General features: G+C 37.9%; 5 protein-coding genes and 2 long non-coding RNA genes across 8 annotated transcripts in view; 4 read left to right on the forward strand and 3 right to left on the reverse strand.

The window, feature by feature from the left end:
- Window positions 1–316: 316 nt before the first annotated feature.
- Window positions 317–10,778, forward strand: LOC147475436 (serine/threonine protein phosphatase 2A 59 kDa regulatory subunit B' gamma isoform-like). Its single transcript, XM_086582881.1, has 2 exons — window positions 317–2,028; window positions 9,948–10,778. The coding sequence occupies exons 1-2, from the start codon at window positions 739–741 to the stop codon at window positions 10,335–10,337; spliced, it is 1,680 nt and encodes a 559-aa protein (XP_086439007.1). The 5' UTR covers window positions 317–738; the 3' UTR covers window positions 10,338–10,778.
- LOC147475437 (uncharacterized) lies at window positions 6,312–6,586 on the forward strand. The gene is made up of 2 exons (XR_015207827.1): window positions 6,312–6,442; window positions 6,473–6,586. It is a non-coding gene; the product is annotated as an uncharacterized LOC147475437 (long non-coding RNA).
- A 601-nt stretch (window positions 10,779–11,379) lies between the features above and the next one.
- Window positions 11,380–24,920, forward strand: LOC147475438 (Lycopene beta/epsilon cyclase protein). 2 transcript variants are annotated; one of them, XM_086582879.1, is made up of 18 exons: window positions 11,380–11,695; window positions 12,666–12,783; window positions 12,877–13,076; window positions 13,183–13,290; window positions 14,035–14,099; window positions 14,883–14,988; window positions 20,467–20,550; window positions 21,276–21,422; window positions 21,522–21,650; window positions 22,544–22,611; window positions 22,805–22,838; window positions 22,928–23,012; window positions 23,410–23,477; window positions 23,550–23,663; window positions 23,829–23,864; window positions 23,995–24,081; window positions 24,287–24,378; window positions 24,489–24,920. In XM_086582879.1, the coding sequence occupies exons 1-18, from the start codon at window positions 11,489–11,491 to the stop codon at window positions 24,583–24,585; spliced, it is 1,845 nt and encodes a 614-aa protein (XP_086439005.1). In that variant the 5' UTR covers window positions 11,380–11,488; the 3' UTR covers window positions 24,586–24,920. The 2 variants fall into 2 exon arrangements, with proteins under 2 accessions (XP_086439005.1, XP_086439006.1); XM_086582880.1 differs by having other exon boundaries at window positions 11,382–11,695; window positions 12,889–13,076.
- Window positions 24,921–51,359: 26,439 nt separating this feature from the next.
- Window positions 51,360–51,962, reverse strand: LOC147475439 (uncharacterized). Its single transcript, XM_086585418.1, has one exon. It carries the CDS (start codon window positions 51,960–51,962, stop codon window positions 51,360–51,362), a length of 603 nt encoding a protein of 200 aa, XP_086441544.1.
- A 7,991-nt stretch (window positions 51,963–59,953) lies between these two features.
- Window positions 59,954–61,434, reverse strand: LOC147475440 (uncharacterized). Its single transcript, XR_015207968.1, has 2 exons — window positions 61,180–61,434; window positions 59,954–60,363 (listed from the first exon to the last, which is right to left on the reverse strand). It is a non-coding gene; the product is annotated as an uncharacterized LOC147475440 (long non-coding RNA).
- Window positions 61,435–65,525: 4,091 nt separating this feature from the next.
- On the forward strand, window positions 65,526–66,123 carry LOC147475441 (L10-interacting MYB domain-containing protein-like). Its single transcript, XM_086585419.1, has 2 exons — window positions 65,526–65,867; window positions 65,962–66,123. The coding sequence occupies exons 1-2, from the start codon at window positions 65,526–65,528 to the stop codon at window positions 66,121–66,123; spliced, it is 504 nt and encodes a 167-aa protein (XP_086441545.1).
- Window positions 66,124–69,092: 2,969 nt separating this feature from the next.
- Window positions 69,093–72,089, reverse strand: part of LOC147475442 (O-fucosyltransferase 2-like) — a 6,811-nt gene continuing 3,814 nt past the window's right edge. Inside the window, exons 6-10 of the mRNA XM_086581934.1 lie at window positions 71,131–71,251; window positions 70,902–71,045; window positions 70,418–70,755; window positions 69,969–70,209; window positions 69,093–69,512 (exon numbers count right to left, since the gene is read on the reverse strand). Of these exons, the coding sequence (XP_086438060.1) occupies window positions 69,204–69,512; window positions 69,969–70,209; window positions 70,418–70,755; window positions 70,902–71,045; window positions 71,131–71,251 (1,153 nt within the window). The 3' untranslated portion in view covers window positions 69,093–69,203. The remainder of the gene's footprint in view (window positions 69,513–69,968; window positions 70,210–70,417; window positions 70,756–70,901; window positions 71,046–71,130; window positions 71,252–72,089) is intronic.

Genomic DNA, 72,089 nt, shown 5'->3' on the forward strand with positions numbered 1-72,089 from the left:
TCTCTATATCCCATCCCATTCCAAAATAATTCATGTTTGACACATATATAAATACATGAATTCAAAGATGCCTATTAACCATTTTAGCCATTTTAGTAGGCCCCAAGAATATGATTTCCTTCTTAACCCAACACTGTCATATCATTTTCCTCGTCACTCTATTTAATCACATGGTACCCCGTAGCCCCACATAATAATTACCAAACAAGGACAAATCCTTCCCCATTATTAAACTCACCCCCTTACAACATTAAAAAATTAATTTCCAACATTCTAAACGAATCGAATAAAGGATCTGAAAATAATTAAATATTTTATTTTATTTGCAGTGCTCAAGGACTTTTTTTTTCTTTCTCTCTCTCTCTCTTTAGAAAAAAAATAAAAATAAAGGAGAGAGAATTTTCTTCAGAGATATCAAATTAGGGTTTTTGAGGAACCCCCATTTTTTATAACACACATCAATCAACGTTGGGTCTCTTTTAGATCTTCAATTGGTGGTATATAACATCAAACCAATGTGAGTTTTCATTTATTTATTGTTATTTATTTGGACATCTGTTTATTTTCACGTATCTCGAGGAAGAAAAATAAAAAAAAGCTGATTACTTTGATTGGAATATGAATTAGGAAGATGGGGTGTTGTTAAAATTGATGAAATAATGTTTAAAGATGAAAACTTTGACTGTTTGGTAAATTGGAGATCTTGAAAACTTTGGGGGTTTGGGTTTTATTGTAAATATGATTAAACAGATATTGGGGAAGTTACCTCGTAAGCCGTCATCGAAATCTACTACTACACAAAATGGTGTTAATATTAATAATAATAATAACAATGGAGGAGGTGTAACTGGAGCTGGAGTTGGAGTTGCCCCGACGTCTGTAAATTCGACACAAGGATTGAGTTCTGGTGTTTCTGGTGGTGGTGTTAATAGTTCGAAAAATAGTAGTACTGTGTCTCGTTCTAATAGTAATGTGTCGTCGGGTGGTGGTACTACGAGTAAATTGAATCAAGGGAAAAAAGCTTCAGCTGTTGTGTCACAAACGAGTGTAATGGTGTCTTCTAGTGCTGTTTACGAGGCGTTGCCTAATTTTAGAGATGTTCCGAATAGTGAGAAGCAGAATCTGTTTATAAGGAAGTTGAATATGTGTTGTGTTGTGTTTGATTTTACTGATCCGGCGAAGAATTTGAAAGAGAAGGATATTAAAAGGCAGACTTTGCTTGAGCTTGTTGACTATATATCAACTGTGAATTCCAAGTTTAATGAGATTGTTATGCAAGAGATTACGAAAATGGTGGCTGCAAATTTGTTTCGGACGTTTCCGTCATCGAATCATGATAATAAGTTTCCTGAGAGTTTTGATCCGGAAGAGGAGGAACCTACGATGGAACCGGCGTGGCCTCACTTGCAAATTGTGTATGAGTTTCTGCTTAGGTTTGTTGCTTCTTCAGAGACGGATGCTAAACTAGCAAAGAGATACATTGATCACTCATTTGTTTTGAGGTTGCTTGATCTTTTTGATTCTGAAGATCAAAGGGAGAGGGAGTATTTGAAGACAATACTCCACAGGATTTATGGAAAATTTATGGTGCATCGTCCATTCATCAGGAAGGCCATCAATAACATCTTCTATCGTTTTATCTTTGAGACAGAGAAGCACAATGGAGTTGCTGAATTGCTTGAGATATTGGGAAGTATAATCAATGGGTTTGCTCTACCGTTGAAGGAAGAACACAAGCTTTTCCTTGTTCGTGCTCTGATCCCACTTCACAAACCTAAATGTGTAACTATGTACCACCAACAGCTATCTTATTGCATCACTCAGTTTGTGGAAAAAGATTTCAAGCTAGCAGATACAGTGATTAGAGGTCTTTTGAAGTATTGGCCAATCACTAACAGCTCAAAAGAAGTTATGTTCCTTGGTGAGCTGGAGGAAGTTCTGGAAGCCACTCAGGCAGCAGAGTTCCAGCGCTGCATGGTACCATTGTTTCGTCAGATTGCCCGATGCCTAAACAGTTCACATTTTCAGGTCTTTTACTTATTTAAATACAATATTTTTCTGATATTTATTCTCAACATTCATATTTATCTTCTAATGGTGTTGCAGGATTTCTTCTATGTTTCCCCAACCCTCTTCTTCATTCATTTGATTTTCATAGATTTATGTTCTGATTTTTTTCCTGGCTGACTGTATATTTCTTTAATTTAGTCATTCTTGCTGTTAAACATGTTTCATACAATGTTCATGTTTAATTAATTCACTTTCGATAGTAAAACCCATCTAAATGGAATTACAGACGTATATGAAGAAGAGGTAGATACAACAAAAGGAGCACCGGGTGCTCCATGTGGGTTAGATTTTATGCTAACCATGTGGAATATTATAGTGGATCTTTCTAAATGAATAGTTTTGTCTAAAATTGTCTTGCTCTTACTTTTAAACAAACTGCAAATGGTACTGATAGCCAAAGTTTCCTTCCCAAGCAAGGGAAGGCTTTGTGATAAAGAAAAAAAAGGGTATGAAAAGGTTAGCTATGCATTCAACATTTCGACAAAAGTTGGTTTTATATGTATTGTAATTGTATGACTCTTTAGTATGTGATGACTGATGAATACTGTAACTATCCTAAGAGTTAATTCTCGGAACAATGTGCCCCTTTATGCTCATATGCTTCATTTGACTAATTGCTCTTGTAGTATTGGTTTCTTATCTTGTTTGTTATTTTTCGTATGGAACGTGTACCTTTTTTGAACCTGATAATTGTGTAGTTTCCACGTAGTTTATTTCAGGAAAACTGGGAACCTGTTATTACTACTTTTGTGTATTCCACTTTTATGTTCAATCATGTTGTTGCTTGTGTACATTATATCTTTGTTTGTAAAACCTTTGTTTTACGTCCTCATTTCCACTCATTTGGGATCTCTAGAATTGTGTCACTTGGGTTTAACTATACTCATATCACTGAAACTCTTGTAAACGTCACTCATTTTTTTGTTACCAATCAGGTTTTACATAAAAAGTTGTAGGATGAGAATAAAAACCATCTAAAGTAAAGCTCATCTGACAGAAAATGACAACAGCACTTTATCCCATGAGGGTGGAGAACAATAAATCTAGTGCACTGGAGTACTACTTTTAAACGTTTAACTGATGCACCCATGAGTCAAAGTCATTCATTTTCTACCTTTTCTCTCTAAAGCCATTTTGCAGGAGAGATGCACCATTATCAAGTTCTCCTTGGCAAGCAAGTCAAGGAAGGTTAAAACTTAAGGGGATCATAAATTGTTTTGAGTATCCATATGAGACTTTAGAAAACAAGTCCAATACTGTGGATGAGGTTACAAGTTTAGGGGGATCAAAAGTTACCTGTTAGTAACAACCAAAACAGAGATGCTGAGTCTATGATTTTAGGTACCGACAAATAAAGATAGATTTTTTTCTTGTTTTTGCTCGGTGTCGAATAAAGATAGATGTTGATGGCATTGTAATGTGGAACCAGAAAGTACTAGTCATAATAAAGCAAATAGGTCAGTTGGCATAGTTTCGTTGACATTGGAGGTGGCTATGTCAGTATGTTAGAGATGCTTCTGGTATACCTCACAATTTTGAAAAAAATGAAGATGATTGACCAACGTTAGGAGGTCTCTTGGGATTGGGGGTTGAATTGTGGGTTAGAGTTTTATATGCAGATGGGATGCCGTAGAGGCTTAGTCTATGTATGGTTGCTTGGTTGCTTGTATCACTTGTACAGTGAATCTCTCACACATCACAATTATTAAATATAATAAAGTGAGCGGAGCGAACGTTTCAGCGAGGGGTGAGGGGGTACGTGGCCCAAAATGTAGTTTGGTAGGTTTATGTCTGTTTGTCCTCAATCTCTCCCCTTCCCTCTCCCTCTCCCCTCTCCCCTCTCCCTCTCCCCTCTCCCTCTTTCACTCTCTGCTATTTTCCCTCTCCCTCCTTCACTCTCCGCTACTTTCCCTCTCCCTCTCCCTCCTTCACTCTCCGCTCATGCCCCCACTGCAATGTAGTATACTAGTATAATCTATTGTTTTTCTGATAAAAAATGGGTCTCTTGGGATAAGGGGGGAGAAATAACAAGTGACTATCTGACTGTCCATCACCATTTTTTGTCTTCTGCTGATTGTCCCAATTTGTTTTTCCTACGTTGTCTTCTTCCCCAATCTCCCCCACAAAATTATCTGAAAACCTCCAAATGTTCCTCTCACTCTCTTCTCCTCCTGACTTTCAATTTTGGTTTTTTGAAGGTTAATTATTGAGACACTTGACCCCAACAATTGGATGGGACTGTGTAATATTGGACTATCTCTTGGGCTGGCTTATTTAATGCCCTGTTTTCAATTTTTCAGTGGACTCGACTCTTAAAGCCCATATGACATAGTAATGGGCCATAATCCTTAGTAAATAATATAATTAATTTGATTTGTATTTACGTATTTGATAACAATTATCCGGAGTCCCCAATATCTTTATTTATTTATTTTTATTTTTCCATTTGCATCGTTGGACACTGTGCCTGTGTTAGAGTTCAAGACTCGTACCCATACCCATGCACCCTAGATTTCAAGTAGTTGTTAACTTGAGATTTCGGTTATTATGGTCAGGATGCTAGGAATTGATGATGAGAGGGGATTGTGGACAAGTATGCACTTGGCCAAGGTGAGATACTTGTTCAATGGCATGATGGGTTGAGAGGAATATAAAGAAAAGTGTTTACCAACAAGAAACCAATGATGCTAGGGAGATATTGCTCCTCTATGCAAGTCTTAAGATGAAGTGCGTTTATGATAGTTGGCGTAATCAGGGTAGGGCTTCAGATGGCGCAGTTATTCTACAATAACTTGGAAGATGTTTAAGGTACTGGGAACATATATAACAATCATGGGCTCAATGAGGGTTGTTGATTTATCTGGAAAAGGAGGTTAGGTCTGTTTTAGTTTCCCTAGTGTTCTGAGAGACAAGAATCTGGAAGTAAGACGATATCACTCGTCTATGCAAGTCTTAGCATTCAGTGCGTTTATGATAGTTGGCATAATTAAGGTAGGACGTCTGATGGCGTAGTTTCTCTGCAATACTTTGGAAGATGTTAAAGGTATTGGAAATATATATAACAATCACGGGCTCAATGAGGGTGGTTGATTTATCTTGAAAAGGCGGTTAGGTCTGTCTTAGTTGCCGTACTGTTCAGAGAGACAAGAATCTGGAAGTACAGATGATTGGGAAAGATCAAGGACTGTGTAAGCAAGAGGCTACTAAGTTATGAGGATGACTTGGACAATTCAGTTGACAGGTAAGAGTGTGTCATTTATAAATAATTGGCACTATGGGATATATTGATCTTGTCGGAAATATCAGGATTTAGGGGCATCATTTCTGTAGATTGAGATGTTGGGAGGACATCTTTTTATTTAATCGACATTTTGGAATGATGTCGATGGAATACTTTCAAAGATAATGTTGCGACCACGAAAATATGATATTTGGAGTAAAACATAGACTGGGGGTGGAAAAATAATCTAAAGTTGGATTCTAATATTTAAATCAGTTGATGGCTAGGAGTATTGTTTGAACAAGTTGACTGCCCATGTCTTCAATTTCAAATTAGGATGTTATTGATGTGCAAATATTACTAGCGGATGAACAACATGGATGAATGAAGCCCAAATTTTATTTGGAATATTTTTAATTTGGGGTTTATGTAAAAAATGAAATGAAGAGTTGTGGGTCATGATTGTTAAGAAATAGAGCATAAAGTTGCTGTACACTGTTGGTGAGATTCTCTCTCACATTTGTATCCTTTATTCATCCTAATCAGTAAAAAAAGAAACAGAAATAGAGCATATGGTTTTTGCATCTTTATTTCATAGTTTAACTTTGCAATTAATTTGTTGTCACAAGTTCCAAGAGACGTGGGAAAGTAGGGCAGTGTTGGTGTTTCTCTGAAAATTGGGTGGTATGATCTGGGATCCTGACTTTGAATATAATTTGATTGGAATTTTCTCAGTATTGATAAGCTAACAGAGAAAAAGATAATTTTTAATGGATTCTCTTAAATACGTAGGCATGACAAGTATACATCGTAGGCAATGTTGTCAACTCCTGAATCGAAACGGGAATCGTTTTCCATTTTTACCGAATCGTAAATCGTAAGATTCAAGCCATAATATATATAGGGGTTGTAATTTTTTTACATATATGAATATACCATAAGAAAACTACTAATCACTTGGAGTTTAGAGTGTAAGAAAATAGAAACCCTAAGAGAAATCCCCAAATCTCCATTCCATGGTCGAAATTTATGAAAAAATACTGAAATTTCGTTGAAAATGGGTGAAATTTGTCTAATTTTCGAAATAGAATATGGGCTTAAATTATATGGACCTGACCCAAGTCTTATTAAGTTGGGTTGGACCTAACCCAGGTCCATAACTCCAAAGCTCTAATAATCCAGGTCCATAACTCTAACCATGGACCTGAACAACCTAACCCAGGTCCATAACTCTAATAACCCTTCGTTCTCAAGAAGAAAAAAATTGAGGAGACCAGACCCCGAAAAAGAAGAAAAGAGAATAGAAGTAGAAGTAGAAGTAGAAGAAGAAGGTGTATAAAAACGTACCTAGTAAGTTCTCTTATTTCTTTCTATCTTCTCATTTATTTTTATTTTTTTTCTCTTGATCTGTACCTGTTCTTGTTTTTTGGAATCGAAGGAATCGTTATTATTTCTGATTCCTGCGATTTTGCGATTCGAATCCCGATTTTTGACCGATTCCTGTCACTAACGATTTGTTGGTACGATTCTGATCTTTTGAATTACGACTCGACTCGAGTCGTGCGATTCAAGTCGAGAATCGTACGACTTTGATAACTATGATCGTAGGTACTAATTTTGGGAGTGTTCGAAGATATTAGGTTATGTGGGAGGGAATACAAGATCATTGAGTTTTTGTGATGAAGAATTGATTCCAGGTTAATGTGGAGTATGCCTTGTTACTCTTTGCTGATGCAATATGTAACAAATTTTTCTATGGAAGGCGTGACTTCCACTTAAATAGTTGAACTAAAGATCAAACACGAACCTTAATACTTGTTTTAGTGAGTGAGAAATTGACTCGGTACTTTTAGAGGTAGTTTATTGTCATATGCCATATTATAGCCCCATTTTACTGAATTTGTAGATATTCTTAGACCCCAATACCCCACCCATTGCATATTTGAAGCTGATTTCATTAAAAAATACAAGCCCTTCGGGGTTTTTATTGTTTGGAGCATGGTAATTTATTTTCATTCTATAGTACACTTGAAGCTTGCAAAAACATATTTTTAAGTGTCAAATAAAGGCTGCAAATAATACACTTATTGGTTCAACAAAAAGTAAGGGTGTTCATAGGTCGGTTCTGGTTCAGTTCTTACCGGTTTCGGTTCTTTTTTTAACGGTTCCTACCGGGTTCGGGTCTTTCGGTTTTTTTCTTATATTTAGAAAACCGGATCCATACCCATTAATTAAGTCGGTTCTGGTTTCTTCTCGGGCTATACATTATTATTGCTAAAATTATTTTTTTACTTGTGTAATCGATATTAAAGTTGGTTTTTAGTGCGATAATAATATTTGCCATTAATATTTTTGTCCTCTCAAAAGAAGTAATAGTCTTAAATTCAATAGTTTTTCGAAGTTTTCTAAAAACTTTTAAGTATATCTAATAAATTGTACGTACACGTGTATTTTACGAACACGCGTACATTATACTATACTACTATACGCATATGTGCCCACTATTCTAAAAATCGGTCTAGGCGGTCTCTAGGCGCTAGGCGGTGCCCAACCGACTTGCCTAGGCCCTAGTCGTTTAAAAAATCGGTGGACCGACTAGGCGGGTCTAGGCAGACTGATTAGGCGGCCTCTAGGTGGTCCAGTCATTTTTTTATTATTTTTTTTAAATGATTAAATGTCGAAAAATAAAAGCCCGTGTAGGCTTAAGATTTGAATGAGTTTAAAAGACTTAAGTCTAATGTAAATTATATGCCACTATAACAAAGAGTATGTTTTTATATGAAGTTAATATTTCTCAACTATTATGCATTTTTGTAATAAGTATCTTTGTTTGTGTTTATTTTTTGAGTTATGGAAAATGATTTTCTTCATTTTTTGTAGTATATGTGTGTATTACTATATATATTAGGAAAAAAAACCGCCTAGCGCCTAGCCCGTCTAGGCATTGCCTAGAAGGCCTAGGCGCTCTCCCACCGCCCGACTACCGCCTAGCGTTTTTTAGAACATTGTATGTGCCATATATATAATACATATATCACAATTATATCGTTAGTTAGGATTGCATGTATTTATTATCCTATAAATACACATGTAATATATCAAGCACGTATACGTGTATTAGTTAATATATACATTGTATTAGCTAATTTATAGTATACGTGTGGACATTGACATTATTATTACGTGTGAACATTGACATTATTATTAACATTTATAATACACGTGTTTAATGTAATATTATAAAGCATGCATTTAATACCACATTAACTATTTAATACACGTGTTTGTTAGACTTTTACACTTAACAAACAAAAACTATATAATATAATGTTTTGATTTGTCTTTATTTAGTGTAATATAATACTAAATTTTGTATATCAAAATCATAATAATCGGTTCCGATTTCGGTTCGGGTACCAATCGGTTTTTTATTATTCAGTTCTAACGGTTCTGGTTCTTTATCGGTTCGGTTCTTAAAGACCAACTTTTAATGGGTCTAACATTTTAGGACCCAAACCGCTATAAACGGTTCCGGTTTGGTTTCAGGTACCCATGCACACCCCTAACAAAAAGCCACGTTGGATCTTATCACTCACCGTGTATCATAGTCAATGCCTCAGTGAAGTAGTGCAGTGAGGAGTCTACCCAACTATGGGTGTTTCAAATACGAATTTTGTTTCGTACACACAAATTATACCTAATCCTCAGCTGTCCAACTATGGGTTTACATTTAATGAAACAGTAGTAATTCTATAAGTTTCATTGGCCTGATGCTGTTTGACACGCAAAAAAGAAGTCCGTGTAAGATGGTTTGCTTCCATAATTAGGTGTAACGATGTGAGGAGTAGCGTCAGAAATGCGGGGTAAGAAAATAGAAAGATTTGTTCTTTAAGTTCTCGCTAGGGTATGTAGAGTTTGTACTCTGGGAAGGTAAAAACCGTATACCTTCCTTCAATTGTTTTTATTTACTCTGTTGTGGAATTTTTATTCATAGGCTGTGGAAAGAAATTTTTAGTCTCCAATGGTCATATCATGTTAGATAATTGGAACCTGTGAGTCACAAGTATCCGAACACACTAAGTAGCACCAGAAAATTGGGCTGAGCAAAAAAAGCTTCCCCTCACCCCTGCTCTTGTCAATATGATATACAGATTTCATAGGTCTGGGAGTCAATTGTAATACCCACACAATACTCTCAGGAATTCTGGTTAAGTAATGGAATTTCCATTCCTTGACAACTTGGGTTTCACAAGGACAGGACCACACTTACACGGGCGATAAGCTACTGTGTTTGGGCCTCAGATTCCTTATCCGGCTGACCCTAACTATCAAATATAAAGTGAGACTTAGCACTACTCATCTCTCTGATTTTCAATCTCATAATGAGACTCAGAGACAGATCCTACTTAAGTTGAACTAGGAAATACAGATTGAAGGACTTGAATAAGTCCCATTATATACACCATGACCATGAAAGACTAATGAACATTAGTAAGGTTTCCAACAGCTTTAAGGCCTGCTTGGTATGCCATTATAATCCATTTGAATGCAAATCAATTCATTTTCAAATGCATCTATGATTTCATTCTGAATTGCATTGTTGTGCCATTGCAGTTGCGGTTTCTTAGTGAGCATATTATGTTATCTTTTGTCGCAGGTAGCTGAGCGGGCGTTGTTCCTTTGGAACAATGACCATATACGGAACCTTATAACTCAGAATCAGAAGGTCATACTGCCCATAATCTTCCCAGCCTTGGAAAAAAACACCAGGAGCCATTGGAACCAAGCAGTTCAAAGCCTGACACTGAACGTGAGGAAGATCTTCTCGGATGCTGACCAAGAGCTTTTTGAGGAGTGCTTGATCAGATACCAGGAAGATGAAGCCAAGGAGAAAGAGACTCGGGACAAACGAGAAACAACCTGGAAGCGGTTGGAAGATATTGCAGCCTCCAAGGCTGTAAGCAACGAGGGTGTGCTTGTCTCACGGCTCATATCCTCTCTTTCAATGGGTAATACTGCAAGTCCGAGATCTAGTGTTGGCAGCTGAATGACTTGGCTTGTCCAGGTTGCATGAGTTATGCTCGTTGATAGTTACAGGCCGGGACCCAAAGGGAAGAGTTTCGGGACTTTGGGCCCCACCTTCCCTCGGGTTCAATATATGTTGCATACGAACCCACCTGCAGAATGTGAGGAGGGTGGGTGGTTCCGTGGCTCTTTCAAGTTGGTCTTCTTTTTGGTTTCTTTTCTATCTTCTTGTCCCTTCGGCCATGGAAATGTAAGTGTGTGTATCATAAAGGATTTGGTTAGGGGTGGTGTTTCTGCAGATTTCCTACCTGTTATAATTTATACTTTCTGTAATGATGCAATGAGATTATCTTTTGTGCTTTTGCAATTTTTTATGTTACTTGAGGCATCAGGAGTTCATTACTGTTTTCGTGAAATTGTAAAACATTCTTGTATAGAACAGTTATTGTATGTTGCGAAGTCAGACCCTGGTTTATTTCCTTTGTCCATATTTTAGCCATTTAAAGTTCCAGTACTACATATTCCACAACGACTCAAGAGTGGTGTTTCCATACTGTTGAGTCTGTGACGGGCCATAAATCAATGAGCTGAAGAGAATTGTTTGATTCTGGTGTAATTGGCACTTGGATTGCAAATGCTTGTTCTCATGTTTGACTTGGTTTTATAAATATATTATTAGCAACCTATGATGCATTTGCTATCTACTGGGTATATTGGTAATGGGAATGTGTTGTGTTGGTAGAAACATGGCCAAGTCTTACGCATACAACGATTAGCTGCCTGTACTTTTATAATCTTAACCTTGCACTGTTGAAATTAGATAAGGTGTAATTTCTTTCATGCAAGTGGAAGCTTCTATACCTACGGTGTAAGACAGGTTTTACAGGTGAAAGTGTGAAACGTAGTTGTTAAATGCATGTAAACCGAAGACCTGCTAATCTCTCCGCTGCATGTGAAACAAAGGTTTTAGGTTCACGTGTCAAACTTCAGCAGGATGTGCAACTTGTAAAGGAGGGGAGGGGGGGAGGGAATAGTCCGTTTGAGCTCCTCCAAGTCTTGCCTGCTGATGCTATTCTTATCTTTTAATAGTGTCCTCAGTAGTTATTGGATGGCACTTTATACACTGTCGTGTCTGATATCAGAACACACGTTCATATCTATCCAAGAGAGTATATGATATTTAAACTTTTGAACACCAGCAACTTGGTTTGGACAAGTCAGCAACCAAGCATGTTGGTCTGTCAGCTTCAAAAACACACCACCGTCAGCAATGGCTTCTTTCTACAACCATTTGCACCTCCAGTTCAGACAAGTGGAGGAAGAAGAGCTTACAGGAATAAAAAATCTTTGAGAGCTCAAATCCTGCCATCTAAAACCCAAGTACTCATATCTTTCTCTTCATCTTTCTTTCTTTAGCATTTTTCCCATTTTGTTTATTTGTTTGCTTGTTTAGTTACAGAATCCCAATATGTATATTTTCAATCATAACGCTGGTTCTGAGTGGCGACGAAGTTAAACCATTAATATTGATTGGATTGGATTGATTCTTTCTTATTTTGAAGATATTTGTTAGCAATGACCATAGACTATGTTTACAATGATCCACAATGTTAGAAAGAAAAAAAAAATCTGTCCAGGTACATTCTATGTATGGGCGTGAGATGCAATTATAATGATATAAGAAGATTTAGGATAATACCATTTTGTGAATTTGTATGAACTATGAAGTATCACTTGCATGGAGAAACAAGACTAGTTAAGCTGGCACCAAATTTAGGGATTCTGTAGGCCACAAACCTACTCTAGTGGTTTTTGTCAAATTAGACACTCAACTTTGTGCCTTTGTTGATGTTTCCTTCGCTTTATCAATACATCGTTGGCATAACACTGCTTATTCCCTCGAGGGTGAGAATGGTAAACAATAAACCAGTGACAAGTCAGTTTAATTTACATCATGTTCTTATATGCTGCTCTCCCTTGATTAAAAGCCTTAAACGTCATTTATCATGCTGAAATACAACAATACTACGAGCCTACAAGAAGTCACTGGTCGCAAGAAATTTATGAAGTCAATCGAAAAGCAAACGTAAAGCTTAGGTTTTGAAACAAATTAGCTGCAATATCGTCATGGAAATAAAAATTTCAGTATGTATAATGTTGAAGTTTAGAAAATGGACGTCAACCTTGTGTATAGTCTCGCAATGTAATTCCACACTCTAGGTACTTTTTTGGAATTTATAATAAATGCATTTAAATATTAAATTTGATGTATTTTGTTTCATGCTCTACCAAGTTGTTCTTATTTCAAGTCTCTAGAGTAAATTTTAACATATTCTTTTATGTCTTGTAGAGAATAATGGAAAGTATTTCAGTAAGTAGCGAAGTGGGTGGTGCTGGTGGGGTGTATTCATATAATGCTTTGAAGAGGTTGGATCAGTTATGGACTAATATATGTTCTGCAACAACAGGTAAGGACTCCATAGTTCGCATCACCTATAATTCCATAATGACTTATAATATGGATTGCTAATAATAGAACACCATGAATGTCCACTGATCAGACTCTGTTTCAGCTCTAACGGAACCACCAGAAATAGTATCGTGTTCTCCAGGTTTGTCGAGCCTGTCTAATTCTAGTGACAAAACAGTTGACATGTTTGATGTGGTAGTATGTGGGGGTACTCTAGGCATCTTTGTAGCTACTGCATTGTGTTCGAAAGGCCTTCGAGTAGGCATTGTCGAAAAGAATATGCTTAAAGGGGTATGAGATATGTTCTAGAAGTACTTTGTAATTTGCATTGCAAGATCTTCACTAGTCATTAATGCATGTTGAGAAATATGTTAATATCTTGATAATCAATAATCAGAGAGAGCAAGAATGGAACATCTCAATGAAAGAACTCTTGGAACTCGTTGATGTTGGAATTCTCAAAGAAGAGGACGTTGAACAAGCGACGACAGTGAAGTTTAATCCTGTAAGTTAAATTTGTTTATGAAGGATCCTGGCTCCTAGCTAGCAGCCTCGTACAGCTCTATTGTATTAGACTCTGTGTGGCCAGTATTCACAGTCTAAACTTTTAAACTGTCCACATATAGGTGGATTACATGAGGACATATCTCAAAAGGTCTTCACACCATGAAAGTATGATCATCTGGTATATGGAACTTTTGACACAGTTGAGCTATCCAAGTTTCTTCTGTTGTAATATGTTTAGTCGTCTAACTGGTGCACCGTCAAGCAAAGTACCTATTTAAGGAATGTCTGAAAAAACTGTAATAAAGGATAATTAGAAACCTAGCCTAATTAGTGGTTACTATTCTAGTAGTATTTGATTTAGTTTTAGTTGCTTTCTATTTGGGATTCCTTGGACTTACGAGGATTAAATTGTATAAATAAGACCTTCGGTCTCACAAATTAGTTGTTCGATTTATTGAGAATGTAGTTTGTGATTTTCGGATTGAAAATGTGTTGATTTTGGGGTTATACTCAAATCCCCTTTTCTACCAAATTAGGGTTAGATTTAGCCTTAATTTATCAATAGTGCATTGATTAAAGTTGCTTCTGCCTTCAATTTACATCAATCTCTCTACATTCAATTAGGCTTTGAGTACTTGAGCACTTATGACACGTGTGGCATACACACACTCAAAGCTTGGCCTATCTCTCTTGTCAAGTTTTCTTTAGCTGCAGCACTGACTTCCAGTGCCATTTTCTACAGAACAGATGTGGATTTGAGAGCAAGGGTGACATTTGGGTGGAAGAAATTCTTAACCTCGGCATTTCGTAAGTTAGATACTTTCTATTATTCTCTGGTACTTAAATTGGCACATAATCTATAACACCATTGAGGATAGCTGTTGATGTTGATACTTTATCTCTAGTCTACTTGTACATTAATTTGCGTCTTTGTCTCATAGGCATTGTATAAATGTCAGAATAATATTTCCTTAATTGCCGACAAGAATCTACTATGTATAGCCTGGAAGATGTAAATTTTGAAATCTCTATTCCATGTTGAAAATACAGCAATGAGGTATTGAATTAGGATAGCTGACGGACTGGTTCAAGAAAACAATTCGACCTGAACCCAGCAAATGGATATTTTTAGAATTGGAGTAGCTTCATGTATTGAAGATGACAATCCGACCAGATATCATCTTATAGAACTACTATCGTGGCAAGAAATTTCATATGAAAACAAAACTATACTGATTCATTAATTATTTCTCGAGTTATTCAAATTATGTTTTCTCATCCTCTAAGTTATATCTGACGCAGCAAAATATAAAAAATTGACGTATATCACATATAATATGTATCCGAGTGTCCATGTAATATAGCTCTTTTTTTTTTTTGATTGGCAAGCAGGGTTCGAGCCCCAGACCTTTGGTATCATCACCCAAAGGTTTTACCAACTTTGCTAGTTGGCACCTGCTCTTCCTTGCTGAGACATCTGATTCTTATACTAAATTAAAAGATAAATGTAATGTGCTCCTCTAAAACTGAAAGCCCGTGATGCAATTAATAATACATGTGATGTTTTTTCTTTCTTATATGTCAGTATAGCCCGGCTAAACTTATAGAGGTAATGAAGAAACGCTTTACTTCTCTTGGGGGTGTCATCTTTGAGGGATATGGTGTGGCTAGCATATCTGTATACGATGATGCAGCGGTGCGCTTACTAACTTGTACCACCTAATACTCCCTATTTATCTCTACCACTCCCCCCACCATCTGTCCGACTGTCCCTATCTTGTCTTCTTTTATTTCTTTCAGTTGATTTGCTGAAATCTCAGTTATTCATTGATTTAACTCCATGATCATATTCAATTCTTTTTTCTTCTTTCTTGTAAACCTGTAAGTGGATATAAGATCACTTTATGTTTGTTAGATTTGAACATTTGAGGACCAAACATTTGGTAAAGTTTATAATGGAATAAAGGATGATTAGAAACCTAGTCTAATTTGTAGTTGTTATTTTTATAGTATTTAGTTTATTTTAGTTGCTTTCTATTTAGGATTCCAGATTCCTTGAGCTCCAAGGATTGATTTTGTCTAATTATGGATTTTGGCCTCACAAATTAGTAGGATTTTATTGAGACTATAAATTGCGATTTTCTGATTTGTACGTAGATTTTTGGACTATACTAAATTCCCATATTTCTATCAAATAGGGTTACAATTTAGCCTTAATTTACAATTGGTGTGTTGATTGGAGTTGCTTCCGCCTTCAATTCACATCGGTTTACACCAAGACGATCTCTGAGGCAGCACAATTCATGTTATTCAAACATGTTCTGCTCATTTTTAGAGATGAAGATCTAGTAAGGAAAAGCAAGACTGCAAGAAAAGTAAAAAGGTTATTTAGGCTTTAGTCCTACTTTTTATGGGGTATTTAGGCTTTGGTCCTAAAATTATCGATTATTAGGTTTTAGTCCTACTTCCATCTTCAGTTTTCTCAAATGACCAAAATACCCTTAGGACCAAAACCTAATTTACCCAATTACAGGAGGGGTAAATCCTAAAAATGAGATTCGGACATGCACTAAATTCTAACATTTTCTTAACTTACATTAAAAAAAAATGTATTTTGGGAAAAGTCATTGCATTGCTTTTTTGTGCATTCTCTTTCTCTATAAGTCTTAATTTTAAATTGTTCGACTATGCAACACAATGTTGTGTTCATTGAGTCCTTTGAATTGGAGTGCTACATTCATGGGATTGAAATCCGTTCTGTCTTGGGAGACAATTGTTCATCAACCTTGAGCACCGAGAGGGAGCAAATTTGTCTTAATAAGGACATAGTGATTATCACTAGGATCGAATTTAATCATTGGTAAATTAAGTTAGTTTGTTGAACTAAAGGTTTGTTCATGACATATTTGTTGTATTAATTTGATTGTCTTGTTTACTTAACAATAAATATAATTTTATAATAAGTTTTCTACATAAATTACATCTGCCATTCGATCATTGATAGTTTTCATCTTGATGAATTAGGTGAGATGAGGGAAAATTCTTCTCACTTCCCCCATTTTGTTCAGATAACGAGTGCGTGAGAGAAGACGAGTGGGCAGAGATTTCAGTTTATTTTTTTATTTTTTTATATTTTTTTTTTGTGAAGTAGAAATTTTATTAATAATGATAACGAGTTTTACAAATAATTAGGACAAGCATGCAACAAGCTGCGCCACAAGTCCTTTCTGAATGGCAAATCCTATCCTCCTAAAAACAAACTCGTTAGAACCAACTGTCATTACGTTGCAGTCTATAACTTTCTGCAATCTCTTAAGGAGCTCAACAGACTGTTGTGCCAAGAAACCAAAAGTGTCAAAATTGAAAGGAATAAAACAATGTTGGTTAGCTCTACAAGCCTCCTCTATTAGTTGTTTCTCCCACCTCAAAGACTCCATTCCCAAGCCCTACCAATGGAGAGGCTCCAGTTACATCAACACACGCATGCCTCCCCTCAGACCAACTGTAGATCAATACATCCGCAGGTGAAGTGTCAATCTCCCTCATTCGGATCGAGGAGAAAATTCACAGAGCCTCCTTCTTCACTTCACTTGTACCGACCCTCCAAAATGCATCACATAAAATATCTCGACATGATCATGTCGGTATTTGAAACACGGGAAATATCTCCAATGTGTTGCATGGTCCCCAAAAGCATCTAGTCTACTCTTTTGCAAAGCGGGGCATAGACCACCATCGAGTACAAAGGAATCATGAGGCGGTATCAGAAAAATAGAACGATACTCTACCAAATGACATACCGGCCCAAGTCCCCATCGGAATAGCAAGTAGGAAATCATTTGCATGTTCGACCGCGAAGCATCCAATGACCGCTTTTCGTAACGAGATAACACAAACTCCCTCTCAAGACAAAGAACAATCTTACCAGTAAGCGGCTCCGCCAAAACTTTTTTGGGTTTGGGGGACGGTAGCATTCACAGCCATAGAACTGAGGTCAAAATCAGGTAGACATAGACTCAATGCATTGCTAGCAACATCAAGAATCTCATCCAAAGGTACTGGGCCACAACTCCTAAGAATGTGGTTCTGAAGCTCAGAAGTCTGACAGCGAGAGGCCACAAAAGCAAAAATAGAGACATCAATGGCACAATAAACACCTAACCCACCAAGACGTAACGGGAGTGTCGATAAACGCCACTGCAAATCACCGAAGTCAGGACCATCAGAAACCACAATACCCTGGAGAACACTGCGGAGATGCCGATCAAAAGTCTTAGCTGCCTCTCTAAACAAGGATGGTGTACAAGTACGAATCGTAAATACCAACTCAGAGAGCCCTGCACAAGCACGTAAGAGTGCTAACTCACACTGTGGATCATCCAATTCAACTAAATGGTCCATCAAAGTCATAACCTTTTCAACACGTTTGCGAGCAAGGCCCATGACAAAAGATGAATCAATGCTAACCGCACCTCCAAGCAACCTGACCCCCTGCTGAGGATGTGACAAAGTTGAAGGAAAGAGATCGGGAGTGGAGCGACGTGGATCCAGTGATGGCCAAAATATCTCGGTTTAGCCACATTAAGAACCAGCCCGTAAGAAGGTCCTTCTTCTTGAATCATACCCAAAACTTTCGCCACCTATTCTGTATCTCCGATCAGAGTCCCATCATCTAGGTACCAAGCCTCTAGCAATAACTGACAACTGGACTGAATCCGTAGAATCAGGGGATGCAACACCGGTAAGAAGAAGGGGACCGAGGGTCACCTTGTTGCACCCAAGAGCCCCACCATATGTAGCCATCACCCAAATATAACCTCGCAGGTTGACAATACAAGTACTCGACCCAAGGGGCAATAGCTGGGCAACGGATACGAACCTCTCTCAACATGGTAGTCCGATCAACCATGTTAAAAGCATTCGAAAATCTACAAAGCAAAGATCGAAAGAGAGGTAATCGGCTACTATTAGCATACACTATATCGATTGACAAAGATGATGAGTAATCGCCGCTCCACCGTAAAACACCAACCCCATACTGAAAATCTTGTAAGTACCCTACCACATCTTTGGAAACTCATTTCATTGCAATCTTGGAGACCAGGCGACGCCAAACCATACCCACAGCTATAGGACGAATACTATTATCGGCTTAAAAGTGGAGTAAAGCGGAGCACTCGCTATGAATTCCACTAATGGCTGTAGACATCGCCCTTGTAACCAAAGATTCACCCAGGGTCAATGCATCAAGCAAATCGGGACGATATAGTCAGCTGCAAAGACCACTCATGGCATCCAACAAGGCCGAGCTCGGAGACCATCGACCACAAGAAGTACCTTTCGAAACAACCTAATGCATGACAATAGGGTGTCTCGCTTCTACCAATAAAGGGGCTCAAAGAAAAAAGGAAGCGGTTGGTCTCACGGTGGTTGTCGATTGGGTGTTTCTCCTCTAATACTTGAATAGTCTCCGCCGAAGTTAGAGGCAACCCCTGATGATGACAACACTTTTACCGCTGCAGTAAAATGTCCATCAACAACTTTCTGTAAGCATCGACGCACATTCTGAGTGGAAACAGATCTACCGAGTTAGAAGTTTTTTTTTTTTTTAAGCTCTACTGGAGCATTAGTTTAATACAATAATGTCCATTTAGTTTTAATCATAAACATTTTAAAAGCGGGGCTATATTTGTAAAACCAACTTTGTGTAGTAGATTCTGAGCTCACTAAAACCATTTATGGGTTTGGGCTTTTCTGAGCTGGAAGGTCTCTCTGTCTACGTGGCACTCTCTTTAGAGAAGAACCTCAATTCGAGCAGTAAAGTCTTCACTATATATTTGTATTAAATACGCGACTCGCCAATATTTGTATTTGTATTTGTATTTGTATTTTTATCCTATGAATGTAGCACTCCAATTCAAATGACTCAATGAACACAACATTATGTTACATAGTCGAACAATCTAAAATTAAGACTTATAGAGAGAGAGAATGCACAAAAAAACAATGCAATGACTTTTCCCAAAATACATTTTTTTTTAATGTAAGTTAAGAAAATGTTAGAATTTCGTGCATGTCTGAATCTCATTTTTAGGATTTACCCCTCCTGTAATTGGGTAAATTAGGTTTTGGTCCTAATTGGGTAATTAGGTAAGGGTATTCTAGTCATTTGAGAAAATTGAAGATGGAAGTAGGACTAAAACCTAATAATCGATAATTTTAGGACTAAAGCCTAAATACCCCATAAAAAGTATGACTAAAGCCTATATAACCCAAAGTAAAAAATTGTAAAGCCATTGAAAACAATTTGGGTATAAGCCGATTGTTGTTACAAAGGGGATATCTCTAACTATCCGGAGAGTATACTAAGAGTCAAAGACCATCCCTATTGCTTTACAAAAGCCTCCAGACCTATGATGCATGGATACTCCTAAAATACCATTACACCTGTATCGGTCGGGTACGATACCGATATGGGTACTGGATGCTTCTAGCCTTCTAGGGTACTAGAATCCCTGAAATAGACCTGATCCGATAAGTCTACTCCACAAATATATAAATTGTTCTTGAGGCTTCAAGTTGTATTGACTTTGACATGTTTTATAATAGTTTTTCACATGTTCCTGACCAATTTTACTCAAAGAACTACTAACATAATTTTCATAATACACATTTTAAAATATTCATATTAATTAGCCGTACCCATAGGCCGTACCCGTATCCTAATATTTTAAAAAAGCCGTATCGTACTCCGTACCGGTGTCGCCGTATCGGTACCCGTACCCGCGCATCATAGCTCCAGACTGGTCAGAACTAGGAAGACTAATAACATACTAAGAGTAGAAGTGTATCATTTTCAGAGTAACTAAAGTAGTGAATCAGCTTTTGTTTCTATGGTAATATGTATTACACTGAAGTAAGATTCTGTGTGAGTGATCGAAATATGTATCCTCTGTATAGTTTGATTAACCAGATCTCACCTGATAGAATTCTGCATATTGTGATAAATCTATAGCGCAGTAGTTGCCAGTCCAGAAGTTCTATGTTCTCAAATTTTCGGTTCAGATATTTTAGATGTTTGATTAACAAACCAACAATATGCATGCTTGTCACCTTATTTCATGATATATGTCACTTTAATTGCAGAAATCATCATTAATATTGTCTTCTCTAGGTTTTGCAACTTGCCGAAGAAATTTTTTTGTCATCACGTCTCGTCATTGATGCTATGGGAAATTTCTCCCCTGTGGTAAAGCAGGTTGGTTTGTGATACTTCCCCTGCACTACTGTCTACTGCTGCATGCTTGTATGTGGGTTGACTGCAGATATTCATGACCATGTATAAGCACATCCCAGTCCCAAGAATTTCAATATCATTTAGATGTAAAAGACATAGTATCTTGGGTTGTCTCTGCAGGCTTCAAACATATTACCATTTTATTTTCCAAAACTCTGGGCCAGACAGAGTCTAGACAATAATATGGATGCTATTCCTGTCTGTATCGTGTGCACACTCATGGGTGGAACCAGAGGGTCTTGATGGGGGCAACCGCACCCCTGAAGATTTGGGAAAAGTCCATTACTACAATAATAATTAGCTAGAAAAATGACCAAACTATAAGGGTTGCACCCCCAAAAAATTTCCCAAAAGTTTTATTACTGCACCCCCTAGTTCAATTAAGGGTTACATTACATATACTAGTCTTGCACCCCCAGACCACCTGGTTCCGTCCCTGTGCACTCTCTCTACCACCTATGTTGCTTCTTCAGTGCTTTGAAAATGTGGAATGCAATACAACCTATCTGTATCACTTGGTTATGGCATACATTTCCTCGGAGAATAGGTGGACTAACAGTGTGTCCTTTTAGCCCAGCTTTCCAGACGACTTGACTGGTGAATGTGAAAACCTGTTTTCTGCGTGGATAACATTGATTATGCTTACTCCAGATTAACATTACACTCTTTATATGTTTGTATAACAGATAAGATCAGGAAGGAAGCCTGATGGTGTTTGTCTTGTCGTTGGTACACGTTCTCGTGGTTTCAAGGAGAATGTGACAAGTGACGTCATCTTTTGTAGCTCAACTGTGAAGAAGGTTGGGGATTCAGAAGTACAACTGTTTTGGGAGGTACCTAAACGTAAATCCTTTAAATTGCAACTCTCTATCTGTTATGTTATTACTTTGGAATAATCTACAAATATGAACATTTTATGAATATTATGACAGGCATTTCCAGCTGGTTCAGGTCTAACAGATCGAACTACTTATATGTTCACTTATGTCGATGCTCAACCCGGTTGCCCCAGACTGGAAGAATTATTAGAAACTTATTGGGATCTGATGCCAAAATATCAGGTTAATATATGAGTTCTTCTCTGTGCTAATGTTAGCAATGCTTCTATTGACAAACTCCAATCTCATTTCACATCTTTTTGAGTATTCTTTGTAGTAAATACTCACAAGTTTTGATTAATCATTATCAACTTTTTCCAGCACTCACTTCCCCTTTTTTTTTTCCCCTGAGAGGTAGCAAAGTTTGTTATACAGTGGGAGTCATTAGGACACACGAAAATTTGACTCATAACAATCTCATGATAGATGACACACTTAACCCTTTTTTATTTATTTATTTTTATTGTTTTTTTTTAATTGACTGGTTTGCTGTTAATTTCTTTTCTCTGACTACATATATCATACCCAGACAAAGTTAGATTATTCTGTAGCCAGAAGTAGTTTCCAATTTACAGCTGAATTGAATGGTCCCAAATCCTTCTATACGACGTAAACACCTTTTTGTTAAGGTAGAAGTTTCAGATTTGGCATTTTTTGCTATGGTTTTAAATCATTCCACAGAAGATCAACCACAATAGTGGGATTGTTTGCTCCCCACCCCCTAACACACACACAAAGAAAAAGAAAAAATACTTCTACATGCCATTGTAGCAGGAATTATCTCATCTTAGTAGAATTAGTGGACCAGAGGCAAATTCTTCGAAGTTGAAGGATAATGTTGTTTGTAGAAAAATCGTATTGTAGATTATGTGGCTTTAGAATATTTGAAAACCAGCTGCTTTATCAAGGTCCATAATATATCTCTAGAGTTTTCCTGTGCAGCTGTGCTACATCTATCTTCTTATTATATCAATGTTAAAATATTGTCATGAATGATTTGGTCATATTCCACATAACGCGAATTCGAAGTGGTTCTTAGCGATATACACGTGGTGATCTTTGTGGTTTACTTGCAGGGAGTTTCACTTGATGACATAGACATCCTAAGAGTGATATTTGGCATATTTCCTACATATCGTGACAGGTAAAAGCGACAGCTATTACATGATTTGCAATTGCCTTAATTTCCTCCGTTGAAGTTGCCATATACTGTAGTTGTCCAACTAATTACTGGATCTTCAGATTCTTGTCCTTTTTCTAGCTTTAGCTGTTTCTAGTACTATACTCCATATCTGATGATTTTCTTTTCATAATGGCGAGGATGAATTTCTTGACAGTCCATTGCCAGCAGCTTTTAATCGCATTCTGCAGGTATATTACCTATTTAACACTATCCGAAATAGAATATTATGATACTAGTCATGATTTTTGCTTGGTCGTAATCAGATTTAACTGTGTAGTTTGGCGATGCTAGTGGCATACAGTCACCAGTTTCATTTGGTGGTTTTGGGAGCTTGACTAGGCATCTTGGCAGATTGTCAACTGGTATCTCTCGTTTATCAATTACTCCTTACTAGAATTTAAACTGTGTAAGAGAAAGGATTATATCAATTGAAGGGACATAAATCTGTACCTTGTATGTTGCTCTTAAGGTCTCCAGCATAAAACCAATCCTGACTAATATTCAATTTGGTAGACTCTGGAAAAAATTACCTAAAAGCTTGTGCATAACAGTATGACTACGGACCTTTGTGTGACCATTTATTGCAGTTCGTGAGCTTCCCAAGTTTAAGTTGAGAGTGGGAAAAGTTGGACTCCTTTGGTGTTTGATAGGAGATTCGAAGACCATTGTTGTTATTATTAGACAACATCTGTAGATTAAATATTCCTAGAAGCTACTTCACCTCATTAAATATTCTGCCTTTGTCATTGATGGGCTCAGGGATATATGAAGCAATCGAAAGTGATTTTCTGGACTCCTACAGCTTGTCCCTTTTGAACCCCTACATGGTTGGTACCAGTTGCTTTGCAAATGATTAGATGGTTTTCTCTATGATCAAAATGGACTTTTGTATACTGCAGCCCAACTTAAGTGCGTCCTGGTTGTTTCAAAGAGCAATGTCAGCTAAGAAACATGCTAATGTTTCACCAGATTTTGTAAATGATCTTCTTTATACCAATTTCCAGTGTATGCAGGTAAGCTTATGTTAATTCTGACCAAGTTCACTGGCAATTCTGTTCGGTCCAATTTTGTGTGTGTGTGTGTGTGTGTGTGTGAATTCTCTTAATTAGTTTCCAGTATCCATCAGCTTTACACATTTCTTGGGTTTCTTTTTCTTAATGAATGATTCCTTTTGTCAGAGGCTTGGGGATCCAGTTCTGAGACCGTTTCTTCAGGTTGTTATTTGTTTTTATTTCTTCGTTCATTGAGTTTTCGATTCCCCCCTTCGAAAAGTTCAATATGAACTATAGTTAAACTTCTTGAGAGTTTTAACCTGATCTGCTTAATTAAATCCAAATATGGCAGGATGTGATACAATTTGGGCCGCTTGTGAAGACATTGGGCTTAGTAATGCTGACTAGACCTCAAATTATTCCATCAATATTCAGACAGGTAATCTTGATTAGCTTGCTAATTTATAACTGCATGTCGCAACTTGAGACATTCCATTATGTTTAGGCATTCTAATGCTCTCTAGTTAGCTTAGATAATGGATTCAGACTATACCACTTTCTTTAAAACTAAGTGGTTTTTTTCTTTTTAGTGTGATATTCTATCTCATCAGAGAGTGCATTCTTGTTTTTTATTGGTTTATCAGGTAGGAGCTCCTGTGCTTCTTGACTGGTCTGGACATTTTTTCATGCTGGGTTACTACACATTCCTCTCAACCTTCATCGATCCCATCATAAGGTAATGATTCCCAAACAATCTGTACACTAACAGCATACGTTTGGTTCTGCAATGTTGTGTAACAACTTTTGTATATTCTTAATAATTTGGTTTGCTATATCTTATGCAAGCCCATGGCTAAATACATTTCCGGCCAAGACAAAGTATGAATGGAAGCGTTATGTTGACGCCTGGAAGTATGGAGCTGGGCTAGATTACAAGCAATGATGACGCCACGAGTTTAGATGGATGACCAAACGTACGTGCCAACTCATTTACGAATGTTAAGTTGTAGGAAGGGGCTTTCGGAATGTTTACAAGTGATTTTTTGTTTCTTTGTATTTTTCTCCAATTAATTCTCTTTTATCATAAACAGATTAGGTACCATATATACAGAAAAGAGTTCAATATTTCTTTGTAATAAGGTGATTTGTTTCGAACTAGTGTGAAATATGCTGCTCTTTGTTTCACGTACTGAAGAAAGCAGTGTTCATATATCAATGTAAGGCCATGGGAAAAAAAACGCAATATCGTAGCAGTCATCAACTCATTATTGACATTTACTTTCATGGTTGTTGGACACTTGGCCAGCATGTCTGCTGCCTATATATATATATACACGGTTATATATATATATACACGGTTTGTCTAGAGTGCCACTCTTATAGTGACACTCTTATCTCACTCTTCATTTGAGCCGTCGGATCTCGCCCTCAAGATCTGAAGATCTCAATTACTGATAAAACCGATATTTCAAAATTTCAGTTTTTTCGATTTATAGAAATGGAGACAGAGACATCAATCAATATCGAAGAAGACGTAGTTGGGTATTCGTCTACTAAAGCCCCTGTTCAAGGCACGCAAACATTAGCTGCTCCTTATATAGGATTGACTTTTACAAGTGTTGACGAGGCAAAGACTTATTACAAAGAGTATGGTCAACAAGAGGGATTTGAGACTCGTGTTCGGACGACTTCCAAGCAACAAAATCAGGTGGATTTGGTTAGTGGTTGTTTACTGGTTTGCTTACGTGAAGGGGTTAACAAGAGAGATGAAGTCCGATCAAGAAATACATCAACTATCCGGTGTGGTTGCCAAACTAGAATTCGTATTAAGAAAAGAATGCATGAAGAGATATATGAGGTTAGCGTTGCTCATAATGACCATAGTCACGGTCTGGTGACCCCATCGAAGAGAATTTGCATGAAAACTAACAAACATATGCCTGAAGCAGTGAAGTGCTTGACCGAGATATTTAGTGATAACAGTTTATCTGTTGGGAAAGTGGCATCGTTTTTCCATGGAGAGGAAGTTGGGTTTTACACGAGAAAGATTGTTGGAACCATTATTATGGTTTGACCGAAAAGATGCCTAAAGAAGGTGATGCAACCGCCGTGGCCGCAATATTTTATGCGTAAGAAGAGTCCGAGGATCCCCGGTTCTACTACGCTATTGATTTAGATGAAAATGGACCGTGGGTGAACTTTTTCGGGTTCATGGGAGGTCTCGATGCCGCAAGATGAATATTTCGGGGGATGTTGTGTCTTTTGATACCACATATCGCACCAATGCATATTCCATGCCTTTTGCCCTTTTTATCGGAGTCAACCATCATTATCGGTCGATTCGGTTTGGTTTGCATTGTTGCTTGATGAGACGTAAGATACATTCATATGGCTATTTAAGGCCCGGCTTGTATCATGGGTGGTCGTCGCCAACTGCAATCATCAATCGACCCGGGATAGAGCGATGAAATGCGACCATTGCCAAAGTGTTTCCTAATACTCGCCATCGCAATTCTTGTCTTTGGCATATTATGCAGAAATTCCAAGAGAAGATGTCATTTACCAAATTTGAGACATTGGTAACCGAGTTGAAGAACACTATTTCTTTTTTCAGATAGGATTGTTGATTTTGAGAGAAGATGGTGTACAATCATTGAGAAGTATGAGTTGTCCGAAAATCCTTGGTTGACAGAGATATATTCAACGCGGGAGAAATGGGTTCCTTGCTATCTCGGTGGCACCTTTTTTTGGTATGCACACGACCGGGTCGAAGTGAATCGATGAATGCTCATTATGACCGTTTGTCAATTCGGCGACTACGCTTTACGCAGTTTGTACATGGTAATGAGAAGTCTTTGGCTTTGCTTGCTAGGAAAGAAAGAGATTATGATTACCGCGACCGAAAGCATAGTTCACGGATTGTGCCTAACGATGCTTTCATCCTTATGCATGCCGCGAAGGTCTATAACGATCTCAATATTCAATAAATTTAAAGAGCAACTAGAAAAGGCAAAAAGATGGAGTACAAAATTGATGGGGAACAGATTGATGGTATGGAACCGAAGCTACATGGTGAAATGGAGAGACCATTTGAAGAATTATGTTTGGAGAGTGAGTTTCGATAGAGGAACCTTAGATGGAGATCGCGAATGCAAGTACTTTCGGTTTATGGGTTTGCTTTGTGGTCATATCTTAAAGGTTTTTGCGCCACGAGATTGAAGAGATTCCAAACCATTTTAGATTGACGGTGTGGATGCAAAAGTCTAACACTTATAGAGCGGAGTTTGATAATCGGATTTGTGGTGGGAATGTCTCAAATGAACCTTTGAGAGTGGCTCATTCTATCAAGGTTGCTTCTCAAGTGGCTTACGATGCGTCGCATACTTTTGAGGGTTATTCATATTTTATTGAAAAGATTGGTGAAATGGCTATTGAAATTTCAAAGTTTAATGAGACTTCCTACAAAGGAGACGCGAAGTTGTAGAGCCTCGATTCAGAGAGCCTTCGATACCTTCGGTTAATACATCACAGGTTTTTTTATTTGAATGTTTAATTTGATATAAATTTAGTGTTTAATTCGGTGTTTAATTTGATATAAATATTTATTTTAATTCGGTCTTTATTTCAGCTATTGATTTTGAATCCCAACATTTCTCAAACAAAAGGGAGGGGAAGAAGAAAGCGGATAGATGGAAATCCCCAAAGAGATAGCCCTAAACAATTCGGGAAGAAAGTGTCACGCGGATGTGGACAGATTGCTAACCATGACTCGAGAAATTGTCCGGAAAAAATAATATCGTAATCTGTCGATTGTAAGTATAGCTTTATTCAAAACTCTTTGATTCTAAATGTTCACTAGTTCTAATGATATTTTATCTGCGCGTCATGGACTTCATTGATGTCTGGACTTGTTAAGAGTGGTTTAGATATGGCAGCCTTGTTAGAGTTTTATCAAGTGTTGGTAAGTTGAACTGTGTCGAAGGTTGTGTTCTATTGCATCATTATGTCCATTGGATAGTATCTAATGTTGTTTGCTAGCTAGGCTCTAGATAGGAAACATCATAATGATAGACCGATGCTTTTTTTGATAACTTCTTTCTCCTTTTTATTTTCAAAGTTCAATATTGCTTTGGTTTAGGTTACATTTGGGGAGTTTAATTAGACCGAAGTTCTAATCTCATTGATGTTGTAGAAAAAGAAGTATGGCTCAAGGAGAAATGGAGAATCTGGAGGCAAAGCTTTGCTTTAGGTAAAAAAATACTGCCTACTCATCCGTTCGTTTCCAGCCCCTCGACTTTGCATCGGTCGATCTTGATCTTTTCATCATTCTCTGCGGTTATGTTTTTACTCTCTGAGTTCCACAAGATGCCACAAGATCACCGCCACCTTGACTATGCACCATTCAAGAAAGTCGTCAAAATTGAGTTATTAGCTACAATGGGAGAAATTGTCATGGAAAAAGAGCGAGAAGAAGCGAAGTGTTGAAAGAAGGTGGAGAAGTTGAAGAGAAATTTGAAACTTGGAGTGAAAGGCTTGAACAAGCCAAAGCTAGGTGCAGGCAGGCTATACTTGTTGCTAATTCATTCTGATGTGCTTAAATGTTGTAATACAGAACAATAATATTTGGGATTGCATAAAGCATTTTGATGTGCTTATTATAAATGTTACTGTTGTTACACAAGCGTGCCCACTTGCAATTTTGTTCCGTAAGTTGATATGATGTATTGATGCAGATACTATACCACCAGTATAATGCCAACGTTTGTCAACAACAAATTTACCTCAACTCATATGATCATCAATCAACATCAACACAAACAAACCAAACTGATAAATTGCCAAAACATCAACATCAACGATATGGACTTAGTATGGCCATATCGTTTGGATTTGAACTTGGATAAAAAAAATGGCGTGTCTGTTTGGACTTAGTCCCAAACGGTGTGGCCACACCGTTTGGACTTAGTCCCAAACGGCATGGCCACACCGTTTAGTACTAAGGCCAAACGGTGTGGCCATGCCGTTTGGGACTAAGTCCAAACAGACACGCCATTTTTTTTGCAAGTTCAAAGTCCAAATGGCATGGCCACACCGTTTGGCCTTAGTCTCAAACGGTGTGGCCATGCCGTTTGGAACTAAGGCCAAACGGTGTGGCCATGCCGTTTGGACTTTGAACTTGCAAAAAATATGGTGTGTCTGTTTGGACTTTGTCCCAAATAGCAAGGCCACACCGTTTGGACTTAGTCCCAAACGGCATGGCCACACCGTTTGGGACTAAGTCCAACGGTGTGGCCATGCCGTTTGGGGACAAAGTCCAAACAGACACGCCATTTTTTTTTCCAAGTTCAAAGTCCAAACGACATGGCTACACCGCTTGGCCTTAGTCTCAAACGGTGTGGCCATGCAGTTTGGAACTAAGGCCAAAGCGGTGTGGCCATGCCGCCGTTTGGACTTGAACTTGCAAAAAATGGTGTCGTTTTGGACTTAGTCCAAACAGACACGCCATATTTTTGCAAGTTCAAAGTCAAACGGCATGGCCACACCGCTTGGCCTTAGTCTCAAATGGTGTGGCCATGATTTTGGAAACTAAGGCCAAACGGTGTGGCCATGCCGTTTGGACTTTGAACTTGCAAAAATATGGTGTGTCTGTTTGGACTTTGTCCCAAACGGCATGGCCACCGTTTAGACTTAGTCCCAAACGGCATGGCCACACCGTTTGGGACTAAGTCCAAACGGTGTGGCCATGCCGTTTGGGACAAAGTCCAAACAGACACGCCATATTTTTTGCAAGTTCAAAGTCAACGGCATGGCCACACCGCTTGGCCTTAGTCTCAAACGGTGGCCATGCCGTTTGGAACTAAGTCCAAACGGTGTGGCCATGCCGTTTGGGACTAAGTCCAAACAGACACGCCATGCCGTTTGGGACAAAGTCCAAACAGACACGCCATTTTTTTTGCAAGTTCAAATCCAAACGATATGGCCACACCGTTTGGACTTAGTCCCAAACGGTGTGACCACACCATTCAAGAGGCAAAAAAACAGATCTTTTGTGTTTTGGCAAAAACATTGCGTACTGCATTAGATTTTTGTGTTTTGGTAAATAACATTGGGATTTTTGTTGATAACATTGGGATTTTTGTGTTCTGCATTAGAGATACTAATAGAGATAACATTGGGACATTAGAGATAACATTGGGACAATGTTCTGCATTAGATTATTAATAGAGATACTTCGATGTGACAAATTAAAATGCGCAAATTGTCGGAGAGCACAAGAAGAGCCATTGAATGGATATAAACTGAGATCTAAGCAAAGCACATACGCGCAGCCCTGGTAAGTAGTATAACTGTTTACTCCACTGACAGCAGACGTCCTATTAAAATCAATGCCTGCTAATAGCAGAAACATAACCAAAGGCAATGTGACATGAAATACATGAAACCCTAGGATCTTAGGTGAACATGAAAAGAATGACAAGTCCAAAGCAAGATCACTATCATTTCATATTTCAACAATGTGACACCATGTGAAATACATTGTCTGAATTACTGAACATAAAGCTAAGTTGCTACATATCAACAACTTGCACTTACAAAAGAGTCCTAACATAACATTTTTTGACTACAAAGAGATTTCCAATCTAACTTTCTGACTTTAGTTGTATATCTAACTCTTTTGTTATTTATCTCCTTCCCGCAAAAAAAAAATTGAATAAACGGATCGTCAAGCAAAGTTAAATCAAACTGCTTTATTAAGGTCTGACAGAAAAACTAACCTCTCCACTTGCTTCCTCATGTTCACCATCTTCCGCCACCACCATTTGCCTAATTACCCCCCAATAAAAACACATGAATTAGTATAAATACTACCACATATGTCAAATCCAACACCAAATCTAGAAACCTCATTGAGTGGAAAACTCTTGAACTTAAGTCATGATCAACTCTCAAAAGAACAAAGAAAGACAAATGCCAATAAACACTCCCCGCATCATCTCAACTAACACAAACTAAAAAGTAAAGGAAAACCCGCATCATCTCAAATGCCAATAAACACTCCCCGCATCATCTCAACTAACACAAACTGAAAAGTAAAGCAAAACCCGCATAATCTCAAATGCCAATAAACACTCCCCGCATCATCTCAACTAACACAAACTGAAAAGTAAAGCAAAACCAGCATCATCTCAACTAACACAAACAAACCATTTCCATTTCCAACACTCGTCCCAACACAAGATAAAAAGAGGTAAACTAACCAAACTAACCACTAAACCCTAAACTAACCAAACTCAACATACCTAAATCCTATGCTCCTTCACGATATCGTCCGCCAATGAACTTGCACCGGGTCAAATTGTATGCCTCCATGAACTCGTTCTGTGCATCGTCTGGAATCGCAGTCCCACCCAATTGCAGGCCTTGATTGAGCAAGCGAGAAATTTCATCGACGACGGTCTTTGTCAAAATTAAAACAAAAACTACATTAGTATATACATTTACATTTATAAAATACCAAAACAAAACAAAACAAAATTAACGCGTTGTAAGATATTAACTCACCGGATTATGATATGGAAGACTCGTAGGGAGTAGTGACTAAGATGATCGGGGTTTATCATTCGAATATGACTATTGTTTTCGCACCAACTCATGTATCTACTAACACACTCCCATGGATAAGACGGAATGGGTCCTCGTTGTTCAAGTTGAATCAAGTGATTACGCCAATTACTCCAAGTAGAGGAAGACGCAATATTAAATTTCACATCATACCGCATCCGAAGTAGTTCGTCGAGGTCTTTGGTTTTGGGGATCCGAGGGTACAAACTGCATATGACCTAACCGACGACAACCCTCGCAGAACATTGTAACCGCTTTCGACATTATCAAGAAAGCATATAAATCCCTCGAAAAATGCTATTTCATCCACCGGCCGTGTAGCTCGGACTTCAACATAGGGATACCATTCAACCTGTCAAATAGCATATGATCGAGGAAATTAATCATTAATCACATACTAATAATATCAATTAATAAATAAAACTATTTACATACAAAATGCTTACATCGGTACAAGTCATATTATCAATGGTGGCTCGGTATACTTCAATGCATTTGTTGTGCTAGCATAAAAGACTAAAATGGCGAGTACCTATTAGCACGGGACATGCTCAAATGATAGTCCTCATTTGGGTATGGCCTCGAGTTTCTTAAGGAAGTACTCATAAATCCATGCCTACATTAATATAGACACCGAGTTAATATTGTAATAGATAGATAAAATTGACATTGAAAAGAAAAACAAAAAAACTAATACATGTAAGAGAGTGAAATAGCCTGAAACACCTTTCACCTTGGCACTTTTGGCAGTCCCAAGACCCCTGTACAAGTAAGCCAATAAGGCTGCACCCCACGCGTAGTCTCTGATCTCGGCAAATTTCAAAAGCAGTCTCAGATAACAAACGGGAACTGCAGTTCCAGACGTGTCGGTGAAGGCGGTACATCCAAAGAAAAAAAATAACAGATAAGCTCTCACAAAGAACCGCACCTCTTTTTGGGTTGGACCTTCTTCACAACAACCCCATTTTCATCACGTAAATCTTCATCCTGTTACCTTCCCAAAGAAACGCTTCATCAAGAAATCCATCCTAACTTTGGAAGTGAACTTATTGGATTTCATCTCTGCATCTATCTTATCCATGGGTATGCCAAGATTTTTGTGGAGGAGTCTTTTTGTCTGTTCCAAGGTCAAATCAGTGTCCCCAGTCACTGCTTTGCCTCTAATCGGAACTCCTAAGAGTTGGGAAACATCGTCCACCGTGATTGTCATCTCGCCCCACGGCATATGAAACGTGTTGGTCTCTGGATGCCACCTCTCCACAAACGCAGAAACCAACACAGGATCCTGATGCCTGTATACACCTAAGACCAGAGCACATAAGCCGGTCCTTTGAAGCTCCACGTGAAAAGTAGAACAGTTTGAACACTCTCCTCTCTGATATCCCATTGTACCAACTTGTTTAGGTGCCCATGGCACTTCAACACCCTCGCTCGCCTAAAACAACAAAAACTTAGTATTAATGTATGCACAAGTTTCAGTAATACAAAATTTAAATACTAATAGACACTATATGATAATATTACGCCCTCCCAAACATCGCGAGCCACTTTGCACTGTGATAGTCATACAACGGATGTGACACACAAGGGCCACCTCCATAAACACCTCTCTTGAACTCCAAGTCATTGTTAGACTTTTCTCACAATATTCACTGGAGGTATGGTGTACATGGACTTCCTCGTCATCCTCGTCATCCTCCTCCTCCTCCTCCGCGTCCTCTTCCTCCTCGTCAGTCTCCTCTTCTGCATCATCAACACCCTCTTCTTCACTATCAACATGACTTAGAACTACACTCTTCCCACGATCCATATTTACGTCATCGTCATCTACATCTACATCTACATCTACATCTACATCTACATCACATCGGAAGGCGTCCCCTTTCTTCTCTTTTGATTTCCTAACTCTACACCACTTACAACATTATTTGGGATCATCCGCTTTCCGATCCCCTACTTAACCGATGCGAAGTGGTTGTTCTCCTTCCTCTCTTTTTCTCAGGGCTCCTCATCGCGACCGAACTACTACTCCCCCACCTAACAACTTCTTAGCACCCGTGAAAACACTTTTTTTGCATTCTTCACATTGATTCTTTGTTCAAGGCATTGCTACAAAATAAATAGGAGTTAAAAATAAGACATTCAACTAATTCAAATTGTTGCAATACCAACGTGAAAAACAAAGAACGAAATAAGGCGATTGTGCATGCCAATCTATATCTAAGGTGTGCATGTATCTAGGCAAACTATACTCCTCTATTAAATCCCCCTACACACTAACAAAAAACCCAATCTAATTCAAGCATGCAAAATCGACTAGGAAAAACTTTGCGAGAACGACTCATGTAAAACTTTAAAGCCGCCATGGAGATAATGAACATCGAAAAAAAGAAGCACATTTGTAAACGAAAATAGTCGACGCGGCATAAGAGAAAGACAATATAAGACATCGTGATTCGAAAACTAGCAAGTCGGGTAACCTCTTTTAGTTTATGCGGCGTGTGAGTTGAAGTTTTACAACATCTAAACTTAAAAGAATTTCTTAGGCCATAAGCTTTTATTAAGGGGTGGGACTTTTTCAAAGCCTTTAAAGCTTTGTGGAATCTTCGCTTTGCTAGCAATCAAGGTATGTCATCAAGCATCAATAAACCAACTTTGAAAGCTGCGGCGAAGTTCGATTATTTCTTTGAAAGCCTGCCTAATCACTTGAGATGCTGGGGGTGCCCTTAGAATAGAATTCTAAACCAGCGTGGCGCTTTTGATCAATAGGAAGAGGATCACTCCGCCATGGTGAACGTAACTCTTGGCAACTTCCATCTGCCGTAGCAAAATGACCTTCCAAGACAAGATAAGAAATAGGGTCTGGCCAACATCGTCATTCCTCTTAATTCGGAATGGGACTATACTTGGTCATTGATAAGAGCCCAAAACTGTAGTTTTAACCCCTTAACAATCATACTTTTAGACCAATTATGTGAGTAATAATTAAGAGTTAATACTGATCACGTGTTTTTATGCATTTCAGGCTTCAAAGTATATTATGTGCAGAAATGTGCCACTTTAGCGAGATAAAGGAGCAAAGGTCGGTTGCTAAGGAGTTCGGTGATTAAAGGCCAAGATTCAAGAAGACAAAGCCTTTGTAAAGCCTGGTCAAAAGATGAAAAGTCAAAGTCCACGCAGGCAGAAATAGTGCACAAAGTCAACAGAACTTCCGAAGACCATATCTTTAGACTCAGACCTCGGAATTGGGCCTACCTTATGTCAAAACGACCGGCTCGGAAAGAGCTTTCCAATGGTCCAAGCCTTGACCCAATCAGAGGAGCAGAAGTGGACGAAACATCTGTCGAAGCCAACTGCAGCTGAAGAGCCCATTTTGGACTAAAGAAATTGGGTTTTGGGCCCGATTTTCCGCCCAAAACATGGCTCCAAGCCCATGCACGATTTTTGGATCTGGAAGGATAAAACAAAAGCTTGACTCTTTGTTAATGGCAGGGGAGGTTAGGAAGCTAATGTTAATGGAGTTTAGGGTTAGAAAAGATAGATCTAGATTAGTTTTAGATCTAGATCTAGTTTTGAATCTCCATTTTTATTAGTTTTCATTTCCCTTGTTTTAATTTAAAGTATTAAAATATTGTTATTGCTTCATTAGATAAATCAAGTAGTTTATTATTGATCAAATTCGATTTTGTCATTTATCTATTGCTTAGATCTAATTTCATTTCTTGGTTGTTAGTCATTTCAGTAGTTATTGATGTTAGATTTTAATTATTGTTTGTTAAATTTCATAAAGTTAGAATCTTTAGATTTAGTTGTCTTAAATTTATAATTAGTTTTAGTTTAAACACCAAACACATCACTCTCAATCTTTGTTCCTTGTGTTTGAATAATTGAATTCTATTTAAGTCTTGAGGGTTTAAGAGTGGAGCGAAATCCTTACTCGTTGTATTGCATGATTATGTTTTGAGAGTAAGAAGAATTGATTTAAACGTAAGAACGGTAGGATTACGTATTAGTGTTCTTGTAGCATTAATATTTAGGATTCTACTATTTTTACGGGTATCAGTCATTGCCGTACAAAATCCAGATGGATGGAACATTTGTCTACCCGACTCGAAGCGAAAATGATAAATGTTAAAAGCGGAATCTCAGATTCCTAGATAACATAAAGACGATAAATAGGGCGTTGACTCGATCTAAGAAGCATGGCGACGGTCGGCTCTCTCCAACACGAACAACCGGCCTCCCCGAAGGACTTAAGGACAAATGCCCGTGCCTAGTCGAGAGAGGCATAGGTTTATCTAGTCCAAGTAGGCTATATGAAAGAAGGGGAGAATGCCACTTGCTGTTACTAAGTAATATACCTTAACGCTGCTGCCGCGAAAAACCCAACCAATTCTACAAGGACCTACCCTATCTCAATCAAGACTTATCTCTCCAAGGAGGAGCCTACTAGGCCCTTCACTCTGAATGGGTATAGAGATGTCTTCAACAAAGCATGTCCCGAAAAGGCGACTTTCTGCACCTACCCGGCCCTGCCTAAATTAGATATAAGTTGATGCGGGTTGGGGGTAAGGCTAAGCCAAACTACCACCTACCCCTCGCTTGAGGGATGTTGTGAGAGGTAGTACCCCTTCTTGGCGAGGCGTACATAAATGATGTGGTCCCGGATTTACGAATATTAGTAACAAAGAGATTGGTCTTTTGTAGTGTGATGAGTAACTATAGAGATCGAGGTTGAGATCAAATCACATATTGTTTTACTAAGGCTTGGCTTCGACCCGAGTAAGGCGACTCTTTCCCTCTTTTGTTTTCATCCCGCATCTTTGGTATGTCGCAAGACCCAGCTAAAGTTTAATATAATCCTCATCAAGTTCCACAGGGACTCTCTCTTTACTTGTAGTTCATAACTTTAAGGCAACGACAAACCGCCCGTGTAAGCACCGTTCTAACTGTGACTTAGAATCGACCTTGGTTACGTTTTTGGAATTTTTGTACTTAAATCATACAAAAATGGGGTTTATTCAACAATTTTGAGTATATATATGCTTTGTTTCCAGATGCAAGCTCATGACCTATGAGTCTCGAGCTCGAGCAGTCGAGCTTCACTCGAGCTCGTTTTGTCAAATGAGTCGAGCTCGAGCTAATTATAATTCAAATCGAGTCGAGTTTGAGCACAAAGTGGAGCTCGACATTGAGTTTGACCTCGGCTCGAACTCAACTCGAAAACTCACGAGCCGAATCTGAGCATGCCAATACTCGGCTCGCTCGACTCGATGACCACCCCTAATCAAAGGGGAACAACTGTCGATACTCGATCTTAAGTCTCTAACTCAAAAACTAAATTGATTTATCAGTATACATTATTTTTATTTTTATTATTTTTGGGTAAATTTTATCAAGTAATTCAAGTATACATGAGTATGTACTGTTTTGCTATTGATGTTGTTCCAAAGGATGTGTAAGCTAATAAATCAAAGGAACACTTATATGAAGCTCAACAGCATAGAGTTACTCATGACTTTTGGCGAGGATGATCTACACATCGTGGTCTCGTGGAGATCGTCGTAGCAAAAACTTTATTACTTACCTTGTTTTGACACGAAGGTGTCGATTACTATTAACATGAATTCTATAAGAATTATTTGTACTTATATTATATATTTTTCTTGTAATAAAAGAACAGATTGGATGACATGGATTCTATAATAAAAGATACCATCTTGGCATCTTCCATAATCCAATCATTAACGACTTTCATAGAGTTCAACCACCAATAACATAACTAGTTCAGAACTTCAGATAAGTGAGAGCAAAAGTAAGAGTCAATTGAAGCTCCGCATATCATTGTTTATTATATTTTTCTTAATAATCAGAAATTAGATGTTACTTGGGTTGTGACAAACCGGCCTCCGTCCACATTACATCCTTTCTTGTGAAGTGTGACTGGAACACTACTAACAAAGTTCCCCAGGGAAAGTTCAACATGAAAGCCCTATAACTTAATGGAGACTATGAGCACCCTGTAAAGGGATTATGGGGATGGATGTGGATCTTCTGAAAGCGATATCTATATATATCCGCTATACTTGCGAAAATATAAATTTTGTTATACTTTCGAAATCTTGTGAAACTTGTGTTAGATGGATGACCACTAGCTAGGTTGGCTTTATTTTGGTTTTCATGCATTCTTAACTTCATTTTAAGAATGGGTGATATCAACGAGAATGGGTGATATCAACGGGGAAAGTACAAAATGGGTGTCTAGAATTCAAAAGAATTGAATCAAACATAACATTATATATATATATATAAAAAAAAGATAGAAAGATAGAAAGCGGTTACGAAGTAGAGCTATATATTTATTTTGAATCAAGCAAAGCGATACTCGGTCGATATGGCCTCAAATAAAAATCTAGTGATATCAGCGGGGAGAGACAATAAGTTCATAACTTCATTGTTTGATTTAATGATTTATTTATTTTGAACTTGGATAAACATAACATTGATGTCTCTGTCTCCATTTCTATAAATCAAAAAAAATTAAAAATATAAATAACTTAAAAGCGGTCAAAAATCCCAATGTACATAAACGGTGTAAATAACTTAAACATCAAAACTCGTGAGTTCACCGAATATGCTACTTTCGAACTCGTGAGTTCACGAATATGCTACTTCACCGAACTCGATAGAGTTCACCGAAATATGTGTTTGTCACCGAACTCGTCGACGAGTTCAAAACTCGATAAATTCAAAACTCGGCCGAGTTCACCGAATATGCTAGTTCACGAACTCGAGTTCAAAACTCGAGTTCAAAACTCGATAGAGTTCACCGAATATGCTAGTTCACGAACTCGGCCGAGTTCAAAACTCGATAGAATTCAAAACTCTGACAGAGTTCACCAAATATGCTAGTTCACCGAACTCTGACAGAGTTCAAAACTCTGAAAGAGTTCAAAACTCTGATAGAGTTCACCGAACTCTGACAGAGTTCAAAACTCTTATAGAATTCAAAACTCTGACAGAGTTCACCCAATATGCTAGTTCACCGAACTCTGACAGAGTTCAAAACTCTGATAGAGTTCACCAAACTCTGACAGAGTTCAAAACTCTGAAAGAGTTCACCGAATATGCTAGTTCACCGAACTCTGACAAAGTTCAAAACTCTAATAGAGTTCACCGAACTCTGACAGAGTTCAAAACTCTGACAGAGTTCACCGAATATGCTACTTCACCGAACTCTGACAGAGTTCAAAACTCTGACAGAATACGGCATGAAGAATATTTTTTTCGGCAATTTAGGATTTTGATTGCATAGCAGAAAAGGTTTTCCCATCATAGATATATGATGAACGAAATTTATCATGCTTATGTTGGTTGTCGTTCTATTAACTTTGGTGGTTGCCCAAAGCAAGCGTATGTCTCTCTTGAACATAGTGGATCAATGGTCCGACACTCCGACTCGAATTGTATATATGGTTCTACTTCTTTAGAACCCGGTTTGCATACACTAAAACTGTCTAGAAAGGAATCAACTCCAAGGGTACCTCTACCATGTTGTATGCTTCTTGCTTAGGCACCAATCAAATGTGCCACATTTGCTACTATATAAGCATATATAGGTAGATTGGCTGCAGTTTCTTTTCCTCATCGGCTGCTAATGTTCCTCAAAATCTTAGTTATTACTTACTACTACGGATTTTCACTATTTGCGGTTTGATGGACAAATACTGCGTCAAAATCATCTATCCGCTTTTAGTATACTCAACGGGAAAAAAATGGTTTACTCGGCTCCTCAAAACAGACAAGTCCGAGTCGTACTTACAAGTTTACAAGGACTAAAATACTACAAGATACAACGCACTTTTTTTCGAACCAATTGATACAATGTACATCAAGTAACTAACCAATTTATACAAATACGATTTCAGGCCAAAGTAGAGAATAAAATGTGTTAATGGAAGCATACCTTAATTGGAACTTCGAGAGAGAGTGAAGTTTAGAGAGCTCGGTGGTTGGATTAATGGCGATGGAAATATGTAATTACTATAGTCGATCCCCTTTTTTTTTTTTGCTAGATCTGTTTTTTAGGTGGTTGTTAATGGCGATGGAATTGGGTTACGATAAAAGTCGATCCCTCTTTTTTTGTTAGATTAGATTTTTTTTTTTTTTCTTTTTTGAGAAGATGATGAGGAAAATACGCTTTTTTTACCCTCATTGAGATCTTCGGATCTTGAGGGCGAGATCCGACGGCTCAAATGAAGAGTGAGATAAGAGTGTCACTATAAGAGTGGCACTCTAGACAGACAATCCAAGTGTCAATTAAAACGTTCCAATAGGCAAGCACCATAACCAAAAGTGCACTATAGTTGAATTGCCAAATGATACCTGTCGGAGAAGAAGAAGCCAAATGAAGAAACCGAATTGCCAAATGATGAGAAGAAGAAGCCTAGAGAGCCGTAGAGAGAGAGAACCCAATTTCGGTTTATTTTGTTATTTTCGTGTTTTTTTTTATTTTGAAATACACTGAAATTTTGAAATATCGGTTTTATCAGTAATTGAGATCTTCAGATCTTGAGGGCGAGATCCGACGGCTCAAATGAAGAGTGAGATAAGAGTGTCACTATAAGAGTGGCACTCTAGACAAACCGATATATATATATATATATATATATATATATATATATATATATATATATATATATATATTTTTTTTTTTTTTTTTTTTTTTTTGGTAAAACCACTTTATATATATATGCACTAAAGTGCGTCAGGTACCTAACTATTACATGTCATATGATCCTCCTGCAATAGTCCTAGTAACCAAGTGGGTGCTTCCATCTCCCAAAAACAGTCTATGAGATGATGATGAGCCTTGGTCGCTAACATATGTGCGACCTTATTACGCGTTCTATCTATATGGATTACTGTGAAACCCCATTTTTATTTTGTTTGTATGCATATTTAATATAATAATTAGAGTTATAATCCAAGAGCGTAGCGAACTATTGAGGTCGCTTTTCTAAAGTCACCCAAAAAACCACTTGCTTCGTGTCACCCTTTCCTCCTTTGTCTGTCCGTACCCCCAAATACACTTCTTTTGTGTCTGACCATACCCCCCTCTCTTTTCTCATTTTCCCCTATCTTCCAACCTCTCCCAATCTCTCAAAAGTGTTCCAAAAGTGTTGAAGTTGTAGATTAGGGGTTGTCTATAGTTCTTTTTGTGTAAATGTGGTTTGGGTTGGTAAACATTTTGCTGGAGTTGTAGTCATGTATCATATGGAAGACAATAGTGTCTTTTGTTGTTTATAAATGTATACTTTGTTTTAAATCTATTATGTTATTGTGAGTGTCTTAGGTTATTGTTTTGATTCCATTATATGTACATCATTTGCTTGATTGTTCTGGCAATTGTAGAGACACTCAAGTAAGCGAGTGCTTTCCAGCTTAATATATCCTGGAGTGGCCAGCTAGGTTATATCAAGTTGGAGGGCGTTACAAAATGGTACCAAAGCCCTAGGTTTTTAGGTCCTTAAATTGATTAGGGTAATAGGTTTTGAGACTCACAATTAGTATTAGTAAATGAGTGAGGACGAATAGTGTTTTGTTGTCATTTTTTTTTTATGTTATGTTATTTGTAGGGTTGGGACATCCATAATTCACTAACTTTAAATGCAGGTATTGATATTTATTTATTATGTTCTTTATATTCATCGAGAATGTCTAGCAGAAGACAAGGAGGTGTTAGTCGAGCAGGTCGAACTGCCCGTCTTTCTGATATAGGGACTAATGTTCTGGCTGGTCCTGCACCTGCACAGCCTACACCTGCAGCTAATGACAACAGACTTGTTTGGGTAGATGACATGTTGGTATCATTTCGACAGATTGCCAAGAGGGTTACACAGTTAGAGAGAGGAGGCCAAGCAACTCAAGTAAACCAAAATGTACAAGGTGAACCTGAACAAGACATACCAAGGTTGGAACGGGAAGCTTTGGAAAAGATGTTGGAGAGGTTCATGAAGCTGAATCCTCCTAGATTTGGAGGCATTTCAGATCCTAATAAAGTAGAAGAGTGGAAGGAGGACTTAGAGAATATATTTGATGTCATGGACTATTCTGAGGTACAGAAACAGAGACTTGCGTCCCTTTGTCTAAATGAAAATGCTTCGATATGGTGGAAATCAGTAACTAGAGGGGAAGTTTGCCATAATATCACTTGGGGAGGATTTTGTAGGCGTTTCAGCTTACAATATTTTCCTAGCACTGTTAGAACTGCGAAGACGAGGGAGTTCCTTAACTTGAAGCAAGAGAGGATGTCAATTCTGGAATATGAGACCAAGATGAGACCAAGTTCACTAGGTTGGAGCGCTTTGCCACCGACTTGCACTTAAATGAGGATCAAAGGGCGAAACAGTTTGAAGAGGGTTTGCAAAATGATGATCTTAGGTTTGTGGTTAAGGGTCAGAATCTTTCAACCTTGAGAGAAGTAGTTGATATTGCTAGGAAGCTGGAACAGGATTACCAGGAGCACTAGAAACCTAAGGATTATCCAAAAACCGAGAGTAGTGATAAAGGGAAGCGAGTATACAATAAGTATGATAGTCAGCAACAGTATATTCAGAAGAAGCAGAGGATCAGGTCTTCATCTAAACCTTTCTTTGGACAATGTCATAGATGTGACAGGTACGGTCATAAGCTCGAGGACTACAACGTGCCTTAGAAGTTAACTGGGTTTTTTGGGAATTGTTATAGATGCGGCAAGTTTGGTCATAAAAGTGAAGACTGTAGAGTTCCTGAAAAATATATTGGGCAGGATTATCGACGACCTGATCAGAGACGATATGAGCATAAATAATCAGACCAAGGACACTTTAAATCGGGAACTTGGGGATCTCAAAGAGCATGGAAGCAGGGACCTCAAAGAGGACCACCATCAGGCCAGAAGCATGGTCAAGAAGTTGGTCAGGAGAATAAGAAAACATCAGCTCCACAAGGCCGTGTCTATGCAATGATGCCTCAAGATGGGGAAGCTAATGGTGCAGTAATCAAAGGTATTTTGCTTGTTCATTCTAGACCTTCGAGGGTTTTGTTTGACTCTGGGGCCACTCATTCGTTTATTTCTCATGCTTTTATGCTTGTAATTGGTATTCAATCCGAGTCTATGTTGGTACCTTTAGCCTTAATCACTCCACTAGGAGAGTTATCAATTCTTAATCGGATGTGAAAGTGTTGTCCAGTTGTGATTGATAACCTCGAACTTCCCATTGATCTGATTGTGTTGGATATGCATGATTTTGATGTGATACTTGGGATGGACTGGTTGGCAGCGTATCATGTAAGATTAGATTGTTTTGCCAAGATTGTATCATTAGATATTCCTGGACAAGAATCAATTGTTGTTGCGGCTGCCAGGGGTAATTCCTTAGTAGAGGCTTACATGGCACATTTAGAGGTTGATGAGCCTATGGTCGGTATGAAACAGGTGGAAGTTGTGGCAGAGTATACAGATGTTTTTGGTAAGATTTTTGGCCTACCTCCTGTAAGAGAAGTTGAATTCGGCATTGAGTTAATTCCGGGTACCACTCCTATAGCTAGAACTCCGTATCGTATGGCACCAATTGAGTTGAGAGAGCTGAAAACTCAACTCCATAACCTCCTAGGTCAGGGGCTTATTCATCCGAGTACTTCTCCTTAGGGAGCTCCAGTTCTCTTTGTCAAGAAGAAGGATGGTTCATTTCGCCTTTGTGTTGATTATAGAGAAATGAATAAGGTGACTGTACGTAACAAATACCCGTTACCTCAGATAGATGATTTGTTTGATCAACTGAAAGGAGCTAAGTGGTTCTTGAAGATTGATCTAAGGACTGGTTATTATCAGATGCTTGTTCATGCTAGTGATGTACCTAAGACTGCATTTGTTACACGCTATGGTTCGTATGAGTTCCTCGTAATGCCATTTGGGTTAACTAATGCCCCGATATTTTTCATGGACTTGATGAATCGAGTATTCATAGATTTCTTGGACCAGTTTGTCATTATTTTCATTGATGATATTCTGATTTATTCGAGGACCCGCGAAGAGCATGTAGAACATCTTAAAATGACGCTTCAGACACTTCGAGAACATAAGTTGTATGCTAAATTCGAGAAGTGTGAATTTTGGCTCAATGAGGTCAAATTCTTGGGACATGTTGTATCTGAGGAAGGTATAGTTGTAGACCCTGCTAAGGTAGAGGCAATTTTAAGTTGGGAACCGCCTACTTCCATTTTCGAGATACAAAGTTTTCTTGGGCTGGCAGGTTATTATCGGCGTTTTATTGAGAATTTCTCGCGGATTGCAGCACCTATGACACGATTAACCTGCAAGGGTGAACCTTTTGTGTGGAGTGAGCAATGCCAGCGAGTTTTTGATGTTTTGAAATCTAAACTAACTTCGGCACCAGTTCTGATCATGCCCGAGAGTGGTGTAAGGTATGCAGTATACACAGATGCATCTCACCAAGGTTTAGGTGTTGTACTTATGCAGAGAGGCAGAGTGGTGGCTTATGCATCTCAACAACTAAGAATCCATAAGAAAAATTATCCCACACATGATTTGGAGTTGGCTGCGGTGATCTTTGCACTTAAGCTTTGGCGACATTATTTATTTGGTGAGAATTTTGAGATATTTACTGATCATAAGAGCCTCAAATATTTATTTTCACAAAAGGATTTGAATCTAAGGCAAAGGAGATGGTTAGAAATGATTAAAGATTATACTTTATCGCTTCAGTCCCTTCCAGGGAAAGCCAATGTCGTGGCTGATGCTTTGAGTAGAAAACCATATGCTCAAGTAGCATTCTTGATGACATATTGGTGGAACTTGATTAATACCTTAACTGAATTTGAGATTAGCCCTACCACACAAGAGTATACAGCTTACTTGGGAACAATAACAGTTCAACCGACTCTTGTGACTAAAGTAGTAGAGGCACAGGGTAGAGATACTTGGGCACAAGCAAGAATTTCTAAGATATCAAGTGAGCACCCATCAGATTGGGCCATTGATAGAGATGGTGGTTTGAGACTTAGGGGACGACTTGTTGTTCCGGATGATCCAGAACTGAAAAGAGATATTTTCGATGAAGCTCACAAGAAGAGATATACTGTACACCCCGGGAGCACCAAGATGTACAAAGATTTGAAGCGCCAGTTTTGGTGGAAGCGAATGAAATATGACATCGATAATTATGTGTCCAAATGCTTCACTTGTCAACAAGTAAAAGCGGAACACCAAAGGCCTGCTGGAAACTTACAGCCATTACCCGTAGCGGAATGGAAGTGGGAACATATAACCATGGACTTTGTGGAAGGGTTACCGAGATCGCAACGGGGTCATGACGCTATCTGGGTAATTGTGGATAGACTAACCAAGTCAGCTCATTTCTTACCGGTCAGAAAAACTTATAGTGTGAATGATTTGTGCAAGTTGTACATTAAATAGATTGTAAAGCTACATGGAATACCGGTGTCTATAGTATCGGATCGTGATAGCCAGTTCACTTCTCATTTTTGGAGGATCTTCCAGAAGGCAATGGGTACACACTTAAACTTTAGTACCGCTTTTGTCACACCCCGAATTTCGACAGAATTCGGAAAAACATTATTTGTTCCCGACTCTTCGATCTCCGAGATGTGACGCACTCTCAACTTCCAAAAACCCATAAACAGTTTTAAATATGCGGATAATTAAAAACCAATAAAAATTTCAACTTAAACAAAAGTCTTCTTCATGACAAAGATTCAAAAATAAGATTAGGTTACAAATCTCTTTTCAATAACTCCTTATTACAAATGAAAGTACAAATACATTGTCTAGACTGAAAATCTATATCACCTTAAGGGAAAACAAAATACATCCTGAAATGCAATGCTAACTTAAAACCACAAGCAAAGCAGCCAACCTTCTTCAACACTAAACCCATCAAAACTTATCAACTATGTTCATTGAATGAACACACCGATAAGCAAACATGCAAATCGGTTGATTATTATAAAAAATCTTTGGTGTGAGTAGCCCTAAAATACAACATATAATTATACATATATATACACAATCCATACGGCAGTTAGTTCCTCCATCGAGGCGCCTTAACTTTCAACGACTAATATAACATCCTTTAGTACAATAAGTAAGGCAGGTAGTTCCTCCACTGAGGCGCCTTAACTTCCCACTAACCACACAACAAACCCTACTCATAATAAAAAGGCATTTAGTTCCTCCACGAGGCACCTTAGGTTCTAACTAAACTATAACCAGCCAAGCATATACAATCATCTATCTAAAGATACATCATTAACCAACACATTTCCATAATTATATTAATTAAGGTTTTCTTTGCGTATCCCTAAAATTCACGTCGTATCTATGTCTTACCTAGTTTCCCTGGCTACCACAATCGCTACCCAACGCCGAACATGTACATCCACATGCCTCCCCTTACATAATGAACCACTCCGGCGTAACCACCCAATGCGGGATGCGCGACACCGTAAATCCTCACACGGAAGCAATTATGTAAGTAATGCCACTATTCGCATAAAAATATCGGCGTCATCGTTTTATTTTGCGAACGGAATAATCAAGCCACTATTCGCTACCGGGAGGGCCATTCAACTTTTATCAAACGCCGGAGGGCCAATCACATTACTTACGCCCGAAGGCCATTCGGATTAACTCAAACGCCGGAAGGGCCAATCATATCATCACACGCCCGAAGGCCATTCGGATTAATCAAGCGCCCGGAAGGGCCAAATCACATGAGTTATGGTAGTCAGGTTCTAGGATTTTCGTTACGTAATTTATTCAAGTGTCATACATTAATGACTCATAATAAAATTCTACTATATCACGTGCAGGTCAATTACCTTATTGCACTAAGCCACAATATTTAGACATATCTCAATTATTTCACATAACCACTTTCATTATTTCATGTGCCAATATATTATTGTACTACGCCACAATCCCGTGGGAAATATCCACAAATACTATACTACCTCATAGTAGCATCTCACATATATAATAATGGAGCGTTTATATAAATCTATGTCTCCAAAACTATTGCATTCAACATATATATCCCACATATTACATAGTGTCACAATATCCACGGTAAATCTTAATTAGATAATGACCAACCAAGTTATACAATTTCCGATAACATTTTATTACTACATTTGTCCATATAATCAATTCTGTGAAAAACTGGAAAAGTCAACATGCCATGGTCAAAGGTCAAAGTCAACCGTCAACGATCAAAGCCAAAGTCAACACATCATGGTCAAAGTCAAAGTCAACACATCATGGTCAAAGTCAACACATCATGGTCAAAATCAATGTCAACCCATCATGGTCAATGTCAACACATCATGGTCAAAGTCAAAGTCAACCCATCATGGTCAAAGTCAAAGTCCAATGTCAACGGTCAAAATCAAACTAGCATGGTCAAAGTCAACGTCAACCCATCATGGTCAAAGTCAACACATCATGGTCAAAGTCAACCCATCATGGTCAAAGTCAACACATCATGGTCAACGTCAAAATCAACACGTCATGGTCGAAGTCAAACTGTCATTGTCAAAGTCAAACTGTCGTTTCCATGTTCGACAAGTTCAGGGTCATAGCCATGGTTCATGGCTAAAGTCAAAGGTGCATGGCTCATGGGCTCATGACTAAGGTAATGGTTCGGACCCAACTGGCCAAGCCCAAACCTTAGAACCCGAAAGTCTAAAACCAACTCATTTATTCCACCTGACCCAATTGGGATCTATATTAAGTCCTATGGACTAGTCCCAAACAATATTAGAAATTGGCCCAAAACAGTTAAGTGGTTCGGTCCAAAAATTGAACTGAAACCGGCCTAAAAACTTTGAATTAAACTGGTCCACAAATACAAATGAAACGGGCCCATAGACTAATATTAGAACTGGCCCAACAATTTAGAACATAATCGGGCCCAAACAAAAAAAGTAAACATTTCGGCCCAACAAAACTACCAAGGCCCCAAAAACTCAAGACAAAACCGGCCCAAGCCTCAAGCCCAAGCCCCAGGCCCAGCCGGCCAACAGTTCACCTTCTTCCCCAAATTCTCTTCCTCCAGCCACCCAAAAATCCGGCCACCACTCCTCCACACACCACCCATTTTTAACTAGGCGGTTTTAACCCCTGTAAAAACCCCTACCACTTTAATTAAGTCAAAAACCTCAAATCTTAACATCCAACCTTCACTAAACTAGATCTGGAAATTTCGGACCGCCATTAAAGCTTGTTCCAAGCTCCAATCGACAGCCCCCACACAATCCAACATCAACCCAACTAATACAAAGTCATAGCACAAGAGTTCAACCACCAAAATCGTCCTAAAAATAGTTCAACTATATTACTGCAGTGTTTGGGCAAGCCGCCATTAATGGCTTCTCCAAGCTTCCCACCGCCCTCACTCGACAGCCCCACACACGACCCAAATCACTCTTCCCCCAACCACAGTTCAAACCATACACTTCACCCATCCCCCAAATCGCGACAACGCCATTGACGCACCGTCAGAGCTGGAACAGCTCCTCACAACAGATTTTAAACCCACCTCATCCAAGCAACCAATCCACAACAAGTACAGAAAGTTCAACAAGCCAAAAAGGATTTCGTTACTGTTCTAGGCGACGCCATTAGCGCCCATAAAGCTTGGACAGTCCAAATGTGGATTTCCTAGCCTCCACAGAGTTTCGACAGTCTATATCAAATCCGGATTCACTCGAGTTTTAACAACTCGACAACACGACGTCGAATCAAAACAATATAATAAACAGTAAAAACAGAAACATTAAACAGTATACCGATATGCGAAAAACTATAAATCCGGTGAAATAGCCAAATAGCTACTCACCTGAATTAAAACCCGACGAATCCTCTGTAGTCCAAACCGTCGCGCTCCACCTCTCCAACAAACGAGCTTCAAGCTCTGCCTCCATTTTTAATATTTTATTATTTCTCTTAACCCTATTTTCCAGAACAATGTGTTTATATACTTGGGTCCGAAACCCAAGCCCAAAACAGACTCGGGCCCAAAAACCAAGCCCACATGTTCCGAGTCCAATCCGACGAATTTTGAAAATAAAAATAAATTAATCACTTAATAAATAGAAAAATACGTATTTAAAAATACGGCGTTACAGCTTTCCACCCACAAACAGATGGTCAGACCGAAAGAGTTAACTGTGCAGTCTTGGAGGACATGCTTAGGGCCTACATCCTTGATTTCAAAGGTGGTTGGGAGGAGCACTTGCCTTTAATCGAGTTTGCGTATAACAATAGCTATCAGGCCACAATTGGTATGGCCCCTTTCGAGGCCTTGTATGGTAGACCATGCCTATCACCTGTGTGTTGGGCTGAGGTCGATGAGGCTTCTCTTTTAGGACCAGACTTGGTTCATGAAACTACTGAAAAGGTGGCAGTAATCCGTGATAGAATCAGGACAGCTCAAAGCCGACAAAAGAGTTACACAGATAGACGTCGTAGAGATCTTGAATTTGAAATAGGAGACATGGTATTACTCAAGGTGTCACCAATAAAAGGAGTGAAACGTTTTGGAAAGAAAGGGAAATTGGCACCTAGGTATATTGGACCTTTTAGAGTGTTGAAAAGAGTTGGCAGCGTGGCATATCAATTGGAGTTACCAGATAAACTGGCTGCAGTACACAATGTTTTCCATGTTTCCATGTTGAGGAAGCATTTAAGGGATGAGGAGCCTGCAAGTGCCATTAATCTTGATGACTTGGATCTGCAACAGGACAGTTCCTATGTCGAAACCCCATTGCGAATAATTGACAGAAAAGAACATGTACTAAGGAAGAGAATTATTCCCTTGCTGAAAATACAGTGGAGTCATCATGGTGAGCAGGAGGCCTCGTGGGAGCGAGAGGATGATGTACAAGCAACATATCCTCACCTTTTTCACTCACAGGTAAGTTGAAATTTTGAGGACGAAATTCATTTCTTAGGGGGGGAGAATGTGAAACCCCATTTTTATTTTGTTTGTATGTGTATTTAATATAATGATTAGAGTTACAATTAATTTTCTTTTCTTTTGTTAATCTATTTTGTCATGTGGGCTACCCATGACCCATGTAGGACTAACCCAGCCCATAAGTGAAATAGAATTAAAACTCAGATTCCTTCACTGTCGAGAGAGTTCTCTTTCTCTTCTTTTACCGACTTAGTACCGACCACTTAACGAAAACAAAAGTTTGTAGCTATCATGGGTTGGCTTTGGGAGCTATTAGAGATGGATTTCTTACTGTTTTAGGCTGCTGTCCATAACTATACTGCTTAAGGTAAGTGATTTCTTACTTACACTTCTTACTTTAGATAGATGAATGCTTAATAGAGGTATACCCAACTAATTAATTTATTTGGATGTAGTAAGGGATGGTTTTAGGTATTTCGAGTTACTCTTTATGATAGTTTAATTAATTTCTATTCTACATGCTCATTAATTTTGGTTATTTCCCTAACCTTGATACCTATTATTCTTACATAAATGGTTCAGTGAATGTTTCGCTTGTGTATGATGTGACGGAAGGTTGATACGCTATCATAAGTGATATTTGGGTATTGATATATCGTAGTGTGATGTTACGTGTAGTGAAAGAATTATGACAGATGATTTAATGGATATTTGGGTTCCTTATCCTGGATATATTGGCTATATGAATATAGGATAGGGTTATATGGTAAAATGTGATTATGGTTTATATGGTTTAGTGGGAGGTACTTGTGTGTGTGCCTGCGGGGCCGTACCTGTCAACTTTCACTGGGGAAGATGACCGCTTGTTAGGCCATAGGGCGCAAGTGACCCCTGAAAGCTTTGTAATATTTTCAGGAGGGTGTATATTATTGTTTGCACTTGCGATGCCATAGGGCATTACCTCATTGGAGGCTACAAGTGTGGTCCCTAAAAATATCTAGTAATATTTTCAGGAGGGTGTGGCTGATGGGTTAAATTTTATTGCATTGTGATTATTTACTTGAAGCTATGCTATTGCTGGTTGAGGTTAAGACCTATTTATGAGGCATGATACTATCTATTCACTTCTTATATGTGTTGGGCTTTGGTTATTACTATTGAGACTTTTGTCTGCTTAAGGTAAGTATTGGCAGTAGGTTATCACTTACACGAGCCTGTGGCTTATGTTTGTTGTTTTATTTCTTTTTCAGGAGAATTTGCTATAGATGGATGACGGAGTGCAGTGAGTCCCAAAAGCATTGAAGTTGTAGATTAGGGGTTGTCTATAGTTCTTTTTGTGTAAATGTGGTTTGGTTTGGTAAACGTTTTGCTGGAGTTGTAGTCATGTATCATATGGAAGACAATAGTGTCTTTTGTTGTTTATAAATGTATACTTTGTTTTAAATCTATTATGTTATTGTGAGTGTCTTAGGTTATTGTTTTGATTCCATTATATGTACACCGTTTGTTTGATTGTTCTGGCAATTGTAGAGACACTCAAGTAAGCGAGTGCTTTCCAGCTTAATATATCCTGGAGTGGCCAGCTAGGTTATATCAAGTTGGAGGGAGTTACAGTTACACTTAGGAAATCAAAAGAGGAGATGAAGTATTGTGCATCTATAATAATATTAGCGGCTATCCTCCCGATGTTAGTAGCCTGGTGATTCCAAAAGTCAGCTACTGTTTTGCAATCAGTTTCAATGATAATCTTGTTGTAGCCTAAGACATACGCCCATTGGATGCCGCACTTGAGCCCTCGGCTCTCTCCCTCCTCGGCGTTTCTTCCACATGTTCTGCTGGTACCTGCTGCTAAGAAAATTCCATTGTCATCTCGCATAACATAACCAATACCAACAGGTTTAATTTCCGAATAAAAAGCTATATCATATTAATTTTGACAAAGGATGATGGTGGTGCAAGCCAAGTTTTGTTTATAGGTAAATGGGTGGAAGGTTGTTTTATGATGTTTAATGAGGTGTTGAGCAGTGAGGTGGTTGGCAGTCCTAGCTATATCAAAAGGTAATGGAATAGTTTTTCCCGTGAAAATGTGGGCTCATCTTTCTTTCCAAATGGTCCAGTATGTATAAAGGCATGTTAATTTCCACTCTTCTACTGCCACTGGCCAACCAGGGGGTGGTTTAAACCAGAGACCAGCAAAATCTTTAACAGCTAAACGCTTGAAAGTATCAAGCCTGAAATGCCATCTAGGCGCAAACCAGACTGCCCTAGTGAACGGGCAATCTATGAGCAGATGGTGTAAAGTTTCGACCGGTGCTCTACATAAAACACAACGCTGATCTTTAATAGCGAAGATGCGATTGATACGCTCTCTAGTCGGGCCAATATCATGAATGTTTTTCCATGTGAAAAGCTCAGTCTGTGGATTCCCATTTGATTTCCATATTTGGAGAAAAAAACTTGGAATATCCACAATGGGTTTGCTTAGCTTGGCATGGCTGAGGTACTCATAGAAGGATTTAATACTGAAAGACACATTTTTCGTACCCCAAAACAAAGATTCATCAGTAGCATCGTCTTTGACATAAACATTCATGGTATAATGGACGATAAAGACAGGGAAAATAGTTTCAAGCAGGTGGATGTTCCAGGATTTTGTGTTTGGCAGAAAGAGTTCAGCGACTCTCTCAGGCGCCATTCTAGGTGTCACACCCCGAATTTCGACAGAATTCGGAAAAACAATATTTGTTCCCGACTCTTCGATTTTCGAGGTGTGACGCACTCTCAACTTCCAAAAACCCATAATCAGTTTAAATACGCGGATAATTAAAACCAATAAAAATTTCAAATTAAATAAAATTCCTCTTCATTTCAAAAATTCACAAATAAAATTAGGTTACAAATCTCTTTTCAATACTCTTTATTTAAAATTACAAATGAAAATACAAATAACATTGTCTCAATTGAAAATCTATATCACCTCAAAGGAAAACAAAACCTATCTTGAAATGCGACGCTAACGCAAACCACAAGCAACAACCAACCTTCTTCAACACTAAACCATTCAAGACTTATCAACTATGTTCATTTAATGAACACACCCGATAAGCAAACATGCAAATCGGGTCAGCATTATAAACAATGCTGGTGTGAGTAGCCCTAAAATACAAATCATACTAATACATATATATACCCAATAAATAAGGCAGTTAGTTCCTCCACCGAGGAGCCTTAACTTCCAACGACTAATATAACATCCTTAAGTACCATAATTAAGGCAGGTAGTTCCTCCACTGAGGCGCCTTAGCTTCCAATAATAAAAACAATCATATCGATATGTACATACCACATATAAGGCAGTTAGTTCCTCCACTGAGGCGCCTTAACTTCCCACTAACCACACAACAAACCATACGCATAATAAAAAAGGCATTTAGTTCCTCCACGAGGTGCCTTAGGTTCTAACTAAACTAATAACTAGCCAAGCATATTCTATACTTACCGCATTTCATGCTCAATTACAGAGTGGGTCGTCTCTGCACAAGTAATTAGTTTGACTCACCTTTCTGCAAAACCATATACAATCATCTATCTTAAGATATATCATTAACCAAAATATTACCATAATTATACTAATTAAGACTTTCTTTACGTGTCTCTAAAATCACGTCGTATCTATGTCTTATCTAGTTTCCCTGGCTACCACAATCGCTTCCCAACGCCGAACATGTACATCCACATGCCTCCCCTCACATAATGAACCACTCCGTGCGTAGCTACCCTGAGCGGGATGCCGCACACCAGGTAACCCTCACACAAAAGCCATTATGCAAGTACTGCCACTATTCGGCATAAAAATATCGCGCGTCTCGTTCTAATTTTGCGAACGGAATAATCAAGTCACTATTCGGCTACGCCAGAAGGGCCATTCAGATTCACTGAAACGCCAGAAGGGTCAATCACATTACTTACGCCCGAAGGGTCATTCAGATTCACTGAAACGCCAGAAGGGCCAATCATATCACATACGCCCATCACTAGGGCCAAATCACATGAGTTGTGGTAGCTAGGTTCTAGGATTTTCGTTACGTAATTTATTCAAGTGTCATACCTTAGTATCTCATAATAATTCTTGTTCTGTCTCCTGCCAGTATACTTAATTGTACTGAAGCTCAACGTTTCTCTTTATAATAAAATTCATATTATCACGTGCCAATACTATTCATTGCACGATATCCAAATATCTCTATATCAAATCTCGAAACTTATTATTTCAGGTGCCAATTATATATTGCACTACACCATATGGAATATCTCAAGCCTTCATAAATACTACAATTCATTTAACTAGCAACTCATAATAGTAATCAATCCTGTAACGTATTCGTTCAATATATTTATGTGAACTCAAGTCACCATCAAAGGCATGCATTATTATTCGAGTCCAAATCACAAGTCAAGTCAAAATGATCAACCATCAAAAAGCCCAAAACTAAAGTCCATGAATCTGAGTCCATGTATAGTTTAATTCTCATAAAAACGTATATATCTAAGTCCTATAAGAGTTCTCCTCTTGTTACGTGCCAGTATTTATATTCTTTACACACTACTCACGTCAAATCTTAATTAGATAATAACAAACAAAGTTATATAATTTTCGACAATATTTTATTACTACATTTGTCCATATTCGTAAATATGTAAAAAAACTGGAAAAAAGTCAACATTTCACAGTCAAATGGTCAGCGGTCAAAGTCAAAGTCAGCACGTCATTTCCATGTTCAACAAGTTCATGGTCATAGCCATGGTTCATGGCTAAGGTCAAAGGTGCATAGCTCATGGGCTCATGACTAAGGAAAATGGTTTGGACCCAACTAGCCAAGCCCAAACCCAAACCTTAGGACCCGGCCCCAAAAGTCTAAACCAACCTATTATTCAACCTAACCCAATTGGGGACATAAGGACCAACCCACATAAAATTAGAAACCGGCCCAAAGAAAACTAATTAGTTTTGGCCCAAACAACTTAAACTAAACCGGCCCAAAAACTTTAAACTGAAACCGGTCCAAAAACTTTAAACCAAACTGGCCCAAACAAAACAAATAGAACTGGCCCAAAATAACTAATGTGGTCCGCCCAACCAACAAAACCAAAGAAATTGGCCCAAAGCCCAAAAACTAAAACCGGTCCAAACCAAACAGATTTTGGCCTAAGGCCCAATCGAAATAGAGTTGCACTGGTGAGATGGGGAGCACTGGATCCAAATCGCAGTCATCCCCTCCACCACACCAGCTCGGTTTCCGACCACCACCATCCTCCAAACCTAACCGAAAATACTCCCCATCAAAAACCAACAACATTTAATAAAAGCAAAATCCACAACTCATTCAATATATAATCTTCATCAAAACTAGATCTCGAATTCGCGCCTCTATTAACGCCGGATTCAAAGCTTCAAATAGCACTACTGTCAAGCACCCAATCATCCCCACTACCACCAAACATCATCCAACCAACACACAACATATTAAATGTAATTAAAAGTTCAAGCAGTATACATGGACGATTTCTATGGGGCTGGCACCTCCATTGACGACCCCTCCAAGCTTCGACAGAACCCAACACTTTTACAATCACAACCAAACATTATTCAATCATACCACAACAATAAAAGTTCAACTATAGAAAAATAGTTCAACCAAACAAAAGCATGACAATTCTTGGGCTCGCGCCGCCATTAGCGAGCCCAATAAGCTTTGACAGTTCAATTCCAATTTCCGAGTTTCAACAGAGTTTAACCAGTTTTAATAATGACAGTTTTAACAAGTTTTAACAATGACAGGACGAATATTAAAAACAGAATAATTAACCGAAAACATGAGCAGAAACCTTTAACAGTGAAGTTAGACATGAAATAGAAAACTAATCTACTCACATTACTTAATAGCTCGACGAATCCCTCCTAGTCCGAATCGTTGCGCTCCAACGCTCTAGCCAACGAGCTTTTATCTCCGCCTCCATTTTTTTTATTTTATTTTTATCTCAAAACCCTATTCTCTAGAAAAATATGAATATATACTTGGGTTTGAAATCTAAGCCCAACACAGACTCGGGCCCATAAATTAGGCCCACATATTCCAAATCCAATCCAGCGAATTTTAAATAAATAATTAAATTAATTAATTAATAAATAAATACGTATTTTAAATACGGGCGTTATATTAGGCCTAGGGCCATAAATGTGCACCACACCTTCATCTTTAGGAACCCAAGGTTCCGTCCAAATGTTGATGTTCAAACCATCACCGATATCCCAAACGGCATTATTCATGATAGAAGAGATACTAGCATTGGCAACTTTTCCAAAGCCAGGACACAATATTATATATATATGACACAATATTACTTTTATTAGTTTTTTCCCCCAAAATATTGTTGCAAACTTGCATTCCTCCAAAAGCTAATAGAATTCCATTTCCTGCAGTAGTAGATGAAGTTACTCCTTCACTATTTTCTTTATCCAGTTATCCACCCACTTTGAGAATGACCTTTAAGGGTGTGTAACATTGTACTCTGCCATTATACTAATGTCCTCATGATCTGAAGTAGCTTTCTTCAAAATCGACAATGAAAGGAAGGAGTTCATATACTAGTTTGCAATACTCTGCCTCTTCAGAATGAACCATAACATAATTAAAATAATTGGAAAAGTTCTTAGCATTACATTTACACTTTTTTTTTTACTAAGTGAGCAAGATTTTGTATTAAAAAATGGGAAAGAAGTTACATGGAAAAGTACAATGGAAACCAAGGAGCAGGGGCGGCCTTGAGTTTTGGGGGGCCGCCCTAGGCGAGATCCTAAAGTGTAGCCTCTACCGATAAATGATGAAAAATACATAAGCCAAATTTTTTTCTTATTTGATCAAAAATTAAGTCCAAATTCCTTCATACTCTCACAGAATCAAATGTGTGTTTAACGTCAACAAATTCACACCAAAATTCAATTACAAAAACTAAGCACTGCTGAAAAGCTAGTTTTCTTATATTTCTAACTGCGAAATCACTAATTAAATCTTCATAATCAAGTTTTTCTACTAAAGACTTTTCAATAGATAACATAGCTAATTCATTTAATCTTTCTTGAGACATGCTCGATCGAATGTAAGATTTGATCAACTTTAGTTTTGAAAAACTTCTTTCTGCAAATGCAATGGTAACTGATATAGTCAACAAAAGAGATAGAGGAATGGAGACCGTGGAGTGTAAGTTGGAGAACTGGAGAGACCTTAGAGAATTACAGAGACCAAGAGATTGAGAGGAGAAGTGGAGTCGTGGAGAACAAGCCTCTGTATAGTTTAGTATCGATGTTTAATGATTTATGTTTGGGCCAAATTTGGAGCCAATGTTGGGCCGAAAAAAGAACAATAGGATGTTTGTTTGCTAAAGTCTTTTTAGGCCGAAAAAAAAATAATTGACCACAACTCTTTCAACCATGGGGGCCCTAATATTTGGCCAACTTTTGGGGCCCCAGCCGGCCGCCTGTGTGGGCTATCCTCAGGGCCGACCCTGCCAAGGAGACCTGAGACATCAGTTCTCACTCTAGTGTGCAAATCTAAACTAGGGACTTCCCACTTGGACAACCAGACATTTCAGAACTATAGGACTTTTTAATGGCATAGGGAGTGACTCTTAGGGACAGATTGCAGGTGCCGACTGCAAAGTCTGTAAAACCTTTGGGTGATGATACTAGAGGTCTGGGGCCGCCAGCATCAAAGAGTTACTGATCTCATTTAAAACAGACTTAATTGCCAATCAAAAAAAAAAAACTCTTAGGGGTAGATCAGGGGGAAAAGTAACTCTCAAAACCATCTTTTTTTTAATCACTCACAAAGACCGGGTAGATAAAAGGTCAAGTATACCCTTGATGCGAAATTAAAAACGGATTGGGAAGATGAAAGGTCAAGTATACTCCTGGCGCGAAATAATAAACGGCCCCATCTAACTGAAACGACCCAGTGTATATAGTATGATCAATCACTGTTCATACCTCAACATAATGTATGATCAGTAAGAACACTTATTGGAGTATGAATCATTGTACCTATTTATGGTATGAACTATCATTATGTGATCAATAAGAACACCTATTGGAGTCCTATTTAGGTATGAATAACCTCAACATAATGTATGATCAGTAAGAATACATATTGGAGTATGAACAATTATTGTTTATACAATAATATATTGTATGAGGTACGTCCATCTATTTGGGTATGAACAATCATTGTTCATATATCAACATAAGGTATGAACGCTCATTGTTTATAACAAAACGACATAAAAAGTAAAATTGGAAAATATTTATTTCAAATCCGGACTATTTGTCCTTACGAGTTATTTTCACCTAAAAATTAGTTCTCTTAGTTATTTTCACCCGAAAATTGTCCTTGTGAGTGATTTAAAAAAAAAAAAAAAAAAAAAAACCTAATTCTCTGACAGTGATTTGCACTCGAAAATGGGTTTTGGGAACAATTTCTTGTTAAAGGTATCCCTGAACGAGACTGGGATCGTCTCCAAATTGTCTTTACATAGTTCATACTTGTCATCTTTTCTAGATATTTTGCTTTTGTTTCTAGTATGAACTTTAATATTTTATTCCTTACGCTCCACAAGTATTTTTGTCTGCATGGGGTGTGAATGATTGCATTAAGAACACGACGACTATCCATTGTTTAAAGCAAAAGGAGTCGATATGATGAAGGAATGCGGAAACTAGAATAGGATGAAAGAAAATAGTATAAGAATAGGATGAATGGAACAGTATTCTCTTTTCTTGTTTTGAGCTTGGTTTCAGAACTGCTACTAGTTCTACTACTACTCATAGCTAGTAAATTCGTGGACGGCAAAAGTTCGATACGTCAATTATTCGCCTAAGATTCGAAATTTTCAACAATAATACTTCTAAATATTCGGTCCAATAAAACGCTAACGGTAAAAATACGATATACGTGTTTTATACGGATATAATACGAATATATTTCTTTAGTTTCAATGAAGAATATGCTAGAACAACTTGCCCAGTCCTTGATTGCATGACTCTTGTATAGTTGTTCGTAGTCATTGTATCTTTTTGTGTTGCATACTGCTTAACTAATAACAACGATCCAATCAAGGACGGAACCAGAATTTAATGTTTGGGGTGCAAGAGTAAATGCAATTTTTCTAGCAAATTACTATCCCATTATGTGACTTTTACAAATATTTGGGGTCCCCCTAATCCATCTATGGATCCAATGAACTATTTCTAACTTTCTTCAAACCTTTTCTTTTGCCTTATTATGATTACTTCACCACACTCATCCATGGTAAACAATATACCTCATTTTTTTCTTCTATATGTACACACTTCAGCCCTGACCATGATTATGAGTTATGACAACATTATGTAATTCATTTGTCTATTTTTGCTTAAGCAATGCTCTTAAATGCACAGGAAGTATGTATTTTGCTGCTGGGGGTGGGTGAGTAGTGAGCGTAGGTCACACTACCATACACGTATCCAATTGAGCTTGGATTCGAGGTGTGCTTTGGCGCGTTTGGCAATATGGGAAACTATTATTGATTTTAAATCATGGCAAAAGATAATTCACTTACAAAGTAGGTCAGCAGTTGGTTCATTACTGCGACTTCATTGTTTGATTGTTATAATGCCAAAGAAAGCATTAAGCATATTATTGTTTATGATGTTTTCATTTTAACGAGAGTCCTAGGCTTCATTTGTTTTAGCGAAAACTAATGGAAAGGAAAGAAAAAATATGAGGTGGTCCACCTTTTCCATAAGTTTAGTGTGTTTGTTTGCTATGGAAAGGAAAATAGTTTTTCTCCTATGAAAACAAAACTATGGAAAAGAAAGGTTTTTTGATTCCGAATGTCAACCCACGGATTTGAGAGGAAAGGAAAAGGAAAATGGTTGTTTTCTTTTCCTTTCATTAGTTTTCGAATAATAAACATGAAATGGAAAAGAAAATAGAAAAGAGAAAAAGAAAAACATGAATAAACACATTTCATTTCCATTTTCTTTTCGTTTCTTTAGTATCTGCATAACAAACATGGTTTATTCATCTATTGGTTTTCCTTCCTTTTCTCCATTTTACCAAGCATACAATACCAAAATTTAGTTTCCATTCCATTCTATTCCAAAATGACTATTCTATAGCTTTCCTTTCCTTTCCTTAACTAAGTGAATAACAAAAACCACCCCTAGTCCTCAACAAATGTGACTAACACGTCAAAACTTTTAAAATTCCATGTAGAGATTTGCTTTTGGCCGTACAAAAAACAGGCCAGTGAAAAAATAAATAAATGTGGTGCGTCAAAGTAGGGTTATCTAATATTAAACCCCCTCCCATGAGCCAATTAGGACACCCCCCAAGTTCACAAGCTATTGGCAAGCCGGATCGGATGTCTTAAGTTGGTGTCTTATACTCTTATTTACACTGCAGTTGGTACTTCTAACTTTCTAATAAGTTATCATCCAACTATCCAAGCATCAAATAAACAAATAGCTCGTTGCAGGGCACTATCAGCAAAGAGTACTATCATCAGATGACATATTTACATCCCATGAATCACGTGATTCAGGGCACTATCATCAAAGAGTACTAAATTGTAAGATGGCATAGGACGACAGACCGAGAACAAGTACTTCCATCGTTTCTTGTTATCAATTTATAGACAGTGCATTGGAGTGAGCTTCTTAGATTTATACAATCTTCCATCAGTTCCATGAAACAGCTAGCATGTGGACCTTCAAAAGAGTTACTGGCTTGGTCTCTTGGACCACCTTTGCCAGCTGATGATACATGTATATTTTTCGATCAACTAGGAAGAATTATTTAGTGTATGGTTGTTGAGTGATATTATGAGAATTCAAACTTCCTTATTACATCGTTGGGGCCTCTGTTCTTAATGTATGTTCTCCTATGACATTAACTCTGAAGAATTTTCCAGACTTAGATGGTCAGATGGATCTAGCCATCTAGGTTATATATGAGATAAGACTGCTACGATAAGCGTCTTCATGAAAAAAGGTTTGAGCCCTGCACATATGTTCTGTCAGTCAAGATAACCGCATAAATTAATTACATATTATTTTATTTATTTCGATCTGTTCAATATACCACAATCAATTTTGTAATAAACGACCGACTCCAATACATATATATATCTAGGACAGGTCAAAATAAGATGTCAAGTAGCCTGACCATATATTTTGATGATTAAGGCCTACATTCGCATGTAATCACTGTTAGTATCTTATATGACGATTGGATTAATTACATTGGATTGACGAGCCTTGATAAGACTGAAGCCTTATTCAGTTATTCCTAGACACTACCGTCATATAATTATACCATTTTTTAACTTCAATTCCAACATCACTTGGTGGACATGTTTACTTAGCTAGTTAGCTTGAAAACTTTTCAGACCCTGCTAACGCAATATGAAGCATCAAGGTGTTGTAATGGAAGTCTATGAAACACCCCGGCTGTATATATCTTAAATACCATAGTACTTGTCTTCTTTGGACAGAAAAAGGCAGTAAGTGATATATCTGATATATGTTTATGAAAATCTCTACAAAATCTATCAAATAATTCAATATAATAAGCTACTCAAAGAACAAAATAATAACCTGCAGCTGAAACTAGCTAATTCATACATACTGCTCTTCAATAATTCACCTATACTAAGTTACTAACTTCGTAACTTTCTATACATCTAACTACGTGGTCTACCATTTGCTATAACACAATATATATATATCATCTGCCCACCTAGCTTGTTCCAGAGATGAAAAATCTGAAAGTTGCGTCTCTACAAAAATTATCGCCTATTATGTAATGGATTCGAACCTGTAGGAACCTTTCTTTTCTCTGACTCCATATCCCTGGCTTCTCCAATGGTAATGGGAGTGGCTACTGGTGGATGAAACACTTGGTGGTCTTTTGAGACATCAACAAATCTGCCGTTTCTAGAGGCATATGAACTTGGAGATATAGAAAGGATGAAGAAAGCAAGAAGAAGACATAGATGAACACGATCCATAATGTTCACAAAAATGTTTATATTTTTGAAGAATGAGCTGAGAAGGCTCAAGCTGTGTTGGTGGTGATAAATACAAACAATGTCGCTTTATGTAGAGGGAAAGAATGGTGCTTTTATGAGGTCATTATATATGGCTAGAGTTAGGCCAAGCTTCCATGCTCTAAGTGATGATATAAACAATCTAGTGTTGACGTGACCTTTGAAAGTTTCATGTTTGGTGTCTTGAGAAACATTCTCAAGAGAGGGTGCTCTCACAAAAGGTCAACTTGAGGTTGCACTTTGTGCTTTAGATTGTGTTTCTCAACTTTGAGATACACGTTTGACGTGTATTTCAATGCAAACCGACTGCTCAATGAGCGATGTACCTCACATAATTATTTTTTTGCAAGGCATCCTCGATCAATGAAGAATTACTCAAATCTTAAATGTTTGCACACTTGCAAAGAAACCTTAAGCAATCTAATTTTTCATTTGTGATTAGACCTTAGGAGTCAAGTAATTCAAACACAGGCCACCGGCATTGGACAAAAATTTGTGGGCGGTGACCTATGAAATGGGAAACCTTATGTTAAACTTTGAAGCTTAATGTTTTATTTGTGACCAACTACCATTAGTACGTTTGGTCGAATGGGTTAGATTAAACTTTGACTTCACTAAAAATTTAAAGAAAATTACAAGTATGATCAAATACAATATTAAGGAAATTTACGTTAGTCAGCTACCGACGCACTCATGATGCTGTAGAAACTAAATGCAGCTGCCAAGACTCGTGCTTACTTAAAAATGAATAAAAGAAAATGTTGTGTATTACATGGAAAAGAGATGATCAAAGTCAAAGGATCACTATCTTCCTCAATGAACTATGAGGTGTTGCAAAAAGGGTTGTTTTCTTACCTTGCAATATTGTGTTCATACTTCATAACTATAATGATGAATATCACCGATACTAATGCTGCTTAGATCCACTTAAAGTGCTGTACTTGTGTGTCCATAGTTGTCCAATTCATTTACCAGAATGAGAATCGGAACAGAATGATGGTTCTATGAGTAGTAAATGTTAAATTAATGGATTAAATTGCATTTACAACTCTTGCAAGTAAAAATTGCGTAACAGCATGAGTATTTGATTCATTAGTACTCGGCTCTTTATTCTGTCAAGTATTTAATTCATTTTGTTTAATAATTGTCATCGAATTATTTGCTCAATGACATGGCCTTTATAGCTCTTCCAAGCCATAACTGATATACATGTTCATGAATCCAACACAGCAGCCATATGTTGGTTGGATCCAATCAATTGAGGATATACTACACTTCACAGTTGTAGTGCTCTTTAGAAGACCTTTCAGATTAGTATGTGATGAGAATGAACCTTTTGAATGCTTACAAGGCCCCCAATTTATGTTGCATGTGCACCACGGGCAAGTGTACTAAATTTACAAGAAAGAAGAAGTTAATGAAGACCTTAATTATTGACATTGATTGATATATCGACATTTCAACGTGTGTGATTATTTTCATAGGATGAGAACGCCCATAGCTAATGACATTACCAATTATGAAAAAAAAATAAGATTTAAATTGGCCGTATGCCGTGTGATTACCAATGTACCGAGCCAATTCGAAGCATAATGGAGAAGGGATCTATGTAATCGTTGAGGATATGCTTAATTATTCCAGGAACCTTTTAAGCAGAAAGTGAACAAACTAGTGACAACTGAAGGTCTTAGTAGGTGTTTCTACTACCAAAATTTTATAGAACAACGTAAATCTGTTTTACAATTATGAAATGGAAGCAAAGATTTCACTCCACCACCTCCATTTTTTTCTATAGGATTTTAATGGTGGAAACACTGAAAGACATACAAAATCTTTGAAACAGAAAGATATCCAAAATTTGCATAGAAACCTTCTTTTGGCACTTTTGTAACGCACCAACCAACTCCAGCGTGCTGTTCGTTTCCTCCCTAGGCCACAGTTCTGTCCAGTGTCATGTGTCAACTCTTTTGGTGTAGTACACTGAAACCATAATCCAATGTTGTACTGGGAAGTGGGAACACTAGCAATTGGAATCTGTCAAATATGAAACAGCATACTTACTTCCAACTAGATTGGCGATCCTCTTGGTATCTATGTGCGCGCTTTACAGGATAATCTGAATTAAGGGCAATGGGGCCATGGGGGGGTTGAGATCGTGCACCTCCCTTTTGTTTACCAACATAGGTAAACATTATTATGTTCACGACCTCTACAAAATAATAGTACAGTACTAGTGCTATAGAGGAGAGCACTTAACTACTTGAGAAAGAAATATAGAGACCTACCACTTACAAGGAAGTAGAGAATAGTTGGAGAGGGGGGACCAGCAGAAGGTGAGATTGGTTTCTGACCTATAAAACAACTGGAACTTCTTAACGTTTCACATTGTGAGGTGCTCTTTCTCGTTTTGTTAGTGAACCATATTCCATAGAGCATAACAGTACTCAACGTTGTAGTTACTCAGAAAACCAGCATAAAATCTTATCTTATAGTATGAAAGTCGAACTAGTAAAATTGTAAAACATGCAACAGAGAAAATCCATAGTGCAATGCTAGCAATCATTTAGGCTCTGTTTGGCCGCAGAAGATTTTGTATTGCTTAACACTGATAGGCTCTGTTTGGCAGTGTGGACAAGGAGTCCCTATCCGTGAATAGGTAACGTGGTATACATGTTTTAGTTATCTAGTGTTTGGTTGGTAACAAACTTGAATACCATATATAACCCGGTGGATTGCGCGAACACAAAAACGGGTATACGAGAATCAAAGGGGATAGGAGAGATACGGCTAATCTTGTTTCCCTAATTAGGAGAGAGAAACTAAAATAGCGAAAAAATAAAAAGAAATCGAAAGGTTTTTACTGGAAAGTAGAAACCTTGCTCTAGTCATCTTCTCCACACTGCCAACTGCTCATCTTTTGCAACACTATCCTCTCAGGTAAACTCTTTTATTTCTATACTCTCTCTATTTCTCCATCTTTTCCTCTCTTTCATGTCTTGCATGTCATCACAAAATCAGCAGTCTCTTAGGTTTGGGGGGTCATAGATAATTAGTTATATAGGGTTGAGATGCTCACATTGTAATAACATTTGATGGGTCTATCCTCATTCCTATCTGAACTCGCTCGTAAGTAGTTTTCATAGTTGTATACTTGTATGGATCAATTTTTTTTTTTTTTTTTGACATGGATATAGTTCCTGCTTGTGTAAACGTGTCGTAATTTTGTTCAGATAATCCATCCATGTAAAGATTTGCTCTGTTTAAAACTTTTGCTTTGAATTTAGCAACGTATACGACTAGTATGGTGCAAAAGCGACCAATTCCTTTGTCTGCTAGAATTCACAATGATATCAACATATTAAATACCCCAGTGAATCCATAGATGCCCTGTCCGGACTAGTTCAGGAGTTCAGACGGAACATTCTAGGGACGGTCCGATATCGTAGAATGTATGGGTGCTATTGGGTTTTTGTTTCAGAGACAGGATTGATAAACAACTGATAGTAAGTGAGTGGAGATTATCTATGTGTTTACATTCTTCTATAGTAATATGTTTGTAATTGAATGAAAGCTAAGGATCATTAAACGAGGACGGTGTTCACATTAAGTATCTTTTCATAAACCTCTCGAAGTAAGAACACCCAACAGATAACCATTTGCTATAAGTAGATATAAAGAAGCGCACAAAGGTTCCTGATTCTTTAACAGATTCGGACTATGCTTGGCTAAAAGGGCTGAGTTCATAGACCTAGCTTCCTTGAATACCATAGACCCGACTTCTCAAGTGATATGTGTATACCAGTATTGCACTTGGGCTGTAGCTGTTAGGTCAGTAATCCATGGATTGTTTTCAAAAAAAAAAATCATACTATTTAATTAGGAATGTGGTTCTGTGAGTACTGTTTTTATTCTTTCTCAATCTATGAATCAACAATCAAACAATAACTAGGATCCTTTTTGACTAATAACTTGCTTACTACTTTAGTTAGTTGTTGATTCTACTATAACTTATTGGCGGTTCACTCATTTATCGGCGCGTCGTGCATCTTGTACTCAAATTGATTTTGGTTTATGGAGTTATGAATATGATAAATATTTCTTTCATTTAGAACAAATGGAAAATGAGATGAAGAATGTTCAAGTCCCTTCAAGTAAGAGGACCAATTGGACAGCACCAATGGATCGATATTTTGTTAAGCTGATGGTGGATCAAGTGCACGACGGGCAATACCTTGATGGTCAATTTAGCAAACATGCTTGGAGGCAAATGGAGGAGAAGTTTAAAGTTAAATTTGGGCCTTCTTTTACAACTGAACTTCTAAAGAATCATTATCGAGCGTTGAAGAAGAACTACAATTGTATAAAGACTCTTCTAAGTGAGAGTGGATTTGGTTGGGATAATGAGAGAGAAATGGTTTATGCTGATCATGATCATGTTTGGAATGATTATATCAAGGTACTTTCCTGGTCCTTTAATTCAATATAAGAACTTACTATTTGTTTTTAGCAAAAAATTAATTAGAGACCCTTATATACTTATTATTATGCAGGCCCACCTAGAATTTAATATGTGGATAACTAAATCTATGTCTGGCTACGAGGACTTATGCATTGTTTTTGGTGATGGGGGTGCCACTGGAAAGTGCAATCGTGCGCTTGAAGAGAAAGATGTGACCAATGAAAAATCTAGTGCGACGAATGCGAAAATTTGAATGGAGAAGGGTCTCAAAGTCCAATTCTTGCTGGTGGTGGTCTAGGTTTTGATACTCAAGAACCTATAGACTTAGATAATTAAGTTAAAACTCCCAAACCGCCCAAAAGAAGTCGATCAACAACGCCATCAAGCTCTCATAATGCTAAAAAACCACGAAAAACCACTGGAGAAGGTATGGTAGAGGCAATTCATGGCATGGCAACTGCAATTACTGAAATGGCTCGTAATAAGAAGAAAGAAGTTCCTGATTCTAGTGTTGAACTTACACAAGAAGCAAAGTTGATTGCTGAATTAGAAAATGTGCCTGGGCTTGATAACTTAGCTTTCATGCAAGCTTTAGAGCTTCCTGAAGATGAGAAAAAAGCAAGGGTGTTCATGGGATTAAGGGTGGAGAGGCGAAAGGAATGGTTGCTATTTCATCTTCAGAAAAACTAATTTAGGACGTGGAAACTAAAGTGGTGATCTATTTTTATGTATGTTGCTGAAAATATGTGTATTTTGTTGGGGATCATTAGGTGTTTTAGTTTTTATAAGTAAGATTTAGAACGTGGGGACTAATGTGGTGATCTATTTTGTATGGTGTTGAAAATATATATTTTGTTGGGATTATTATGTGTTTTACTTATTTTGAATGACTTATATCGCAAATTGCTTTTGTTTGTTTAGATTTATATTTATTTGGACTTTTCTTATCCTGTGCATTTCATTTCATATTTATTTGAAGTATACATGTAAAATGAAGAAAGAATAACTTACTGCTAATATGTTGTTCATGATAAACAAATTACAGTGTCAACCAAACACAGGACAGGTTAAAACCGTGACAGAATAATTGATGACCAAACAGCTTCCAGATTAATCATCTTTATGTAATACATATGTAGAATTGCTGTTTGGCGGCAGAAGATTTTGTATTGCTTAACACTGATTAGATGTTCCAACACTGATTAGCTTAACAAAATATTGATCCATTGGTGCTATCCAATTGGTCCTCTTACTTGAAGGGACTTGAACATTCTTCATCTCATTTTCCATTTGTTCTAAATGAAAGAAATATTTATCATATTCATAACTCCATAAACCAAAATCAATTTGAGTACAAGATGCACGACGCGCCGATAAATGAGTGAACCACCAATAAGTTATAGTAGAATCAACAACTAACTAAAGTAGTAAGCAAGTTATTAGTCAAAAAGGATCCTAGTTATTGTTTGATTGTTGATTCATAGATTGAGAAAGAATAAAAACAGTACTCACAGAACCACATTCCTAATTAAATAGTATAAAAAAATCCATGGATTACGGACCTAACAGCTACAGCCCAAGTGCAATACTGGTATACACATATCACTTGAGAAGTCGGGTCTATGGTATTCAGGGAAGCTAGGTCTATGAACTCAGCCCTTTTAGCCAAGCATAGTCCGAATCTATTAAAGAATCAGGAACCTTTGTGCACTTCTTTATATCTACTTATAGCAAATGGTTATCTGTTGGGTGTTCTTACTTCTGGAGAGGTTTAAAGAATCAGGAACCTTTGTGCGCTTCTTTATATCTACTTATAGCAAATGGTTATCTGTTGGGTGTTCTTACTTCTGGAGAGGTTTATGAAAAGATACGAATGTGAACACTGTCCCTGTTTAATGATCCTTAGCTTTCATTCAATTACAAACATATTACTATAGAAGAATGTAAACACATAGATAATCTCCACTCACTTACTATCAGTTGTTTATCAATCCTGTCTCTGAAACAAAAACCCAATAGCACCTATACATTCTACGATATCAGACACGTCCTAGAATGTTCCGTCTGAACTCTGAACTAGTCTGACAGGGCATCTATGGATTCCTGGGGTATTTAATATGTTGATATCATTGTGAATTCTAGCAGACAAGGAATTGGTCGCCTGCACACCATACTAGTCGTGCTTTTGTTGCTAAATTCAAAGCAAAAGTTTTAAACAGAGCAAATCTTTACATGGATGGATTATCTGAACAAAATTACGACACGTTTACACAAGCAGGAACTATATCCATGTCAAAAAAATAAAAGTTGATCCATACAAATATACAACTATGAAAACTACTTACGAGTTCAGATAGGAATGAGGATAGACCCATCAAATGTTATTACAATGTGAGCATCTCAACCCTATAACTAATTACCTATGACCCCCCAAACCTAAGAGACTGCTGATTTTGTGATGACATGCAAGACATGAAAGAGAGGAAAAGATGGAGAAATAGAGAGAGTATAGAAATAAAAGAGTTTACCTGAGAGGATAGAGTTGCAAAAGATGAGCAATTGGCAGTGTGGAGAAGACGACTAGAGCAAGGTTTCTACTTTCCAGTAAAAACCTTTCGGTTTCTTTTTATTTTTTCGCTATTTTAGTTTCTCTCTCCTAATTAGGGAAACAAGATTAGCCGTATCTCTCCTATCCCCTTTGATTCTCGTATACCTGTTTTTGTGTTCGCGCAATCCACCGGGTTATATATGGTATTCAAGTTTGTTACCAACCAAACACTATAACTAAAATATATATACCACGTCACCTATTCACGGATAGGGACTCCTTGTCCACACTGCCAAACAGAGCCTATTAGAGATCAGTAAACCTTAAACAGATAACAAAACGTGTGTGCATATATACCTACAATCCATAGAATGTTAGTGTTGATTTTCTTGAAGTTCAACATTGAAAGAATGTTACAATCCAGCAATGAAATTATAGCTAACATTCTACTATAATATCACCTTTATTGTGTTTTACCTTTACAACATTTCCTGTGATTTTCCAGTAATCTTAATTTTTTGAATCAAACACAACTGCAGTCTTGGATATGAGCAGGTTGAAATGAGAACCAGGGAATCAGCTTGCAAGATTTTTGGAGAATGGGCGGGGCGGGGAAGGGTTATTGGTAGGGAATTAAGAAGAGAGAGAGAGAGCAGAGGAAAATGACAGATCAGTGTTTCAAAATTATCATTTTTTGCCATTGATGGCTTCTATTGAACTTTCAAACTATCATTTGGTCAAATGAAAAAAGAACAAAATATATTTGACCTATACTCTTTGCCTAACTAATCCGATGTACACATACACTCTTGACAACGAGGAAGCCTATAAACACTTCTTGCAACAGGTCTCTCTTGAACCTGCTTACTCTGCCTGACTGCCTTCCTCACTCTCTCCTCAAACTCATTCCATTCAATCGTGGAATTCTTCAAGAAGATGCTCGCAAGCCGACGCTTATTTGGCCTTATGGAAGGCATTCTCCCTCCACCAAAGTAAATTCGATAACCTGTTACTAGTGAGGACAACTGACTTCCAGAGTCTGTCATGGCAAACACATCGGCGGCAGCACAGCCTATGAAGTCCAGTGCTGCTAACTGCAACCAATTATTCGCCAAGATTTAATGTAGTGACATCTAGATATGTTTATAGAACAATATAGAGTTCAAACATTTTGTGCTGTAACTGCATATTTACTGAACTCTTACCCATACTGAATGTCAAAGAGCAGAAGGATAAGATTTTAACTTATATATTTTCCTATTTAGAAAGGAATGCGCAGGCATGGGTAACCACAATGGCTAAGGCTGTGCTAACTTTTGTATTAAAGAGATGTAAACAATGACTAAGGCTTAGACTGCACATATTCTGAAAAATAAGTGTTTGTCGTGTTTGACTTGGAGAAGGTCAAAACAGGAGAACAAAAAGGAGATCAAAACGCCGGTGATGAGGTTATTTAAAATAGCATTTGTGACTGAGAGGATGTCAATGTAATAGAGGAACTTCTGGACATATATTACTAAACAAATAATAAGAGGATTCAGAAAAATTACCTGAGATGAGAAGTTCATAAATGGTTCAATCTCGGACGATGAAAGCAGGGATTCTTTAGTAACCAAATTAGGATACAAGCTGGTCAAAGCAGATAACCTTGACTTCCCACCATAAATATGTGCACCTGCCAAGTATATAGGAGTCTTACGCTTGAAACCAAGGGCTGCAAGCATAAGTACCGCTTCTTCTGGAGTTAGAGGGCATTGCCCTTCAGAACGCAGTGCTGCAGGAGAAGGTAGCCTACAAAATATTGATTTAAGTTCTTAAGAGAAAGTAAATCCGTGAATACAATCTGATACTTCAAATATTCTTAAGAAATCACAATGTACTTCATCATGTTCAAAGGAATTGTCAAACTTGTTTGGGAAGCAGTTGAACAATAATCATCTCAGACCAAAGAAAATGAAAAGAAATGAGGTAAACAAGAAGATAAATATATGATGCATACTTTGTGGTCTTCTTGAGATGTGTCAGTGCAGGAAAATGAATTTCACGATATGTGTCCAGCTCTTCTCTTTCTTCTTCACCACCGCCAAAATCACATAAAGAATGAGCAGCCATGTCAATTTCAAACCTAAGATGCAGAGCCAAGTATCTGGAATATTTTCCAGACTGGCTTGCTTTCCTCTTCACCTCATTTTCAACCACAAATTGACCCACCAGGTATGGATCCAATGGTCCTGAACGAGATGTATTTTGACGCATTCTCTGAAGAAGCAGTACAGCAGTTTCTTGTATTTTCGGAACAAATCGCAGCGCATGAAAGTTACATCTGCAACGAAGTCTCTAGATGAAGTCCATTAATTAGGAATTGAAATTGTAAAGAACAACACCATTAAAGAAAGCTAAAGAGAGTCAGCACAAGATAGTGGAAAGCTAAGAGGTGACCAGCTGCTAGAAAGTAGGACCTAGTGGTTGTCAAAACGATGTACCTGCAACTCAAATGGGATCGGGTCAAATGCCAAGCGGTTGCCAAATCCTAAGAAATGGACAACTCTGTTTTGAAGGATGATTGGAAGAATGTGTTTCAGATAAAAACTTGGCTTGGCCTCTTTCTTAATATCTACATCAGTCACCTGGTGAGAGTTACATCAGTTAATACAAACATCAGGAGAAAACAATACATATTTTCCAAAAATATACTAGGACAGCGGTACTTACAAGACTCCCAATTGCTTCCAAGTTTAACGACTTTAGTTCCAGAGGAAGTTCCTTCACAATTCTGATATCAGGTTTCAAGTAGTTCACGAAGTGTTCTTCCTGATAGATATCGCTGAATTGGCTAAGAAATCGTAGAATTTTGATATTGTCACTTCTCCACCTCTTTAATATATATATTTCTACACTTGCATAAATCTAGTAACTTTCTAACACCTTAGACTCATCAATCATCAAAAGAACTTCAACATCATCGAATAAGGAAACTAAGCACAAAAATAATTCTAACTTTCTTGGTCACCTAACAAGTATGTGCAACCAAAAGAAAGGAAATTATAAGAAAATTGAAATTAAAAGTAATTATAGGTGATCATGGTAAACATTTCTTGATTATACACCTAACGCCTTCAAAGCACAGTTATTCTCCTGGTGGTTGCTCTTGAATTATGAAGACAGTGTACTCGATTGGTCGAGGGAAGCTGTTTGACAGAATTTGTGTAATGTGAGGTGTTAGAGTTCTAGGAGGACATCTCCCAAGGGGCGAGACGTTATTCACTTACTTGTGAGCAGTCCCGTGGCCCACATCTAGGAGCGTGTCGGATACTTTAATTCCAATATAGATGTTCCACTGGAGTTGTGTGAAAACTGTCACCCTATGCTGTGTTCAGCAGATGGTCTTCCTCACCTGCTCTGAGAAGATTAAACAGAATTGTTCGGAGACTATCACCCTATTTTGTGTTTGGACCATATTTTAAATACACGGAATGGGATGACTTTTCTGCCAATGAATAAGTGGTGATAGCTTAACGTATTGACTGTTGAGGGATACCTTACGGTATGACCGTGTTGGCATTGTTGTTATGCTCCTATTGCTACCAGGGTTATGTATCTTCTTGAGGCTTTTTGTGAGGATCTCCCTCATGTTGTGCGATCCTTCGACTTGGGAGTATGCTGACCCAAAG

This window comes from Coptis chinensis, chromosome 9 (genome assembly GCF_015680905.1).
Source record: "Coptis chinensis isolate HL-2020 chromosome 9, ASM1568090v1, whole genome shotgun sequence".
Classification (NCBI taxonomy): Eukaryota; Viridiplantae; Streptophyta; class Magnoliopsida; order Ranunculales; family Ranunculaceae; genus Coptis; species Coptis chinensis.

Excerpts from the sequence above, each read along its gene's own strand:
- LOC147475441 (XM_086585419.1), top strand. The coding sequence starts at position 65,526 with ATGGAAAATGAGATGAAGAATGTTCAAGTCCCTTCAAGTAAGAGGACC. Across the intron at positions 65,868-65,961 it reads TTTGGAATGATTATATCAAG|GCCCACCTAGAATTTAATAT; the intron begins GTACTTTCCTGG and ends ATTATTATGCAG.
- LOC147475438 (XM_086582879.1), top strand. The coding sequence starts at position 11,489 with ATGATATTTAAACTTTTGAACACCAGCAACTTGGTTTGGACAAGTCAG. Across the intron at positions 12,784-12,876 it reads TATATGTTCTGCAACAACAG|ACTCTGTTTCAGCTCTAACG; the intron begins GTAAGGACTCCA and ends TCCACTGATCAG. Across the intron at positions 24,082-24,286 it reads TTCCATCAATATTCAGACAG|GTAGGAGCTCCTGTGCTTCT; the intron begins GTAATCTTGATT and ends TTGGTTTATCAG.
- LOC147475436 (XM_086582881.1), top strand. The coding sequence starts at position 739 with ATGATTAAACAGATATTGGGGAAGTTACCTCGTAAGCCGTCATCGAAA. Across the intron at positions 2,029-9,947 it reads TAAACAGTTCACATTTTCAG|GTAGCTGAGCGGGCGTTGTT; the intron begins GTCTTTTACTTA and ends CTTTTGTCGCAG.
- LOC147475439 (XM_086585418.1), bottom strand. The coding sequence starts at position 51,962 with ATGGCGCCTGAGAGAGTCGCTGAACTCTTTCTGCCAAACACAAAATCC.